Below are 72,089 nucleotides of genomic sequence, written 5' to 3'. Positions count from 1 at the left end.
TGGGAGTTAAGACTGGAGACTGAGATCGCCATTGCAGAACATGGTTGTTGTTTTTACTTAACCATTTCTGTGTGGATTTTGATGTATCCTTTGAGTCATTGTCCTGCTGGACAATCTACCTATGACCAAAATTCAACTTCCTAGGAGAGGAAATCAGATTTTCTGCCAAGATTTTCAGGTATTTTGTTGAATTCATTGTGCCATTGATCTTAAATAGTGCCCCTGGACACTGGCAGCAAAACATGCTCAACATGTCAATGCCCCCCCCCCCCATATCTGACAGTAGATATGAGGTGCTTCTCCTTGCATGCATTTCATTTTGCTGCCAAACATATCGATGGTGTGTACGGACAAAATGTTCAATATGGGTCTCATCTGACCATAGCACTCTCTTGCAGTCATAATTCAAACTCAAGATGCTTGGTTTTGTTTATTGTGCTCAGTAAGGGCTATCTTTGTGCCATCCTTCAGAAGAGTTTGCTGGTATGGATGCCATTTTATGTCATTCTTAGATTTGGTGACTCCAAGACACAACCATGCTATTCTTAAACTGCGACCCTTGGGCTACGTATGTTTTTGTACCAATTTTCCAACTTGTGATGGTCAAGTACCATCTGTGTCTTCTGAATTGACAGTTCTTTGGCTTTCTCCATGCTGATGGTTGACAAAGGGATTTTCTTGTTTTTGCTCGTTACCTCATTTTTGTACTGAAGTGAATACGGAAGTGATGGAATGGTACCATGTAGTTCCTTTAGACGGAGATTAACTAAATTAAAGTAAAATTGTATTGCCAATTTCACTTTATTAGATTTTACTTGATTTGTTAGGGGTGCCAATAATTATGGCACCTGTGGTTACTACATAAAAACACATTGAAACATTAAAGTAAATGTACCCAAATAAAAGTATATATGTGTGAACATAAAATATAGATCATTATCCATGTTGTTTATTATATGCAGCCTTTTTTTCTACTTTTCTATCCAGGGTGCCAATAATTCTGGAGCCCACTTAATCAGTGTCTTACTTAAGTGTCAGATAATTTCATTTGTAAAAGTACTATCACTAAAGGACAGAGAGTTCACAGAGTTTGCGTGCTGTGCCTGGAAGGCTTTGTGCTCCTCCCATTGACCACATGATACTGCTGTGTCTTTACGTACGTGTGTGTGTGTGTGTGCATGCGTGCGTGCGTGCGTGCCACAGCCAAGGGGCTGGGAGTGTGATAGCCTCACAAACCCCTCCACACTGAGCAAAGATCTGCAGGGCTGCTCCCAGTAAACAAGACAGCACACAGTAGCAATATTGCTCAATAGCACAAGAGGCAGGACGCTTCTGAGAAAGAGAGATAAGGCATCCCAGGCCACAAAAGACTCGTTAAAAAAACCTGCAGTTGAAGAACCAAACATGATGCAGAGATGCCCGATGAATAGGAGTCGAAAAGTACTACATTTAAGTAACTCCCCACAGCCCCAGCAACAGGTGTAATGACAAGACTTATGATTTGTTGCCTCTGGCCCTGCCAGAGATGTCCTTGAATGTTCCTGAAGTTTGCCTCAGGGTCCAGTTTCGTTCTACTCTACCAAACATTTCGCACATGCAGAAAAAAATAAATGCTTTCACAGTTAATAAAATGAATGATACATTAGCAATTGATACAGAACTGATACAAACTGCTGTGCAAAATATGACATAAAAGGCCAGGTTAACATGAGCTCCATTTACTTCATCGCCTATTTTTCCTTTTCAATATTGTTGGTACAGGCAAAGAAACATTGTGGTTTGTCTTACTCAGACAGATTGTCTACATCAATTATGTCTCCGTGGAGTGGCTGGGTGCAGCTGGGGGAGGGGGGCTGCCAAGGAAACCAGTAAAAACTATTAATACTTTTCCCCCCACCTTGAGAGTGAGAGGCCAGGACTCTGTAAGAAGTAAGCAGAGAAGATCCTAAGGTCTTCCTTCAGAATACAGTTTCTTTACTTTCTATGTCTACTTTGTTAGCCAACCCGAAGAAGAAGTACATTCCTCTTCAATACACACACTGAAGCAAAAGCTCCAAGACGTTTACGTTGGATAGGCAGGCAGCGGGTTGGACTCTAGCCTACTGAAACCAGTTATAGACTTATACTATATAATAATTAAGTCACATACAGGTTGGATAGCCAGATGTCTCCCCAGAGTAGAGTGTTGTGAAGTGGGGTTTCAAGCTGTACAGCTGCTTACTATATGGCTGATCCCCCCTGTTGTTTGTAGATCAATAATACTGTTACGATCTAAAAAGGGTTTATGGGTATTTGCAGGGTAAAGTATATTTTAGAGGAGATATTGTTAGGTCAGTTTACACCACATCTGGCTCAAATGAAGAGGTGGGGGGGGCATGAGGCAAACACTACCCACCTTCCCTTATAACACATAAAAACAGTTTTCACACAGATCCAGAATCAACAGATACTCTGGGTAACTCCGCCACACTTTGCGACTTTAATAAAACAGGGTTTCTATTCTGAGGCATGATGACCTGAGCCTGTGGAGCTTCTTTAGACCCACAATTCCATGGAGACCGTGTTTAGCAAGGTCAGCTGTGTCAGAAGTGAGCGCAAACATGGGGAGCCGTACCCCTATCCCTGCCCGTCCCTCCCTCCGTCCGTCTCCCAGCCTGGCCCCAGGCTAACCCCCTCCACACCCTCTCCGCATGTGGCCATATTTGCTTAGCTGTTGTTTCCATGAGGAGACTGTAAGCTCATCTGGTGCCAAATGTTTACAAGATGGGTGCAGGGGAGGGGTACAGATCGAGAGTTCTAGTTTTAGCCTGTTTCTTTTCTTCAAATTCTTGTCCTGTGAAGGCTACCACTCTGCTGAAAATAATTTGTGAGCCATCAACTATCCTCAGGAGCTGAACAGAGATAAGTTTGACATTACTGCTGGTTGGACATGATGGTGACACCCTTATCGCATTCTCCCCCCAGCCCGAGAGAAAGCTCATAACTTTCACTACTGCTGCCAAAATTGCCTTGGCTGCCAGGCAACAAAGCACCTCTCACAGCATGGGGTGGGAGGAGAAGAAGGGTTAGGTGGGGGCAGAGGGGTGGGGGAGAGTGCTGGGGAGGGGAGTACAAAGATTATTTTGGTAGTGACAAACTGCAAAGAGATAATAACAGTGCAAGAAAGCACTGTGACATTATACACCTTCAGCAAACTTTAGTGTCCAATGAAGAATTAATCATGAAATATATTCAGATAATACTGACATCTTCATAGATGACACTAATAAGGAACCCCTTTCCACAGTAGTCTACAATCTGCTAATACAATTTCAGATATGGCAAATATACAAAATTCAGAACAAAAGTAACATGGAGGCTATTTGTGCCATATTAAAAATCAGTCATGTATTTAGTCTCATACCAATCAAATGTGTTTTTGAATTCACCTCCACAACCACAGAATATTTTGTTTCCCCTCATTTTCCCACTTTACACTCACTCATCAACACAGAGACACTGCATCTACAGTGGGGTGCTAAAATGTGGGCACCCCTGGTGTTATAATGAATTTGTGTGTGAAAGCAAACCTGAACTCTAAATGGTATTAAATGGAGTTAAACATGAGACCTGTCTGCAAATTTTAAAAGGGCCCTTTGCAAAAGTTTGGGAACCCTTTTGGATTATTATTTTTAACTTTTTAAAAAGATGATTACTAAGGTCCAGACCCAGGTGATTTACTTATTAGGGCTTAAATGAGTCATGTGAGTATAATTACAGGACAGGGTTTAATTTTTTATTCTAAAGTACTCTATGCCTTCCAAACTATCCAACTGCAGTGGCTGTTCTGTCTGGTGTTAACAACCATGAGTTCCTCTAAACAATTGTCCAAGAATTTCAGAATGGAAGATAAATGGAACAGTTAAAAGTCAAAGCAAGGTCTGGAAAACCAAGAAAGATTTCAGATAAAATGGCCCAAGACCTGGTGAGAAATGCTCAGAAGAACCCACACATCACTGCGAAAGAGCTGCAAAAAAGAGTAGCAAACACAGGTCTAGCTGTTCACAGGACAACAATAAAATGTACTTTAAACAACAAAGACCGACATGGCAGAGTTCCAGAATGAACGACCTCAACATAAAATTAAGGGTCTGAAGCATGCAAAAGGAAACATTGAGACGCCTGAAGCCTCTTGGAACAAAGTGCTTTGGATTGATGAAACCGAAAACTTATTTTTGGCCACCACCAAAGAACGTATGTTTGGAGAAAAAAGGATGAAGCTTTTGTAGAGAAGAATACCTTGCCAACTGTGAAGCATGGAGGTGAATCCATTATGCTTTGGGGTTGTGTGGCAGCTGGGGGCACAGGAAATATTGTGCGAGTGGAAGGATTCTACCATATATTAAGAAATTCTAGAGGCTATTGTTCAGAGGTCAGTCCAGACATTGAAGTTGAAGAGAGGTAGGGTATTCCAGCAAGATAATGATCCAAACAAAGCATACCTCGAAATCAAATATGAAGTACCTCCACGAAAGACGGATGAACATTTTGGAATGGCCACCACATTCCCCAGACTTTAATATTATTGAAAATCTGTGGAGAGATCTCAAACATGCTGTACATGCCAGGAGGCCGAAGAATATTTCTGAGCTAGAGTTAGTCTGCCAGGAAATTTAGAAAAAGATTCTGTAAAAAATTAAAATAAAGTGATCTTGCTTTAAAATTTGAAGAAATGTGTCATGTTTAACATTTTACCATTTACAGATGAGGTTCGCTGCTGTTCACTTAGATATTAGTTGTAAAAGGCGTTTTGACCAGGGGTGCCCAAGTCTTGCACACTACAGTAACTAACCTACTCCTGACATTCTGCATTATGTTACTTTGTTCCACAAAGTAAAGCAGCATTAACATCAGGGGAAAATATATTTTCAGTAAACATATCTAGAAGCTGCTAATTTAATTGACCTAATTAAAATGTTAAAAACACACTTTCACAATGTTTAAGTCCCCATCTGGTCCCTTCAGAGATTAATGAATAATTCATTCACAGTCTGAGAAGGGACAACTGACATTGAAAACTTTTGAGGTAAAGTGAAATCAAGCCCTTCTAGGACAAGCTGGATTGAATGGGGGCAGTTCTGTCATTTATTTTTAAACCCATATATAAATATGGAAATGCTATATGGGCATATATCCATTGTTTGCTGCTAGTATGCATTACACCTGATGTGACAGACATTGCAAGAGTCTCTTTTCAGTTACTTTGAACTCAGTTGGAAGCGCTGCACAGCAAGCGTATGTGCTTGTGGTCACGATGGAACAACCAGTGCAATTTCTTCCAGAGGTACTGTTCAGTTCGTGTTGGGTGACTATTGTGGTCAGTTCATCACACGCATTTCATGACTTGTGCCAGTCTGATAAATACTTGCAACATGAAATGTGCATTGTCATGCATAATTGAGGGCATTATTTGACACAATGTGAAGTGCAGTGTGGGGCCACAATATTGCCTCACTGGTCTTCAAATAAATAACATTGAGGCCTGAAATGAATCAGTATTGCTTAACTTTGACTCACAATTAAATGCAAATGTTCATTTTTTATTGATAACTCTGGTCATAGTCATATTAAATTTAATTGAAATAAACATGCTTGCAATGAAAAAGGTTCTACATTAGTATTACTTATTGATACGTTTAAAGTCATGGATGATTGCATGTCGATTGTATCCTATGGAGGACACGAATAAAAGTTAATTGACTTCCTTTAATTTCAATGATGCATACGGAGTTTGCCATTTACAAGGAATCAAAGCTAAGTCCTCTCTCAAAAGTATGGAAACCGTTATTTTGATAATTAACACATTAAAAAGCACTAGTGGTCACTGGATGTGAAAAGTATGTACGGTTTGAATATTGCGTATACTTTTTCTGCCTTTCTTGCCAGCTGTAATCAATAAAACAGCATCTCCTGCAAATGCATGCCCTCTTTATTGCAGGGTTCACTCGCCCCCAGTAAAGTGTTCTTCGTCCATGCACGGAGCCCCACAGGCATATCTACAAACCCTGCAACAATCCCAAATGTATTTTAGTGTAACACCAGTCCCAATGTGACCAGCAGAGGAAATACTCAATTTTAACTAGTTTTAAATATAATTCTTGCCTGGATAGCAAACGGGACAGGGCCATCTAAACTGTACTGTGTTCCGTTAATGACTCGAATTTAGCCAGGGACCTGGGCCAACAATGTAGATGGTGAAATTCGCTTCAGTGGTAAGTTCAGTAGTGATTTAACAACAATATATTCCCGAGCCCCCATACGAATGTAATCACAGAACACAAAATACGGTTAACCCGCTGGAAAAAACAGACACACAACAAAGTAACATTCGGTAGATCATACACGACTAGGTACATACAAATAAAATAAAATAAATAAAAAAACAAAGAAAATAAATATGTTGGCGCTCTGTGGTTAGTGTACTCACGACTTACTTTTGTATAGAACTGTCGGCGGAAAGTGGAGATTTCTGCATTTCTGCATTTCTGCAATTTCCTCCGTCCAACGTGTAGGCCTAGTTTCTCCCCAGGTTTTGAGCACAGTCCCTCCTGTCGAGCTTACCCGTCCTCGAAACATGGTAGACATTCAGTGGTGCACTCACTCGCTGTAGGCTAGTCTCAGAAACTCTTCCCGTTGTGGAAGTTTTAAAAACCGCTTCAGCTGTGTACCAGCTCACTGTAGCACATTTCAACGAAATTCTACATACTACCAATTCTACAGCTTTGGGATGCGGAATCACCCACTGTTCTGTAGCCTATGCCTTACCACTCTTAACAAGTGCCACTCTTTCCAACTCAACTAAAACCCAGACATTAGTTTTAAAACAAAATAGTAAGTAAGTAGTTGAACCAATCATATTAAAGGTCACAATAAAAAAAACATAAGCATGATCACTTCCGATTAACCAATTGCAATACAGAAAAACAGGCATGACCAGAGGGGTAAACCAAAGTTCAGTAACACATTAGGAAAAGGAAAAACAATACAAGAAATTAACCCCTTGCACTCTGCACGATTTATTATCTCCTTCCCTGAGAGGGTTACATTACTTTTATGGTGCTGGTAGAGCTCCCACTATCTTTGATATGGGAAGAGGCATTTGTGTATCAGTCAGGCAGGAGCTGTATCAGTCATGACATGGGATTAGTGAAATTCACATTTAAGCAAGGTCTGTCACTCAGCTCTTTGTAGGATCGGAGCTTTCATATTATTTCACATTATGCTTCAGGCAAACACAAATGGCCACAAAATGTTTGCTTCAAAATTACATTATGTATTGCTTTGACCCTAAAAATTAATGCAAGCGCAAGTTGAATCAGGGGTCTGCTGCCCATTGGTCAGTGGCTCAGCTCAAATACATGCATGTATTTATTTGACAGAAGCTGAGCCATGGACCAATAAGCAGCAAGCTGGGGACCTCTTCAGCAATAGACACTCTTGTTTCTGGTTCAGATAACACATTGTTAGGGAATAAATCCTACAGTTTGCAAAAATAAGAGTATTATTCAGAGGTGATGTTTAGCTGATTACTCTGCATGTGAGAAATTGTTTGTGTGATAATGCAATTGTTTGTGTGGAATGTTCTGTGGCTGAGAGAACATGGGCGATAACAAGGTGTCTGTCAGTGCTAATTTACTACTGCTTCATTGGCTGATGACTATTTTGCCAATGCAATGATGGAGTGCCTGCAAACTATGCTTAATATCATCAAACAAATGCATTAAAAGGAAGTGTACAAGTATAAAATTATGGATACAGAAAAGTAAGTAGAAATACAGACACCAGTTTGTAGGCTTTTTTACCCGGCATATCCACACATACACATGCAGTCACATGCATTGCCTTATACCCACACATACATATTCTCCTGCTTTTATTTCCATTGTTTGAGGACATCACACATAATTCCACTGGGCAGCTCACCACAGCAACATTTTTCTTTTATTAAATTAAAAATTGCCTTCATATCCCATTTCATTTCCCAAATTACTTTCCTCTTGCTATTCTACAGTTTAAATGCAAATGCAAGAACAGAATACTTCAATATTCTTTAGAACTGACAAATGTATTGATTTAATGTCAAAAGGAGAGTATGCCTCTGAGTAGAGAGAACGAATTGCAAATGATGTAACATGCAGCCGTTCAGAGAAGAGGCAAACACATGGACTGCTACTGTAAGTGCAACATTTCAAGGTTCAGCAGGATGTTCAGTGTTCAGCCCATGTTTTTGAAATTCACTGTTTGAAATTCATATAATAAGTACAATGCAGGGCTATAGTGCTGATATGCTATTTTCATTTGCAGACCATCCCTATGCATTACAATTTCAGCTGATGCTTAGAAGAAAAAAAAATTCTCCTGCAAGAAAAAAAAATATCCTGCAAGTGAACCAAAAACACAACTGCAGGTGAAATGATTCCCGGAACCAAGAAGCACACATAACCACGTGTTGGCTCACTAGTCTCTTATTAAGACCAAATCTCTCTGGACTCCAGCCACACATGGGTTAACCACAGAGGCTGCTGTGTTTTGATTGACTTCACAGACGTAAACAAGAGACGCACTTGTCAGTGACCCTTGGGCCTGACCTAAGAGATTGACAGTCTTGCTAATGGGTGTCTCTTTCAGCGAGCAGTGGAGAAACAGAGGGGCCATTGTCTAGGACCAGGGCTGTCGGGCCTCTGCCCGAAAAAGTGCTGAGCCAAGCAACCCAGGAAAGAGCCATTGCAGCTCCTGCAAAATCAGCCCCGGGAGATGGAAAAAAAACACGGGCGGGATTATCATCTCTTCTCTCTGAGCTGTTCCAACGCAGGACAATAATGGCACAGATAACACCCTGACAAAAACACATTCAAGGGCTTGGTCACTCTCATCTGCTATAATTGTCCCCTTTTGTGTGCTAGCAATGCTAGAAAGGACATAGCAAAACTCCAAGCACTAGGTTTACCTTCGTGGAAAAAAACATCTGTTTATATGCTTATCTAGATTTCTTGCCAACTCCAAAGTGTAAAACCATGTGCTTTCAAGTCACAGCATTTCAAACAATCTTTATGCTGACAACAAATATTAATAGTCTTAGTTTTAGATAGCATCAGCTGTGCCTATTGGATTTGTCCTTAAATATGTTGCAAACTAGTCCAAACAACATCAACAGAAAGAAGTAGGTCACCTACCAGAAAATACCTCCTACTGATTTGATCTATTAGAGGTTATGATATTTGTCTATTATTCATACTTGATGCATAATAATTAAATTCACAACTTCATATTCACTCTGTGCTCCCTCTCCACATATGTAAGAGCATGTTTAATTCAAACTGAACCTAAAATGAATGCAGAAAAAATAGTGTTGTGATTCTATTTCATGTGCTGTTCCAGTGTACTCTCTGTCCTGCCCAGCGATATATTTTTGTTGTGGGTAGTTCAACAGCAGAGGAACTGCAAGCACTTGGGGAAAAGCACAGTCGATCAGGATTTGTAAACAAGGAACCAAAAGGAGCTTGTGTTCTGGTCTTAAGCAGCCAATTAGGTTATTCATATGATCCCATGTGAAATTTGACTGGAATAATAACAATATAATATATTATAAGGACAACGTGAACTATTACAACATTTCCATGCAAGTTATAATAGCTCAAGTTGCAGTAGCTCATATCGTTTCCAGTCTTAGGCTTCACTTCACATGCCATTTTATTATCTTAACCTAATCAAGATTTAAATGGAAGGCCATTTATGTATATTGCATAAGAATGCCATACTATATAGTGAAACGGGTGCATAGTACACAGAAAAAAGTGTTTATGACATCCATAACTGTAAGGAACTGTTTAAGATTATCCATGAAATTCAATCAGTCTAATTTCCGTCTACATGCAATGCTGATGTGAGGCCATGCTTGTGTGATGTAAAATTTCTTTATATACTGTAAATGTGTTGTGTCATGTGAATTGCTCTACATATTTTTTATTCGAATATAAATATAGTATTTTATGATAACATGTGATTACAGTGAGTAACTTTTCTCTACTAACCGCTTAAATAGTGGTTTTCTTAGCTTTAGGTTTGGCAGTCCTTTCAACTGTCCCATACATTCTTAGGTATGTTTTTTCAGACCCCTTATTCCATGCACATACAAATCAGTGACAAAGAACACAGATCTCCATGTGTTGGAAGCTATGTGACACATGATTCTACTGTCTAGACCTTCAGCTCACCTGAACGTCCTGTGACACTACTGTGTCCAGAACAATGCCCTAGGGAACCCTTTTCTCAGACTGGAAGTGGTAAAACAGGTGACTCAAGTTGATCACAGCTTGCATAAGGTCTTAAATCATGCCAGACAACTGTATCTATGGGACCTGCAGGTGTGATGAGTCAGACATACCTGGGGGGAGTATACAGTGCATTGCTTAAGCCACCCCTTCCTTTATCTCATGTTTAGCTCTGGAACATGAAAGCAATTACTGTAAATGAGGCTGGTATTATATACAGTTAAGACTTGAGAAATCTAGAGATTCAAGCTTATCAATAATATAGCCTATTATTAAATGTTCAGGTAATAAAAAAGGCTTATTGAATAAGCACAATCATGTCATAGATGTTGTTTAAAAAATATCAAAAGAAAACTGAAAAGGAACTTTTTGTATAATCTTACTGCCTTGCAACAGTGAGGGCCAGTTTCACCAACACAGATTAAGTCTAGTCCTAGACTAAATTCTATTTTGAATGGAGCACAAAACTCAATTCAGTCCAGGACTAAGCTTAACCCGTGTCTGTGGAACCAACCCACTATGTTATTATTTCAATAAGACTATTTTTTTCATTGGGGTCATGGTTTGGTCTCTTAAAATAGGTATGATGCCATTAAAATATGAATCAGGCAGCAGATTATGTACTTAATAGTACATTAATATACAATAATATACAATTCAACATATGAAATGCATTTATTGAAGACATTTCACCTTTTCTTCAATGTTCTTCAAAACATAAAATACATATTCCTTTCATTAAGTAGCAATAGATTGCACAGAAGGAAGCTACAAAATCATTGATCAGTTTTTTTTTGGCAGTTATAATACTTATTTTATACTTAAATACTAAAGTGGCAAAACAGAATTAGCTAGCCACTAGTGCACATCTTGTTTCATACATATCCTCTGCGTTTTGCGAGGACAGGCTTGGTAAACTGTACTTTTCATTAAATTCATGATCACATTGTCAAAGTGATAAGTAGCCTCATTTTGGGTATGATGACAAGATCAAGGTCTTGCTCCATAGTGCTTTGTTTGTGCACACTGACAGTGTACATAACCTATATGGGTGTCAGATGAATCTGCTGTAGTGGCACTTGTTGATTTAGTCTATAAATGGAGACAGTAGAGCCTGATGGGGCACCACAGAAGACAGAAGCGAGGGTCACTCCTGGAGCACATCATGCGTTGCCTTCCTCTCGCCAGTCTGGGCTGCATGCACAGACAGGCCATCGTTAGTTTGGGCTGCAGACACGATTGTTCCCAGAAAATTTACGATCTCGCAGCAGGAGGGGAGCAGGCGGGCACCACAGCGGCCAAATGCCTGGCTAGTTTCAAATCGCCTTGTTTCATAACAATGATGCACTCTAAAAATAGGAGAAATTGCACTGCTCTGCCCCTGCAAAGTTTGCGTTTAAGAGGAGCGCTTTTTGACAACCGAATGTTGACCTAGCTGAGTTGATTTGACCTGCACCTCCAAGCTGTCACCAGCTTCAGAGGTTTTATTTTGATTCCCTGGTTTTTCTACATTTAATGTCTTTCATTTATATAAAAAAAAGGTTAATTTGGTTCCCATGTTTTCCCAGAATTTTATATTGACACAGTAAGTTTTTCAAACTTTTCTAACAAACTAAGAAGATGGGAGCTTCATGATTTGGGGATCAGAGCCTCATAAATACATTGGCATGGTAATGAGGATCGCTCCCTGAGGAACTTTCAGAGTTGCATAAAACACGTATCACAAATTGGAAAATTATGTCCCAAAAGGAAATAACACTAGTCATGTTGATGCCAGGTCATGTGATCACTGACAGCAGTATATGGTGGAAAAGTGACTCAATTAAATAGCTTTTTTTGAAAAATGTACTACCTCATTAATGTACTTTAATTTGATCATGACATTGTTCATTATATTGCTGTCACATTATGTGCAGTCCCTTTTATCTGCATAGCTAAGGAGTATAATGCCATCAGGATGTGTGTGTAATAAGCAAATAATTTTGTGTCTATTTTTCTGCTAGGGCCTACCAAATTTAATATGCTGGTTGGAGATTCACACTTTGACACTCTTTCTGTCAAACTGTTAATCTCAGTAACACATTTAATCTGTTATATCAGAAAAGGAAGGAGAAGACAAGTGAACACCTTAAACTTTCATAATTTTTATTTTGAAAAAAAAAAAACCAAAAAAAAAAAACCATGTACCATTTTCTTAACAACAACAACAAAAAGATTTGTAGAGCCAAGCTCTTATATACAGCATATTGCACTATAAAATGAATCGTCCCTACCTCCATACTGTATTTATAAAAAATAAAAAAGGGTAATGAGTGCACAGTACAGTCTCGAAGACACACAGTCAATGTTTACAAAAATGCTACATTTTCGCTGGGTCTCATTTAATGGGATACAGAGAATGTGTGATCCTCAAGACATCTTTGAAACCGGAGTAAAATTAAAGGCAATTTCCAGGGTTTCTGAAGTAAATGTACAGTACATGGGTGTTCAAACAGAAGGGATTGGGTTCTTCATTGATTTCATTTCAAATTCCAATAAAAATACATCACTGCTCAGCGTGTTAGCTGTCATTTCAATTTGGGTACATTAAATTTAACAGTAAATGCAGAAATATTAGGAATGTCTCATTTTATTCCATACAAAAAGCCCTTAATAAGAGACAGTGGACTTCATAAAAAAGCATTGAAAAAGATTTCAAAAGTCAAACATTTCTCTTTTTTCTTTTTTTTTTTCTTTTTCTTTTTTTTTACAAAAGTAGACCATTTCCAAGAAACTTTTCAATCAAAAAGTTTGAGAAAAAAAGAAAGCAAATGCTATTTTCCATTAAAAACAGTAACCAGCAGTAAACAGGATGAACCCTTTCTCAGAAATTGATTAAAAATAGATTAAAAATTCAAGACACTGACGGTTTACACAACACAAAAGTTCCACTCCAGGGGTTTACATTTACATTTCTCTGCACAATTCATAGAACCCCTCCAAGAGATGTTACTGGGCACAGTGGTGGTTTGTTTCTACTACCAATCTAAGATCATGTTTTATGCCAGAAGAAATGCCAGTAAGTACTAAAATCCAGTTGTACTTAATGAATCCAGCACGGCAGATTTGAGAGAGAGCAATCCAGAGAATATGACACCAGAAATCTCAGAGAAACACAACATATACAAATACAACTTACTTTCCAGTGCATGTTGATTACAAACAGCCTTCTGACTTGAATTATTTCTTGTTAGTAAAAAAAAAAATATTTAAAACAAAAACATTTACCCAGAGTGTGAGAATGCTCAGCAACTTAAAATAAAAGACTTTACACAATTAGGCAGAAAAAAGTATAAGCGGCATCAAAATAATGGGCACCATTTTGATTGTGCTCCTCATTAACTTCCTTTAGTTGACTCTTTGACCACGTTTTTCATCTGTTTTCATTAGGATTATATGGGGAATTCTCTCACAATTTCCACTTAAGCAATTAAGTTGCCTAGTCATGTCAGGCGTGGGTTTTGTGCTGGAAGTGAACAGGGCCAGGGCTGTGTGCACTGACCCCATTCCCTGAGGAACCCCACTGACAGCATCACTGAAATTAGTGGAATCTTTAGATCAAATTCATCTTCGCATGTTCCTGATATCAAGCATCTCTCTCAATATGTTTTGAGTAACTGCAATGCATCAAAATGTTCAATGACAATGAAGATAATGAATACCATTATTTAATGTTGAAGGCTATTACATGACCCTCAGAGACTACTAGCCAGACACAATGCTGACCCCACCACTCAGCACAGAATTAAACGAATATATACACATCAAAAACTATGAAATTGCACACAGAGGAATCTATACAGTAGCAATGGACAAATATACACAAAATAAATAAAAGAAAAATAAATTACAAAAAAACTGAAAAGAAACTAATGTCCTTATAAGAACTTATGCCAGGAACAGGAGGCATACAGAAGCAAGCTGGTGAACACGGAGGCTGACAGGACAGGCCACAGAGAGGCAGGGGTTTACTTTAACTGGCTCAGCGTTCACGATTTGCAGGAAACAAAATTTCGGTGCATCTCACACTCTATCACGTGCTTTAGAAGTAGCCCCTGCTTCAGTGGAATTTCAGTGTTGATCTCTCGAGTGGAGACAAGGGGACCTTTAATTTGAATCTCTGCACTCATGTTGTTGTGTTGGAGCCATCAGAAACCAGGCCCACCTGGAGCTCGCAGCTAAAGATTTTACTGGGAGTAAAATGTATGGAAGCACCAGTCCTCCATGCAGTAGATGACAGCAAGATATATTTTTATCAAGCAGAGTAGTGTTGCTTTTGCATATGATAATTTGCATGTTTTTTTGATAACCTAGCTGAGAAAGACAAAGGGACAGAAAACCTCTTTTCTTTCCCTGGCTACAGTAAATCCCTCTCCATTCACTAAATGTGTGTCGGATAAGACTAAATACAACTACATCAAGATTATATACGCAACAGTTTCTTGGACGTTTGTAATGGTTGAATATGTGGAAATGTTGAGTAACAGGGAAAAGGACAGATTAGAATCAGTCATAAATAAACCTTTAAGTAGGAATTTAAGTAGGGAACTTAACCTTCCATTTGGCACACTATTCCTTCCTGTTGGCTACTGTGAGAGCGAAGAAATTACTTTCTTGATATCAATTAACAGAATTTGTGATTCTATTAAAACCAACCTATCAAAACATATTTTCTGACAGCATTACCTGAAAGCTGCATGTCTGGTTGTAATGCCATAGCAAGTGTTACCAGGGTGCTTTCATATTCATACTGCTTCCTGGCAAAAGGACCAGAATGTCAAACAAATTAAAATACAGAAAGGAAACAAACAATAAGCAACAATAAAAACGCATCAGTGTCTTCAAACATATTCATATTTTCAACTTTAACAATTATTTTTCTTTCAAAACATCTTAAACAATTAATAGTTTTGGAACCATTTCCCCAGTACTGTACAAACCTTGTATGAATGAATGAATTCAGTGGTAATTTCTATCAAAAAACAATTTCATATAGTCACCTCAAAGTTCCAAAACCCAGACCGTTATGCAAGAGATGAAAGTTGCAGTTGTTTCACAGGTTTCTTTCCAGATTGTTTACTTTGTGCTCCTCAGAAACCTAGTGGTCCATTGGCAGTGGGTACTCTTTATCACAGATATGAAAACTCCCAATTCATCATATTAAGTTGTGCGAGCCAAGTCGACCTGCACACCTTCTTATCAATATTAAAGTGGAATTTTTAGTTTCAATAACAATTTTTTATTCAGTCAGTGCCCTAGCTGAAAAGCAGCTACCAGTTCAGAAAACTAAAACGTGAAAAAGACCCCACATGTATCTATAAAAAGATGAATTTCAGTGTGAGATATTGGACGTTCAATAACCTTCATTCAATGTTGAATAGCCTTGCCTTGTAAAATAGAAAATAAAACAAAAAAACTTATCCTCTGCAAACATGGGCATCAAACTCATAATTTGATTTTAAATGCAATGCATCCCCTCAGACAGGGGCAGTCTAGAACTCTGCACTATCCATTGCCTGTCCACACCTGACTAGCACTAGTGCAAATACTATATATAGGGCGACTTATTAAGGGTTGGCTAGTCATAACTATTCACCAGGTCTGGTAAGTTATGCAGGCTGATGGAAAAATAGCAAATAATGCAATGTGGTATCCAGAGATACAAAAAAATGAGCCAATGGATTCCACATATACTTGCATTTCTGGTCTTTCAAGAACAAGTTCAGCGATGGAGCCCCTCTACTACAGACTGCCTTCACATTGACCTGTAATGGTATGCAAAACTATGGGCCTGATGCATGCATCTTCCCAGTCTACAGGGAAAACCCTTCTCATAATTGTCTTTCAGTACACGTTCATCTTACTTCATTAGACCCTCAATGACACCAAATGTATCTTTAACGGTGGCCGACAGCATTTTATCATGCGTCTTTTTTGTGTTGTTTTTTCCTTTATATAAAATACACTGAAAAACATTTTAAGAATTTAATAAAAGTGGACTTGTTGAAACATACTGGAAGAACAAATCATATTCAACAATTCGGAAACAGTAAAAAATAAACAAACAAAATAACAATAAGGAATAGTACGACTTGAGGTGCAAAAAAATGTTTGTTCTGAGAAACTGCCTCTGGAAATGTGTTGTCAAGTTGATCGGTTACCTGGGAAACTTCAGAACACAACCCCTGAAAAACAGTTTGAGATTAAAATACCTGCCTTTCTGTACCCCAGCCCCATTTCTGAACCCATTTCCCCTCAATTTGCAATAGTCCTTCCACTGTAGCAGGAGAAAATAAGGCATTCCCAGGACAAATAGAGGTTGTTCAAGATGTACATGTACGCAAGTGCAAAAAAAGAAAAAATCAAATAAGCAAGAACACCATAATATCATACTGTACAAAATACTATTTTACACTTATGAAAATAGGGACATGTTCCTGTAGACAAATCTCCTGAACAGCATGGCTTCCTCTTGGAAAAGAAAATCTCTTAAAAAAAAAAAAAAAAAAAAAAATGCAGTCTCCGTCCCGCGGAGACCTTTGTTTTGTTTTTTTCTGGTTATTTTCCCCTCTGAAAACCCGTGTTCAATCTTACAGTGCCAGTTAAAAGTTCAGCCCCCTTCAAGGCAGGGATGGGAAGGGAAGCTGAGGGGGACCCAGCTTTCTCACCTCTGGTCAGCTTGCCGTCGTCGAACGACACCCTCCCTCTCGAATAGAAATGTGTACAAAGCTATCGCCAGGCGCCACCACGCTGGTCGCCGGTTCCTTTGGTTTCTGCGGTACTGCAACGAAAGACAAACAGAGGAAGGGAGTCAGACAACAAGCAGATGGCAAACATCAGGTGGAGCACCAGCATGACTTAATTTACTCATTTACCATCAGTGATCAGTTTGGAGCATTTCTTTTTTTGTTGTCATTTTGTTGCAGGATATGACATCATTGCATCTTAATTTTATGAAGTGAACCTGAGTGAACCTAGCCAAGCTAGACACCGGAAAACATAGATATTTTCACAACAGTCTGTGGTTGCCCCCAACAAAACTGTCATGCCGTCAGTCCCACGTGTGTGATTGGTAGCATCTCCCCTAAGGGATTTAAGTCAGACTTGGCTGATATCAACATCCACTCCCATCTCCTCATGTAACCTGGCTTTGCTTTGTTGTGGCAAAATCAACTGCCAATAATAACCCACGGCATCCAAAAGCTTTTTTTTTTTTTTTTTTTTTTAAATCAGTAAATGTACTTGCACTATAATTCCCTTAACAGCAGGGTGCTGAGTTGTTTTGAAACTTACAGCAGCACAGCGTGCAGTAAATGTGAGGGGCACACACATGAGCAGAGGAAGCATTGATCAGCTGCCCAGAAGCCTGCTGCAGAAGGGAACTAGAGAGGTCGACAGGAGGGCAACCGTTTCTCAAGAGTCCTGGCAGCTCGTGACCCACCGCTAACGGCACGCCGAGGCCCCGCCATGTCGCCAGTTTTTAAGAGTTACCACCTTGCCCTTTGGCAGAGGCTTCCTTCCTCTTAACCTTCAGAAGTGGCACGAGTCCTGCACCCCACGCTCTCACCCCACTGCCCACTGCAGCAGCGGCAACGCCAGCCCTAGGCCCGCTGCCGAGAGAAACAATTCCAAAACAGCGAGCAAGACGTCTTTAATCCCACAGCGAGCAAAAAAACACGGCAAACAGACACAGCACAGCGGAGGACAACTAGAGACAACTCCGTGAACCAGTCACCTCACTGTGGCACATTCAAAAGCCATGGAGAGGTGTAGAGACATACCATTTCAACTGCAGGTAATGAACTGCATTCTGTCTCCGTGCCAAGGTTATTTAAAACCAGCTCTGGAGCATCTCAAGACTACCTGCTCTTAAAGCCTTGTATCTCCAGGCGTCTGATAACATTTGGGAGGAAAAAAAGGCTGTTGATGCTGGCTTTCTTTGCTGGCACTGGACCCAATGGGATTTTCAACTATTTTGAGGATAATGATATCAGTCCCATTGAGAAGGGGAGATAAGATAATTGTGCTAAATAGGATTAGGGAGCTCTGGAGGCAGGACTGTGACTGGCTTGAAAAGATATCTTTATGCCAGTTAAGGCTCTGCTTTCTGAAGAACCCCATCCATGCACTCCATGTAGAGAAACAACAGAGACAGATAAGATTTGGCCTGTGTTGCTACAGGGAAAGACACAATATACAATATAAGAATATAAAAAATATGTCAGGTTCATAGAATCTGCGGTGTGTGACATGAATAAAACAGCTGGAAGCGATTCTCACGTGAGTTCTGTTCTCAGATCTGATTTACAGCACAATATGAAGTAGCTACTCGCAAAATCAGAGGATTCCTCGGTTATCAGACAGAAATACACTAAAACACGCTCAGAGATAACACACAATGAGCTGTTTACCTTAATCTTTCCCCCCTCCATATTTACGTGGCGTGAGTTTCGATTGGCTTTCAGCTGAGCGCAATGAAAAATTGCACTTCATTGCATAAGCCCTGCTGGCTTCAAGCAGTCTCCGGCACGTTCTCCACTTCGTCCCTCTAAAAATCAGGAGCAGCCATCAGCTGTCTGAAGTGCCCTTGAGAATTTTAATAGCCCTACTTTTCTGTTGTAGCAATTTTTAAACAGTACCCTAGGATATTTTGACAAGTACCTTGACAGACATACGGTAGTTTAGTTTCTCAGTTTTTTCTTCCCCCCTCCAAAGGGCTGTTTAATAGCACAAGAGAACACACAAAGGTGGTGCGGAGTGGACAATGTCCGAGTTTACCCAGAACAGATGCGTGGGGTGTTTGCCCATTGGATTTTGAGCAGGAACAATGCCCCCTTTACTGGCAGCACTTAGTAACCAAATACAGTAATGACCCAGGCACCTCTCCATGCAAACCTGATAACAACCAGACGGCAAATAGCACCCAGTTTCCCTGGATACCAATTCAAACAGGTCCACACACTGGGCAGTCAAGCTCAGACACACGGGTCTGCAAACAAATGTGGAGATTATGTCTGGGGACGTTAGCCCCACCCGGGACAGAAGTGCACTGTTACTACGGTATTAACAAGTAATCTCTGGAGTTATTTTTCCAACACAGATTTGCATGATGTGAATCCTCAAAGTGTCACAGCAGTTCCTCAAACTGCAAACATACATCTATCCACAATGGATTCTGGGTAGTCATGAAGATGAGAGACAGAATAATTCTACAATGAGTTACTCTAGTGAGTTTTGTCAAACTCCTATGTCCTAATAACTATGCAATTCCATTTCAGCAAACCTATTAAGTCTATTTTTCTAAAACCTACCAACTCACACCCGAACAAATACAAGGACTGCAACCCAAATTGGGTGGTTTGAAACAGAAAACTCTTGTCAGAAAGTCCCTGAGAGTGACCTTTTACGAGTTGAGTCAGTCAGGTGAACACTGCATTGTGGGTAAGAGTCACGTTACTGGCTGCCAAATGTGACTCAGAGGCTAAATTTAGACACAGATATAAACAGAGCGCAGAGTTTACCCAGACACACTGCGCGCTCACTCGCGCACTCCTCTGCTGGTTCTTATCTGTGCCTGGCCCGGCCTCTTTCTCAACGCCACTGTTCCAGATAGACTGGGCTTATCAGCGAAGCGTGCTGCATTCATCAACATCCCCAACAGCCTGCCGTATACGTGAAGGCACTGAAGTGATTCCACCCCACGTTTTTCACAGGTTCCAGGCAGGAGGTTAAAAAGCGAGGGTACATTTTGTCTTGTGCACCGCAGGCACAGGGCGGCGGGGCAGATGGAAGATAAGAAACATAGGTCCGATACCATACACTGCAGACATGGGAGGACATTTAATCTGCTTTCAGCACTCACACTGACAGCACCTGAAGGCTTTTGCTCAGGCTGTAGGAGGGATGAATTTCAGACCCCTTTTCCTAATAAAGCCTGTAATCTGACTCTGCACCCCGCTACACTTCATCTGCGAAGATTATGGCTGCCATCCCATAATTGTCGCCATCACCGGTGCCACGGGTGACACCAGCTCCCCTATTCACTTCACCTTTGCCTCAGGTACTTTAGCATCCCTTTTAGACCAAAGAGCAATTTACCTTTCAGCAAGACCACATTTTCATGCAAGCTAAAGTAACCCCATGCGCTGCCATAGGTGCAGTGTTATTAAAGGGCAAGAAAAAGCAAGAGGGGGTGGGAGGGGCCCCATCTTATTTGGTCCAAGATAAACCGACGTTTTGGGACAAGCTTAAAGAGTCAACATAGGCATGACGTCTGGATCTATGCGAAAGGATTTCAATGAAATGCTACTGCATAAGTCATATAAGAAAGGAATAAACGCAGGTTCAATATCCATTTTCTGAAGTCAAATTCAATCGTCCAGGAACACTTCTCGCTGAATCCACTTCAAAAGCAGGCCAGTGTATCATTCAGGGAAGACACAAGACATACCTTCTCCATCGTAAACCAATCTATGTGAGTCACATTTAAAGTACAAAAACAAGTTGCTTTTCGCCTCTCTTTGGCAGGGTACAGGCTTACCAATCTTGCAGTTATCAACCGACTGTATGCTAAGGTATCTCCAGGTCTGAGCGATGAGTCACTCAGGTAGGTTTTAGTGGAGCCCATGTATCACAAAATAACAATGACATACAGCAGTCACCTGGAGCATTTGCAAGGCTGCAAAAACAGATCATTTCAGGCAGAGACAGGGTTTCTCAGTATTCTTCTGCCTGAGGCGTCTTACCTGCCTCGTGGCTGACAACTTAATTTTACAGCCTGTACTGTCAAGCTGCCGCGCTAAGAATAGCAACTTATGGGCAACCAGGGATCACACATCCAAAAATCACACAAATCTGTCTGGGTTTCTCTCCTCAATGCTTCGACCTCAGCACACCACTGGAGCCACCCATTATCATGGCAGCCCCATGTCTTCCCCCCAATTACAGACTCTTATATTTAGAACCAGTTTAACGGCAACCACAGTCCCTCCTCGACAGCCTCAACCCTCAGAGTCATTGTATCGCACTTTTCTGTATAAAACAGCACGCTAAACTTAAACCCCCTATTTAACAATCATTTATTTATTCTATAGCCCAAGTTCTCATAAAACTTTTAAACAAGTTGTAAAAGATAATGGAGGTGTACAATACTATTATATCCCTTTCCTACTGTAGATTTTGATCCATGTCTTGTTTAGTTTGGATTCTGGGTGATATTATAACCATTTAGAAAGCTGAATGAAAAAACACTATCAGCTCTGCATGCTGTTCAAAGTGATGCTGGCATAGCTGACAGAGCTGGCACAGTCTGATCTGCCTTGCTGGCAGACAAACTGAGGATATAAACACAGGTGTGTGACATCATTGTTGCCCCAAATAGGGAAAAAATCTAATTTAAAAGGAAAAACAATTCAAACTGCACCACTGTTGTTATTTTATTTGGTCCACAACACCACACAACAAAACACAGAACTTTCCAAATGCATGTGACATGATAATACTAAACTACAGTTACATAGTTCAGGCTTGGCAGCTCGTTTTCTCCCATCTTAGCCCTGCCTCAGCTTTGAGCACACATCTCTTTGTCTTGCATGCACCACTAGTCCTCTGTACAACCCATTAAAATGTCATCTCTCTACTATGTTGGACAGCATAGCATGTGAGCTCTAACAATTACACCATTTGTTTCAATCCCATCAGTACAGACCAGAAAATGCTGCGATATAATCTTACTTAAAAACATAATGAACAATTCAAAGAAAGACTACAGTCAAGAGAAATCGGATGCCTTCTCCCCTCACTAAATCCAATAGGTAATTCATGGTGTTAAAGGCTCCAAGAAAAGATCCCAAATAAATGTGCCATGGTGTGCAACAGTTTAATGGCTTAGGAAAGAATAATCTTTAGTTTGTTTTTAAACAGAGCCACAAGACGAGCTCTGGTCTGTGTGGCTGCAGGAAAACCCAATGTTCCTAAACTGAACCCCTCAGACGGCAGAGTGTGGCAGTCAGGGCCTCCCTCACTCCCTGTTATCATACCAAAACCCCCACCTCAGCCCCAGAACCCAGCTCCCAGCCCCCACCTCAGCCCCAGAACCCAGCCCCCAGCCCCCACTCACAGCCCCCTCTCACAGCCCCCAGCCCAAACCCCAGCCCACACCCAAGCCCCCACCTCAGCCCCAGCCCCCAGACCCCACTCACAGCCCCCAGCCCAAGCCCCCACCTCAGCCCCAGAACCCAGCCCCCAGCCCAAGCCCCCACCTCAGCCCCAGCCCCCAGCCCCCCTCACAGCCCCCAGCCCAAACCCCAGCCCACACCCAAGCCCCCACCTCAGCCCCAGCCCCCAGCCTCCCCTCACAGCCCCCAGCCCAAGCCCCCACTCACAGCCCCAGAACCCAGCCCCCCCTCACAGCCCCCAGCCCAAGCCCCCACCTCAGCCCCAGAACCCAGCCCCCAGCCCCCCCTCACAGCTCCCAGCCCAAGCCCCCACTCACAGCCCCAGAACCCAGCCCCCACTCACAGCCCCAGAACCCAGCCCCCCCTCACAGCCCCCAGCCCAAGCCCCCACTCACAGCCCAGAACCCAGCCCCCAGCCCCCCCTCACAGCCCCCAGCCCAAGCCCCCACCTCAGCCCCAGAACCCAGCCCCCAGCCCCCCCTCACAGCCCCCAGCCCAAGCCCCCACTCACAGCCCCAGAACCCAGCCCCCAGCCCCCCCTCACAGCCCCCAGCCCAAGCCCCCACTCACAGCCCCAGAACCCAGCCCCCACTCACAGCCCCAGAACCCAGCCCCCCCTCACAGCCCCCAGCCCAAGCCCCCACCTCAGCCCCAGAACCCAGCCCCCAGCCCCCCCTCACAGCCCCCAGCCCAAGCCCCCACTCACAGCCCCAGAACCCAGCCCCCAGCCCCCCCTCACAGCCCCCAGCCCAAGCCCCCACTCACAGCCCCAGAACCCAGCCCCCACTCACAGCCCCAGAACCCAGCCCCCCCTCACAGCCCCCAGCCCAAGCCCCCAGCCCCCACTCACAGCCCCAGAACCCAGCCCCCAGCCTCCCTCACAGCCCCCAGCCTCCACCCAAGCCCCCACCTCAGCCACAGCCCCCAGCCCCAAGCCCCCACTCGCAGCCCTCTTTGCCTCTGGCCCAGCAGGGAGTAAGCAGGGACTCTTATTTGGGTGTCTCCTGTGGGCCCTCCCAGCAGCTGGCAGGACTCGCTGGAGACTCCCTAACCACAGCCGCTCCCGAGGCTCACGAGTTTGGCTTCGGGTTACAACATGTTTATCTTGTCCAGCCACTTCTTCTTTTCTCTGAGTGTGCGTGTGTGCGTTCCTTCCTTTTCTTTTTTACAACGCATACGCTTACACACAGAGTCCTGTGCGAGTGTGGGCGCACACACGCACACACACACGTGTCTGTGTTGCAATAATTCTCCCCAAAGATGCTGAAGAAAAACTACACAGGCCCTTAGTGCGACTTCAGCTGCTCTAATTATCTATTGCTGAAAGACTAAGACATTATAACTCCTCTATCGGAAGCCAGCTCAAGAGCCAATGTGGTTCAGGTGAGCTGAATGCCGCTGACCACAGAAACTTATTGCAGTGTTATGATTTCTTAACAAAAGTGTGCATGACCGTCACGTTGACGATTTCCTCAGCACCTGTTGGGGCAGGCTTCTGGGGAATGAGGAAAACAGGAAGTTCAGAAGTAGAGGCTCTTGGGGTGGGGTGGGTGCGGGAGAAGGCTGGGGGGGGGGGGGGGGGGGGGGGGGGGGGGGGCGTACGGGGTTGAGGGCACAGCTGTGTCTTTGGGTTGGACTGGAGGTCAAGACACTCGGTCAATACTTTAGAAAAAGGCTGGCCCCAATCCAGCCCAGAAAATGGAAATGTGGCCTCTTTGAATGCTTCTATAGAACTGTGCATGGTTGTTCATGTCCCATAATAGCCTGTATATTCATTATAGAGCATCAAAACTGCAGGGAGGAAATGACCTCATTGTTTAATAACTCTGAGCTGGACATTAAAAATACAACAACTTTCTACCTTCCACGAAAATAGACAAACTGGCCTTTAAAGTTGTCATCGGTTTCGTGAACTTTTTTAAGATTCATGTTAGAGGGTTCTCCTCCTTACCAGATGGAGGTGGTCTTGGTGGAACTGGTCTCCGATCACCTGGAGCTTCTGGCCGATCTGGACCTCAGCGCTCAGCGCTGCAGGCAGGTCCTCCGGCCGTTCTGCTGCCCCTAAACCCTCCTCCTCCTCCTCCTGGTCTCCACCGTGCTCAAACCGCGCTGGGAAGTGCAACCGAAAGCCTGCGTTACCTGGACAAAGGAACAAGGAGAATCACTTGCTCAGCTTTCAATGAATCAATACATTACATCACCCCCCACGCCCCCCTTTACATGAATTAATTTGAGACACATAGGAACAGACCACAAATGTTCAGGCGTTGTATAATTTCTCCAGACATAATTGTGTCTTTTATCCAGTAGTTGCGAGGGCTCCAAGACACACAAAAGCAGCCTAACAAGAAATGCACAAACAACAGCTTTAACCATTTCACTATGAGCTTATCTTTGGTTTTATAAACATGCTGTCTCTTCCAGTCTCCTGAGAGCATGACTGTTCTTGATTTACCACTGGGTTGTAGGACCCAGACATAACAATCCATTTGCCTAAGAAAACTGTGTTCTCTATTTACCGTGTGTAGCTCTGTATCACTGTCAGAAACACAAAACTAGTTCTATCAGATTTGGCCAGGCTACTGATTTTCAAATAATGTGGTATAACATTCATTTTCTTCAGAAGAAAATGACAAAAGAGGAAGCCAGTCAAAAGGCTGAATCAAAAACATGACAAAGGAAAAAACACACAATAGCATATAGCGAACAGTGATCTGAGGTGTATAGTATTTGGCACACGTTCTATAGCACACCAGCTTTCTACTACTGCAGTACAATTTTTTTGTTGCAATCCTATACGTTATACTCTTTATACTATACGCAATTAATATATAGCCCAAAAGTGGACAGGGATACAGATAGCTAGACTTTACAGAGACATTCATTTATATATTTGGCAGAATTCTACGGGACTATACAGGCATGTCCAAAGGCAGCCGTCTCTGGAATTGAAGAGGGGGAGGACGCTTCTCTGCGAGAGCTTGTTTTGAGACACGTGGACGCCCGCTTCTGACGGAGGTATCGGGTGACGGCTAAGGGTGCGCGTTTTCGCCTGGGCCGCGCGTTGTAGAAGGCCACCTCCCCTGCGCTCCAGGGAGCGTGCAGACAAACGCAGCGCCTGCACTTTCAGCGTGCCGGGCGCCTTTTGAATGGCAAAGCAGCCGAGCGCGTGTAAGCAGGGGGGAGACTGCAGCTCAGCTCAGCTCAGCAGGCACCATAGCCTGGGGACTGGAGACACTATGCATAAGCAGTCACCTCGTCTCTTCTGTTGTACCGAGCTACCTCTCCGACAAGCACAGTGTTTTTTAGGAACAGTTGTGGGATAGGGTCTGGATGACCTCGGGATGACCTCATCTTTAACTGCTTTTGGCTGTTTCTCAGACTCGGTGAGATGGTGCCTGTATCCCCTACCCTTCCTTCTCAGTCTTACACAGATACACACACGTGCAATGAGACGTTCTTTCCCTGTCCCCCATACCGTAGAACAATCTCCGTGGCTCATGAGCCACGCCACAGGGCAGCATCATGTCGTCCTGTCCCAGGGGGGGGCTGGGCGTCTGTGTACCCCGGTCCTCGTACTTTATCTCCCTGAAGGGGGTGTTCCACATGAGAAGGGAATGCTGGAACACGTCGTCTTCATCATCGTCCATGAGAAGTCTCAATGATAATCTGCCTGGAGTCAGGAAGAGAGAGGGAGAGGGAGAGGGAAATAATTACTTCTGAACCAGGCCTAGGTTCAACCCTTTTCCTGGCTGTATGTCACTCAATCATTGAATATCTAGCTGATAACCCAAGTAATTCAGTCCTTTATCTTAGGTGCATTTCAAACAAAGTCAATAAGGTGTTCATCTCACTTGAGTTCCTCTCATTCTCAGAAGACATCACCTCCACAACCACACGTATATGCCCATGGGACTAGCCTACATTTCTTATGTATTGCGGTATAATAATTCCTCAGGAGTCAGAGTGACCTTAGTGGAAATGTGGGGTTCTGTCCCTCTCAATATTCATTGCAAAAGCAGAAAAGCACAGAAAAGGAGAGAAGTATAGCTTATCTGCAGATAAGCTTCTAATTCTGAATGACAAGCACTAATAACAGCCTATTAGGCCTATATTTCTGAAGGCTCACAGTAGCCCACGACTCCATTGCCTATACACCTGTGCTTTTCAAACACATGAAAGACAGTCAATAGTAAGCAGTCTTGGACAACCTTGTAAATCCAGGAGCCATCACGCTGTGATTATGCAAACACAGGATTCATTACACCCCACAAATCTTTGGGTGTAGATTCTTGCTCTGATTGAGAGAGCTCGTACTTGCATGTTTGTGCTAAATAAAAACCCATGACATCGTCATGAAAACCTCCCAGGAAACCTCCCAATCTCCCATGGGTGATTTTGATGATGGCATGGATCCTGTTATTGCTGACAAAGGTAGGCCTCGGCAAAATGAAGCAGGATTTGAGTTTGAAAAGAAAATTCCATTACTCGCAGTAAGGTAAGAACAGGCCTTTCAGCTCTGTCACAACATAGCCATGAAAGATGCAAATGCACAACACACACAATCTGGAATTACCACAGACTAATAAAATCTTGGGGAAAAAAACAGAGAACAAATAAAATACAAGAGCAGATCCTTTGACAAGAACATGAGGAAACTGCAGTTCTATATTCTGGCCCAAATGTTCAAACTCCCTGCCTTTATCAACTCTGGAGGATCTCACTGTGCGTTTTCACTGCAGCAGTGAATCTTTGAGAAGCACAAAAGGAAACTGCACATGAGTCAGGACAATATTCCCCGGGGGAATCATACTATACAAACAAGGGTGACAGCTGTACAGTAAGAATGGGGGAGGGGGGTGCTTAGAGGGGGAAATAAACAGGCTGCAAACATGCATTTTGCAAGAGGAATATGTAGCGTGCTTGCACGATTAGATCCCCTTGAAGTGGATTACATCAACCCAGCTCAACTCTGAAGATTCATAACTGTTGCAACATTCATCACTACTGCATTTAGTATTGTCTTCCCTAATATTTGGGCATCACTATTGCATTCAGTATTATCTTCCCTCATCTTTTGGCACAAAATCTGCTTACACTTCCAACTACATGCTTCACATTTTAAAAAAATGACAACAAAAACATCTCTTATTACTCACACACACACATGCACACATGAACATGCACAAACACACACCCACAGGAAGAAAGGAGGCGTTGACCCTTTAGCAGTAAAAGTGGTCTTCTTCATTCCCTTTGAGAATGTTTCTCCCCGGCAGTTCCCCACTAGGCCGGTGTTTGAAAATAATAGTTCTAAAAATGTAAGTGCAGATTAGTGTAATTCTTGTGGGGAGTTCTGATTTAGATGGATAGCAGAGTTTGTCACACTTACGAAATCACACTGTTGGCTGTAGTTAGACAGCTCTTTTACTAAATTTATCAAAATGCAGGTTTGGCGGGTTTAGGCGGGAACCGTTTTCCTCTCAGTGTTACTCACCGTTTTTTCGCTGCCAACTCTTTCAATCCTGGCTTCAGCACTGCCTCAGGGGCAAGAGGTACCTGAATGTAGTGGTCACCAATTATAGTACCCTCTCACAGAGGCTAAGCCTGACTAAAGAGTGAGCAAAGAAAAGCTTCCCGCTAATCGAGAGCCCTTTGTTACAGAGACCAATAAAAAGCGTACAAGTTTTCAATGCTACAGAGCCTCTTTAATGAGGAGAACTGCTGAGGTCTCCCGTGGTGAGGCATTGCTATTTTCTTCAAGTGTTAATTCTCAGCAAATCTGTTGGATGTAAGAGTGAGTCTCTCTTTTACAGTAATGTGGTGAAATATTAATGGTGTTCCTTTTCAGCAATATGCTGAAGCTCACTTTACTCAGATGTGACTGTCAGCTTCTAGCAGAGTTAGTTCAATACTGCCTGATAATTAGCAAGCTGAAGCCAACACCCCTCCCTCACCTTCCATAATACAAGCGCAATGTCCACAAACCAGAGCTACAGATCCTCATTACAATCGAAATCTCGTTTTTTTTTCTACTGTTTAGCCACCTTAGTGAATTCTGCATTACTTTACACTCAAGTTGGGCAGTGGCATTTTAGCGGCACTTCATTACTCCACCACAGGTCCAGGGCCATTACAATGACAACAGACCTGCTACCAAAAGTCAAATGCAAATGGGTAATTACAACAAAAAAGTGAAGCCACAGTCCTCGCCACTCAACTGTCATCCTGCCAGCATTCAAATATTTTATTTCAGTCTATTTTTAGGACTGAGCTCTGTGTTTTTGTTTTGCTTTCAATACCGCTGGACACAACAAGTAAGAATGAGGCTTTCCAAACAGTGTGCTTAATCTGTTACACAATGAAATGATGAAAAGCTGTCAACATGTATGGTTTCTCACAGAAAGGAAGTGTCCACTTATCGTATTGCATGATAACATCAAAATTAAATTATGCGCTGCGCAGACAACTGTGACAAGAGGGAATCATGCACAAATATGATTATGATGGGCTCCCAGACAAGTGATATGAGGCTGGCTGGCTGTCAAATGCCCTGTCAGTAAATTACTATATTTAAGCAGACTGTACATAGCCTAAAAAAGGGCAGCTTTCAAAGACAGGGAGCTCAATTTTTGCTTAAGCAAGGCCACTTCAGCACACAGAGTATCATGCAGGTTTATCTGCAGACAGAGCAAAGAAAGCAAATGGCTGTACTTGGAAAATAAAGATTAAATGATACAAAATGTGGTTGAAGAATATGCATGTTTGGGGTATCTGCTAGGGCTAGTGAGCTGTGTGTGGCATATGCACCTGCCCCGTCGTTCAGATACACAGCGTGCGGCACGGCGTTCTGTTCGGGTGACAGGCAGGCGAACTCCCGGCAGAGGCACGTCCCTGCTGTCAGCGCACAGCTCCCTCTGCTGCATCAGCCCACGTCGAACTCCCAACGCTGTCTTAGCATGCAAAGTCAGCACTCTCAACCTCACCTCACTCACACGGGGCAAACTGCCACCTGTCAGAATATAGGGAGGCCCAGAAACCCTCTCAGGAGCCCAACTAAAAGGCTATAGGGAGGCCAAGGACCCTCACAGGGGCCTACCTAATAGGTGACAGGGAACCCTGTAACCCTCACAAAGGCCCCACGGACAGGCTATTGGGCGGCTGTAAAAACCTCTGAGGCTCATGTGAGAGATTATAGGAGGCTTGGAAACCTCAGAAAAGTCTAAGCACACAGGAGAACTGAGGATTCCCTCATGTCTGCCACACAACAGCACTGCAGCAGTCCTTGATGGGAACAGAGTCATTTTGCAATTTTAAAGACGTCCCTTGTGCACTGTCTGGGATGAATTAATTTATCCAAAGAGATTTTATTGCAAAAACCTAAGACACAGCCACTTTAGAAATGCAATTACGAAAGCACCATTGGGCCACCACAAAACACCATATTATCAAATATCATTAAAGTGCAAATCCTTCAATTCTGCATTTCTTACATAAAGTAAACACATCTGAATATTTTTTGGTCTCATTCCAATAAAGAAATTAACCAGTACCTATTACAAATAATGATGACCTCAATATTTTTTTCAGTGACATGACAAAATAACTGAGAATCTTGTTAAAAAATCAGACACGAGATGGGCAGTCCAGAACTTCCCTTTTCTTGCAGCACTATTAGGTTCAAATAAACATGTTCAGAGCTGAAGGAAACAGAACCATAAACAGACTTCTTAAATTTCACTATAATTAATTAGATTGCTTCAATTTACCACCTGCTTTCAGTTTAATTGTTTGGTAAAGTCAATTTAGGTTTTTTCCAATGAAGAGAAAGGGAGGCAAACAAGAATGTGAATGAGGGACAATACACTGGTGCATTGCTGGCACAATTTCACAAGGGTGAAAGACAGTGCATCACAGAGGTGAACTTCAAAATGTAAATGTATTTTTGGAGGGGATGGGTAGAATTGTTTGTTTAGGACCCAGGAGAAATAAGTAAGAGCATCTCCTTTTCTCACTCCACATACAACCCACGTTGCATCATTTCTTGAATCCCATATAAGGCCTTCACAAAATGGTTTAATTATACGGTCTGCTGAGAAGGGGGGATTTATTGGGTTGTTACACGTTTTGAAAAGTAATACACTCGTCTTTTTACATTTCAGTTTTAGATATCTGCACAAAAATAAACGATAACATGTAACGTCATTGCTCGTTGCAAAGTGAATCCGATGCCTACTGAGTGTTCTAGACCACATCTTTCAGCCAACCGTCAAAGAAAAAAAAGGGGGTGGAAAACGGGCCGTGTTCATACCCCGCACAGACGATAGCGCTAAAGGGCGGTCATACTGTGAATGACGACAGTCAGTGAGCAGTGAATTGTAGGCTGGGATCGTTTCAGCAGACCGGGGTAGGACGGCGAATCACAGACTCTTCACAAGTTCACTTGGAGCTATTTATGTGAACTTCGGCGCAGCTAGCCAGCTAGCTATTGAGATTGCAACACAGTATTTTCCGATGAAAAAAAGACTATTGCATATCTGACTAGCTACACAACTTGAATTTTGTTTTACAAATGCCTCATTGACTTTCGATTCATTAACAAATATAAATGAAAAAAGCAGCTCCGGAGGAAATAAATTAGCATAACAACTTCGCTAGCATTAGCTCACTAGCTAGCCTAGCTTATACTTACGTATATTAGCTAGCTGGCGAACGTTAATGACAGTTGTTGTGTTAACTAGCTACACTAGCTAGCTGGCATATTTGAAATATTTAGCTAGTTAACGTTAGCGAGAACACAACGTTAATTTCGTTACTATTAGCTAGCCACTAACGTTAACGTTAGCCAATGAACATTTGGTAGTTAGACTAGCTAGCTACCCATTGTAAACGGATGATTTCGTTCTCAGCCTTAATGCTGAAGTGTTGGCTAGGCAGCTAAAGTTCGCTAGGCAAGTTACATTTCCCAATACGAATGTCAAGTAAGAAAACCCAACGTAGCTAAGGATTAATGGTGTAAATGCACTCAGCATTTTGGTAGGGCGGCGGTAACGTTAACTCAACCTCTAAAATCTGCAATGACTTGGGCTAGCTAGAAAATGTGATCTAACGTTACTGGTTACTATACGCCTATCCTGACCATATATAGCTTGTTAATAAGGACTAATGATGTTGGTTTTCCTTTTATTAGAAATAAGTACCCGTATTATTAGGCTAATCCATACCATTGAGATGACAATATTTTGTTTTGTTGGAGCTAATTAATGGTTAAAGCAATGCGTTCCGACATTAATGCAACTAGCTAACGACCATAATTATTGGGAAAAAATCGTTTCGATTCTCAGCGGTTGCACAGAAACGCTTTGGCTACTAGAGTACGAGATAGGACTAACGTTAAGTGGCATGTCCTTTCAGCAGCAAAAACCCCCCCCCAAAAAACACCCGGTTAAAACCCCGGTACATTCACCAACACAGTATAGCTATTTGCTTCCTTGCTTCAACCTCCATGCATATAATCTGAACCACAACCGTACAGAAGTTGTATGGTAACATTGACTAGTTAGTTCTAGATGTCAGAGCCTTAGCTAATGTTACTTTGCATATTATTTTTATCCGATTGAATAGACTAATTAAAGGCATTGTGCAAATCTCAAAGCGTGCATGTCCGGAAGCAAGACTCCAGACCAAAACAAAGTTAGCTAGACAGCTAATGTTAGCTAACGTTAGTTCCCAAAATCTAGCGATCTCACTACTAACGGCTACCTTTACTAGCAGGCTCGCAAAGTTCACAAAAACTGAAGATTAGCTACGTCGTTTCTGCTTTCCGTGGTCTTTGCTAGCTACAAAATAAGCAGCCGGCTTCCGAAGTAGCAGTTGGCCAACTCGTAACAACAGACCGTCTTTCAGATATCGAGAGCTTGTTATACTAACGACGAGACAATGGTTTCGACAAAAATAAGCGATTCAGACAGTTTTAGGTTGCCAATGTTAGTCAGCCATCATGTTTATTTAGGATTGACATAGACTAACGTTAGTTGACTAAGTAGCATTGTCGATGCACATTTGGTGAGGTTAGTTAACTAAGTTAATTTAACGTTACAAATGAAAACCGAGTTTGCTAACATTAAATTATATGGCTAACTTAATTAGATCACTGGGGAAACATGTTAATAGGTGAATATACGTTAGTATTTTAGCGTTACAGACAGTGTTATAGTATACTTACAGCAAAAAGCATTTCAGTGGCTCACGAACTAGTTATTGCACCGGCTGGTTGTCTCGCTAGTTCGTGCTAGCTACTGCTAGTTAATGTATAAGCTGAAAATATAGCCAACATAGCTAACATTAACGTTGCTTTCTAAGGGTAAACCCATACCATGCATCACAATCTAAAATAGCGATTTAAAATAGCATGTCGCTGTTCTGAAAAGAAACGTTAACGTTCTAATGTTTTGGTTTCAGAAGTTAACTTTTTTGTGAAACGGACTGAATAGGTCTCATCACACGTGGGTTTGTTAACGTTAGTTGACTAACACGTACGTCTTTGCTGATTAGACTGTGGCATAGACCGTATGGTTACTTGTAGTCATTATAGTGTTGGAAGAAGTTAAAGTACTCACCGCCAGCTGATATGTCCTTCGACGTAACTAATTGGTGTTATCTTGTCTTGAATGTAGTTGATCGTTTATTGTCTTCAAAGTAAGTCTTGTCCTTATCCCTCCACGACAACTTTCATACTGAAAGACATTCATACAGCAACAAGCTGATTTCATTTTCTGAGACAAATTATTCCGCCCCTTGAAAATGAACGTCACGCGTAGAAAGTAAATACATTGCCCTTAAAGTGACAGTGAAGATATTCATTCTGTAACCGACATTCGTTTTCGAAGAAGGAGATCTGCTATTTAGGGAATTATTAATTCCTTTTATTTCCAAGAAGTGTGCATCGTATTCTGCAGTTCACTGATTTAACGAATTTACTAAATAACTCAATAACTAAATAATTTCGTTAATACTGCTGCCTATTTTATGTTTAATGCTTGCTCCATCTTTGGTTTTGGAGGATACATTTCATTTACAGCATCAACTAGTTGTTTACGACAGTCCAAGTAGCCAACAATGAAATTATTTGCTTCATAGAATGAGATATATTCTCTTGTACAATAATATAATAATCCTTTAAAGAATACAATTTAAAAGAAAATATAGAATAACTTTTTTAAATGGGTCGAGTTGCGTTAATGGTGCCTATGCCTTTAAAAAAATATGCTCCTAGTTCTCGTTCTGCTCGTCCGGCATTTTAAACCAATCAGAGGTTTTGTTTTGATCCCGCGTGTGTGTCGTATTTTGACACGTGGATGGGAAATTCCCTATCGCCAGCGTTTCCTTCAAAACTGCTACATTTTACCGCGCTTTGCTCAGCTGAGAGAAGCCAGTGCATTTTACTCCGTGCTGCTCGGTTGAAGTAGTTACTTCTTGAATTACTTACTTCAGAATTGTTTTTTTCCCCTGCTTCCAAGATGTGCGCAATTTGTCTAAATATGTTTTGGCCAAATAAAACTGACACAAAATGAAATGCATGTAATTTATTGGATTTTCTGTCTTTTCTGCTTAAATGCAAACGCAGGCTATTATTAATAAATGTATCACCATTATTGCCAAACTGTCATCACATTTGTTCCTATGTCTTATGACTTTATGTAATAAAAGTTGTCTGAATTGCACTGATATTAAGAGAACTGTAGAAAAGATATTGGTTTTTGGTTTTCTGTCTGATATTGGTAGTCTTTACAAACGAGCAAGCACAGGTTGAATTTATTCCATCACATATTTTGAGAGATGCCAACTTAAACAAATTATACATTATACAAATACTTAATACACAATGTATACATGGTGTCGCATGACCTGCCAAAGGGGCAAACACAGGTGACAAGTTCACATAATTAGCATTCATTTTTTTAGCTTGTGTGAGAAGCTCTATTTCACCTGGTGGTGGTTGAGGTGAGTTACACTCTCATCCCTGTAAATGCTTTGAGTGTCGAGAAAAGTGCTATATAAATGTTAGATAAATAATTTAGGTTTATTTAGATAAAATATATATGTGTAGAAAGAATGTCCTTGTTTTACAATTGGGAGTAACATTTGGAATTAGGGGCGGCACGGATGGTGCAGTGGGTAGCACTGCAGCCTCACAGCAAGGAGGTCCTGGGTTTGAATCCCCGTCGGCCGGGGCCTCTCTGTGCGGAGTTTGCATATTCTCCCCGTGTCTGCGTGGGTTTCCTCCGGGTACTCCGGGTACTCCGGGTACTCCGGTTACCTCCCACAGTCCAAAGACATGCAGGTTAGGCTGATTGGAGAGTCTAAATTGCCCATAGGTATGAGCATGTGAGTGAATGGTGTGTGTGCCCTGCGATGGACTGGCGACCTGTCCAGGGTGTATTCCTGCCTTTCGCCCAATGTATGCTGGGATAGGCTCCAGCCCCCCTGTGACCCTGTTCAGGATAAGCGGGTTAAGATAATGGATGGATGGATGGATGGATTTGGAATTAGAAGTGTCACCAGTCAGTATATCCCAACATCATTATGTAATTCTCAGTTGACTGCTTCTCATCGGTCCATAACAGTTCCACAATGTGTCTGTGTTTTGCGGTTGTGGCTGTCTTTTGCATGGCCTCTCTATTTCAATAGCACTTGAGTCCTGTGTATCCAAAAAGGGGTGTTAAGAAACATACAAGTGTTCAGTGACACACATCTACAGTTGTGTTTGTGTGTGTGTTTCTGTGCACATGTTTGTGTCTGTGTTTTGGGGTTGTGGTTGTCTTTTGCATGGCCTCTCTATTTCCATTGCACTTGAGTCCTGGGTATCCAAAAAGGGGTGTTAAGAAACATGCAAATGTTCAGCGACACACATCTACAGTTGTGTTTGTGTGTGTGTCTTTTTGTGCACGCGTTTGTGTCTGTGTGTTTTGCAGTTGTGGTTGTCTTTTGCATGGCTTCCCTATTTCCATAGCACTCAAGTCCTGGGTATCCAAAAAGGGGTATTAAGAAACACTAGGTTCAACTGCAGTTCATGGTTGGGATTGTTGCGCTGGGTTTGTTCTGGCAGTGTAAAGGCACCAAAGTGTCCCAGATAGGCATTTTACTGGCGAGAGAGGGTGGTCTGACTGCCATGTTTATGTTCCTTCTGCCCCCTGAGGGCAGACATTTGAACACAAGGGTTTTCTGACACCATCTAACAAAGACCCAAACAAGAGACCAAACTGGCCGCCCCTGCAGGAGAATAAGGGGCAGCAGGGACACTTGTTTGTAAGTATCTTGATACATGTCAACCCCCTTCATAACTCCACTAATCCTGCTTTGCCCAAGGGACACTGAAATGTAAATGAGCCTGACGTACAGACACTGGTATCAAGTTACCCTGATTGGTGTCAGCAGAAAAGCAGAAGTTGGTTAATGAAACAAGAAAGGTGGCAAGCTGTTCAAGGGAAGGTATATTCAGCCTAGTAGGATCAATGTACTTAAATAAAGATTAATGCAAGTGCTTTTTTTAAAATTATGCATTACTTGCAAATACTTGATGAAAAAAATACTAATAATAATACAAATATTACATTTTCATCATTACTTGATGAAAATGAGGAAAAAATTAGGATGTATGAAATAAATGTCACAGATAATCTGCTATATTTTATGCTCAAACTTTGATAACGTAATACGATTGTAATACTACAAAAATATAAACATAAAATTATATGAAAATATAATTAAAAAACTTTTATTGAGTTGGAAACCTGCCAGGGAGAGGATGCAAATGAATGTTGTTCCCAAGCACAGTGAATAAGATGGAGAGGGAGGCAAAAAAGAATCCAAGGCTCACAGTTCAAGAACTGCACTACACAGTTTAGGTGTGTCTTGGGGTCACTAAGCCTCAAAATCAACCATAAAAACATCTCTATACCAACAGTCTCTTTGAAAGTTTTCAGAAAATGTACTGAAAGCAACCAAGAAATTAAAGAATCTGGAATTAGCCAAACATCATTGGAACTATGACTGGAACTGGGTCAGTGGTCAGGTGAGACCAAAATGATTGCATGCAAGACAAGCACCTCATTCATAGCTCAAATATAGTGGGGGATTATTGATAGCTATGAGATCTTTTTTACCTGTGCTTCAGGACCTCCTGTTAAGATCAATGACATAAATTCCTCCATGTACCAGGACATTTTAGCCAAAAATCTGGTTGCCTCTGCCAGGAGGCTGACTTGGCTGCTAGTGATGCAAAACGCTGTGTAAATATGACCTGTAGCAAAGGAAGGAGCAGATTCCTAATAGTAGTAACATTTAGATCTTGGTTTTCCAATAGGTTCAGGTTAAAAATAGATTCATGTTTTGAACACTAGTGCACCACGATGCTAAGTATCATAAAACTATGTTGTTTTTGCAAATTGAGAAGTGATTTACTCCACAATGGGTTAATGACAGCTGTGATATATTTACTCTGGAAGTTTCAATTCAGTGAATCACAAACTTCAGTTTTGCTTTTCACAAACAAAGCCAATTCAATGACAAGTTGGAATCTGATGCAGTCAGACCTAGTTTGGGGGACAGGGCAGGTGGCTGTTGTTATTATATTCTCTCACACCCCCAGGGCTTGATTAATCAATAAACACTTGGACAGCTGGACCTAAGAGCCACCTTGCATTCCCCCACTGAAAACAATTTCCCTCTCTCCTCCCTCTGTTGCTCCTCAATTGGAACATTCCTGTAGTCAGTATGACCAGCCTTAGTGGGTTATTCTTTGCACACAAAATAGTGTAAATGCAATATGGGTGGGTAAATATGAGTATGTGAATCGGTGAGGGGGATGTTGGCCAGTCAGCCATTGGAAATGGGATTAAACATGCATGACAGAGGACAGAAAAAAACAAACCTAGTTCCATTGACTTGATATGCGCGTCCCCATTTTGCCATGCCAAAACACAGAACCTTTCAACTCTTCTTTCTTAAGTCACACACGTAGTGAATGCTGCAGTACAAATTTCAACCTGTCAACCTTTTATGGGGGAGGTTTTCTGCAATGGGAAGAGAATGAGTCATGACCTGGAAATAGTTTGCCTGTGCCTCTCACACCTTTGTGCATTACTGTAAAAATATATTAAATTTTCCTGACCAATTGTAAATACAGAATTACACCAGTAGGCATAATAAAGTCACAATCATTACTGCTATGTGTTTGCAGTTTTTTTAATTAAGTCATTTGCACACTTTCTCTGAACTCCTTAAAATCTCTAAGGATATTGAAGAGGAAAAAGCTCTAGATAAACATCCTACGGAGATTCATGTGCTGCTCCTTTTTACAGGAACACTGTTATAAGCTGTAATGAGCCCATGGTGGGCCTCATTTGATAAACAAACCTTTTTTTAAGCTTGGATGTGTCTCCTATGTATGCCATAATTCTCTCACTAATGCCAAACTTATGAATATCTTGCAATAGGTCAGATGCAAAGTTTAAGACCCAGTTCCCTGGGGGTGGAAGTAGCCATTTCAATTAATTAAATGTGGAATAAATGAAAATATTGTTTGCAAAAAAGGAGAAGCTAAGCAAGCTAATGAAAGAATCAGCATTAATACTCAAACACATTTCATACTGATCAGCAGACAGGGTTTGAGGGACAGCTCAAACAAGAATGCTGTGTTGGTTTGGGGGTCGATATTTTATGCAGTGGTTAACCTTTTTTGTCTGATTGATTGATGCTTTTGGCTTAGGCCTCATTAAAAAAACATTTTGTATTTTTGTACCCAACTTTATTTTGTGTAATTGTACCAAAGCACAGGAATCAGAATAAATAAACAACATAAAGACTATTGTATGTTACTTACAGTTACAGTAAATTACAAACTGCTGTGCTAACACAGTATCCTCAAACATACTAGTATGAGTATTTACTAGTATTTACTAGTACTAGTATTTATTAGTTCTTTATAGGCAGTATTTTTCAGCAGTGCAGAACACTGTTAACTTTTAGTTGTACTCAGGCTGACAACACCATTTTTAGCATTGTTAATCCAAATGATGGTGAGCTTGCAAACTTTTTCCAATTGTTGCAAGCTTTGGATTTGCCCCTGATGGTTTTGCAAACACTTGACATCCAGTATATTGGATCGATTAAGTTCAATTGATTTATGTTAAAAATAAATACGTAATGACAGTCACTAACCTACTACCTTACTAACGAGATAATCTGTGTATTGTAATAAAAAATAAATAAAAAAATAGCCTGGTATAAAATATTTTGCTTTAAAAAAAATTAAACATCTCTTTTTGGCACATTTGTAGTGACCACTGTCCACTGATGATTTAAGCAGATTGTGTATCTTCACATCTGTTTTTGCTAAGAAGCCGTTTCATGAGAGGAACACGCATCATATGGTAAGGCTTAGAAAACTGAACGCTGTGAGCATGGTAATTTTCCGTAATGCATAAGCTGTACTTACTTAAATCCTGTCGACTAGCTCATGAATTATTTGCAGGCTAATCGTATGTGTGCACATGTTATATATAAATAGAAGAATGGACAACGAAGATGTAATTTTTATGTTCTTCAACTATTTTTTATCAAAACATAAATCCAACTCCTCTTGTATAAAGAGATGTCTGGTGTCTGCTTCTGTGAGAATCATACACCGAGACAGCACCAGAGTTCACTCCAGGTACACTGGGATCCAACCAATCAATTAGTTTCTTTCTAAGTTCATTCAGAGGTCGCTTTCATACTTCATCGGAATCAAAAGTGTTGGGAAAGGTACAAAAATAACCATGGCTTTCATTAGCAGGCTCTCTCGCCTTCTCATCTTTCTGAGCTGCAAGTTTACCCATGGTAAATAATCACTGAATTGAATTTGAAACCTGCTTAATGTATGGTTGTGTGTGTGCATGTGTGTGTGTGCGTGTGTGCGAGCATGTGTATGTGTGTGAACTATTATATCCTCCTGAGATCCAGCAATTCATTCTCCCCCCCTGCAGGGGACATGAGTCTCAATCTCAGGAACCATATATTCTACTATGCTGAAACCTATGCTATAAGGGCATTCATTAAAAATAATATTAAACAAATATTTTCACGGCCACATGTTTGTATTATGTCAACAAAAACTATTTATCTAGAGAATATGGACTTTACTAATATAGTCTTGGTGTCAGCTCCTTCCACAAATGAGTCTAATCTCACAAACTAACATCACATAAAACAACATATCCAATCAAACAAACCAACACTGGAGCATGCACTGTCCCTTTTACACACAACTAATTGAAAAGTATAATATTTAACTAAATCATATTTATGACAGCAGAAAACAAAATATCTGTGCTATAAATCAGTTACTACTGTTGAAAAGAGATGACTAAGTTCTAGTTGTATTGGTCTGAGGGGACCATTGCAACAGACAATACTGTGGTAGAATAATATTGTGTTTCTGTAGAACGCTAAGGTTACATGGTCCCAGAAAGCCCATTTTGACAATTACCTCAGCAATGCTACTTTGTTATATAAAATTATTGTTTTGGAGGAAGTTCAAATTGTTCAAATCTATTTGCATGTGATCTGCTGTTAGGAAATTCTGAAGGTATCTGTTGTGCTATTGTGTTATTATGGGTCAATTGGAGAAGATTTGAGCAAAGGAAATAGTAAGGAATAGTTCAATGCTCTTGCTGAGTAATTGTGGGAAATGCATAGATCTGCCATGAATGATGGGTGCCTGCAAGGAACCACTCCTTAATTTGGCACTATAAATTCCACATTTGTCATAACATTTTAATCACTGAGCTTGGTTTGCAAATTGCTTTTTTCCCTCCACATTTCATACCATAATTCTGCTCACTGATATAAGCCATGTAACATGAAAAAAGATGAATCATTTATAAAAATAGACAAGGGTACAGTTTTAAATAGAGAGCCAGAGCTGCCCTGTTTCTACGGTAACTGTGGATGGGGAGGTGCCAGGGATGAGAGAGGAGACAAAACAAATGGCTCTCACTGCCTCCTGGCTTCGATGGCAACAGCGCCGCCATTGGCTCATGTTCTCGGCTGGAGGGAGGGAAAAAATATCAACGACTGGGTCCCCAAGAAGGTAGAGAAGCCAGCAAGATGCCTCCACTGCTTTCTGTTGCATCAGAAAGTCTCTGCAAAGAAGCAGAGAGCAACACAAACACACACACACATACACACACTCGCACACAGACGCTCACACACACACAAACACACACACACACACACTCATACACACACACACACACACACACACACACACTGACACACAAACATACATGCACACACACACTGAGACACACACTCACACACAAACATACACACACACACACTTACACACACTCACTCACACATCCACACCTACACACTCACACACACGCGCACACACACTCACGCATACACTCACACACACTCACACGCACACACACACACACACTGACACACACTGACACACAAACACACACACACACTCACACACGGCCGCTCAATCACATGCTCCACTTCCCCAGCACTCGCTCACCCCTCCCCACAACCCATCTCATTCTCTCTTTCCCTCTTCCACCAAAACATCCTCAGCGTATGAATCCTGCCTGGAAACCGAGGGAGGGAATTCTGACTGTTCCAATTGGACAAGCTCCCTAGCAACCACATATACACAGCCAACCAGTCAGGCGTGGCAGGCAAGGCACACTGACCCAATAGCTGAGATCACCAGCAGACTCCAGCAGGCACAGTGACCTGGTAACAGTCCAACAGGGGATGTAGCTTGGCCAGCAAGAGCCCTCCCGGCCCCGCCCTGTCCTCACACCATTGGCTTATCGCTGTCCTACCAGCACCCTGCCTACTCGCTACTCACACGCACTTGTTTACTTCCTTATGGATCCATTCAGCCATCTCCTCATTCATTCATTTTACTTGATTTTTTCCCCAGCTCTCAGCAAAGCAGAACCCATTCTGTGCAGAAGGACATCTGCCCCTCAAGGTCAAGAGCCCTTGATGTCAACAAACCCGGATTGGTCCAGAATAAGCTTGAGCAGAATCCATGTTCATAGTAACAGGACTCAGCAGTGCAGTGCAGAAAAATCACTCTATTCTGCATTAAGCTGCTGCAGGATTAGCCCCCTGTCAATGGCCAGTCCTTTAATGCAATATGTTGATTTTGTTCTGGACACTGCCCTGAGATATTTAAATGCAAGGGATTTTGTCACAGCATAGTGATTGTTAAAGTAATGTGATTAAGAGTTGGACGATTGTCGTGTTATAGGTACTGTATTTTTCCTGCATGTAAAACCTGCTGTAATGTTTCAAATTGACTGTTTGCCAGGGTTTTACAGTGAGAGATTTCAGTTACTACAAATGTTTCCATAATAATTAGCCCGGAAAGTTCTACATTTCAGAGGCAATGAGGTTGAGGGTGATTCACATTGCCAGGAGCAGTGTTTTGCATGCATGAGCACATATGCTTGCTTATGCACCTGTACAAATTACACACTTCCTAGAACTTTCTCAAGGCTACTTGTGACTCATTGTTATCCACCCTGTATAATGCAGCTTTCAAATTATCTGTTTACAGAGCCATTGGTGACCCAGAGTGGCCCGGGTAAAGATACCTTGCTTAGCCTCAGTGAGGGTGTGAAGTGAGGAGCCTCACTTGAAAGGTGTGAGCCAGGTGGGATGAGATATTCATTCTGAGAGCGTTACAGGTGGAAGGGGGAAATGGGGGCTGGAGCCTGATGTTAAGAAGTTCCAGCAGATGTTTAGGAGTTCCTGTCTGGCCTGAGGACAGTTCTGCTGTTGCTAGAGCATACGCTCACCTGCTTTTTCTGATACTTCAAACAATGAGCTGACTATTTCTGTCACATGTTGGGTGGCAGCCAGGGATAATAGTTAGGAAACTGCATGTGCAGCTCCAGAGCTTTGTTTGCTCAATTCCCAGCTGGGATTTTGCTGTACCCTTGGGCAAGGTGCTTAACTTGAATTACTTCAGTAAATACCCAGCTGTATCAATCGATTTTATGTATAAAAATAAAGAAGTGGAACTCCTATACTGTAGAGTATCTGCTAAATGGCTAAAATGTAAATGTTGATTGTCTGGGGTACACAAGTAGCAGTCACATTCACTAAGCTCAGAACTTCACTCTTGTATATTAGTCATGGCACTGGATTAATGGCTTAATCACAAAAGACAATAACTGTTACTAAGTTTGATGAGGAATCAAACGCACTTTCACCATGATCAGTGCCTTCCTGTTTGAGCTCAGCTAAAGCTCAGATTTTCTGGTTTGTATGTAAATTGTGACATTTATTAATGCATTATCACTTTATAAAGTAGTATAATGAGCCACAGGATTCTCCTAAATTGGTTCTATGTTGGGTTGTGAAAAAGATTACAGTTATTCACACATTATGTTTGGAACAATTGGCAGAATTCTATTAAGGTAAACAACAAGCTGAAAGACAAAACTTTTTTTGAAAGAAATGAGTATTTAGGGACACCAAACATAATCCATGGGAATGCACAGGAAACGTTGCAAACACACACTCTTTGGTCTGACAGAAAAGTGAGTGAGGGACAAAAGAGGTGACAGAAAAATGACAAGGTGAGAGGCAGTCTGTAGCCCCTGTAGGTTGTCTCAGGTGAAGCCAGTGTGAATAATTGAGTAGGCAGTGGGAGAGGTAATTTCGGTTTGACCCCAGCCTCCTTGAGATGGAGAGCTGGTGAAGACGCTCTGGTTATTAGGCAATGATACCTGATCACCGGCGGGTAACCGAAAGCCCAGACACAAACAGTCACGTCTTCCTCATTCTGTCTGGTAAACATACATCCCGCAAACCAGATTCATCATTGCGCTTGGTGAAACTGTCCATATGCATTAGCCCAACTATGTTTTTAGACTGGTAGTGCTGTGGGCTTTCACTTTGATTAGTGTGATGCAGGAATATTCTGTTGCTCTCACGATTTAATATTTGAATCTTCAAACCAAGATTTTTCTCCCTCCAGCACTGTAATGAAGTTGTGTGATTCCTGTATAAATAATGACTCATTAAAATATGTATCTGCTCCTGCTTACGCTTCTTGGTGAGAACATTAATAATGCCACTGAATAATCTTATTCATGAAGTGCTCTTCCTTGAATATTCATGAGAAATGATACAGATTTTACCCCTTTCATTTCTGTTAATTCACTAGTGTTCCAATATTGAACCAGTAATTAGTTCGTAATATCCTGAATTCATATTCACATAAAATATAAAATTGAATGTTCAGTCTCACCCAAACCAACCCACCTGGTTATTTGGGGCGATGGCACTGTTCCACCTATAACTAACTATAATGAGTTCTAACTTAATAAACAGTCTTAATAGACACTGTCAGAGTAGTCCTTTCTAAAAGTTGCCAAGTTAAAACATCTAGCTACCTTTTATTTGACTCAATCTAATGTCTTAAAATTAGAAACACACTTCCAATGTTCATTAATGGCTATGAGTTCAATATGAGGTGCAGAGGTGAGTAGAGTCTGTTTTCATCTGGGAAAATCTGGTCTCTCTCCTGCCTCTGCCCAAGAATATGTCATGATTTAGCAATGCAGCATTACATCATATCCCAAAAAAAGATTTATGTGTACATGTAGAATGCTCTTGCAGGGATTACATGTTTGCTGTTTTTATCCCCGCAATGATACCCTGAAGTAGAATGGCATGGTTTCTGTAAGGCTAATGTAGTGTGCCATAGAGATCAGCCAAACATTATACCTCAAGTTTTAGATAATCAAATAGGGATTTATTTCTTTATTATTATTATTATTATTATTATTATTATTATTATTATTATTATCTAATAGGGATTTATTATTTATTATGGTGTAGTGGTATAGTTGTAATGCATAATGCCTGCATGTGTAGTGCTAAAATCCAAAGTAGTTCTGTACTACTATACTGTAGGATTTACAAAAGAGTTTGACTGAAACCACGGTATTGCTCTTGGCTCTCTCCTAGTGGAAACATAGCTGGATGGACTGCAGGACGATTCCTACTGAAGTCCACTTCTTGTTTTACTTCTCGTCCTGGACAAAATGTTAAAGACTCATTTAGGTTTGGGGGAGGGGAGGGCTGAATTTGCACCTCAGGTAGTGTTTTGGTGCCATAGCCTGAAAATCAATTAAAAAGCCTAATCAATATTTAAAACAGTTCACACAGGTCCCTCAAAACTGAGGCTGGTGTTTTTCCCAAGGGGCCGAGGGGTTTTGAAGAATTTACGTTGCTTAATGAGACCCCCAGTGACAAGCGTGCTCAGCTCTGATCTGTGCAGCCCCTGTGAAGATCTGGCACACACAGGAGGTTTGAGTCTGACCTGTCACCTCTCTGCTTCAGCGAAGCCCTGTCTGCCCACACATTAAAGCACCGCCACCACATGACACGAGATCACGTGGCCACAGTAAACAACCGCAGACCTGACCTTAAGTCTTCAGAGGAAAAGCTGTAGCGTCTCCAGGATCTGAGCGTGCGGGTAGCTCCGAGTTCACGCAGCGTGAACGACGTAACCTCATGGCAAGGTTATTACAGTAAGTGCTATCAAAAGGAGTCCAAATCAATACATCTCCCTTTTCGCCTGCCAAAGGCCTGTTACTGCATTGAACAAGTTATTGTTCAATAGGCCGTTGGGTCTGTATCAAAGAAGTTTTCCTGAATTGGCTGTCTCAACTATTGTTAACAACTATTGTTTTGTAAACTGTCTCAGGTGGTTGACTGTAAACTATAGGACCTAATGACTCATTCCTACAATGAAGGAAATTAGTGATTCATTTGTTAGCTCAGGATGCCAGTTGTATAGGTTGAAAGGTGGCATATTGAGGGGTTAAGGACACATGGATGGGTTAAGCTGGGGCTATGGGAAGGCTTCAGTAAGGGGAGTGCCACGTGGCAGCAAAGCACCATTGATATCGTCTCTCATCAGCTGCTAATTATTCTGCCTGAACCCAATGGATCCAGTTTCTGTCTCTGCTCCAGCTACTAAACATTTATCTGCCCCCATTCATATTTAATCATAGGCCATTATCTCACTACAATGTAGGAAGCAGACAGACAGACCCTCACCTGATACCAGACACGGCTGCACACACAGACAAACGCGCACAAAATCACACACAGACACCTGCCTGCAGACATACTGAGAAGCACACACACACACACGCCCAGACTGACACTTGCTCTTGCACACGTATGCCAGTGTTTATTTCTGCGATTATTAGAAAGTGAATTAAACTTTGGACCTTGGCAGAGTGCTCCACTTCCGAACAAAAATATACATTTCTCCCTTTATCTACAGGCTTATCTTCTGACTAAGCGATAAGCTTCAGGCAAAATCTTTGTCCTCACACAAAAGTTCCAAAGGTTTGCTAATGCTTTAGGAGATCAGTCACAGCAGTTATATTCCCTCCTGAGGTGATTAGCCTCCAAATGTGGAAATTTGGAAACATGGCTGTGGCCTGGACCACCCACTCCAGGGAGAGCAGTCATTCCTTAGTGGGTGAGTTGCGGTGAACAAGGTGTGTCTGGCCTCATTATAGCAGCGAGACTGGGAGTGCCCTCTAAAAGCACACCACATCAATCCGCCTATGAAAATCCACGACAGCAAAATAAATGTGTCAGTGATCCTTAGGTTGTGGTACAGGGGCATGCTATTCCGCCTAGCAAAGATGGTAACACCAGACAGTCATTCAGCAATGATAATGAGAGTCAGCCACCGTGAGTATCTGATGAGCACCTGACCTCTTTGTAAGTGATAAATGAAAGTTTAACCTTTTGAAACAGGAGAGAGGTGGCAGTGGGGCAGCTGTTGGCATGTCCCAGCACTGATAGGTGTGACTGTGAGTGGAGATATCTGCCGCCCTGGGGCCTGGGTGAGAGTCGAGGGAGGGCCACCTGGCTACTCCAGCCCACTGCCAGAACCTCACTGACACGCATCAGCAGGTCCTTTCAAGACCCAGGCCAAGCAATTTGTACTTACACCAACCTGGGATATTTATTCCCCTGCTTCTCCATGCAGCTCCAGGACGCCGGCCAACAGTAACCTTACCTGCTCCTGAAAGATGCAGGAGCTATTAAACAAAAACACGCACACCCCACTCTCCACAACTGCAGTATCTCAATGACTTTCCTGATTGTGTCTCTGTCTATTCTTTCTCTCTCATATTTATTCCTGTGTTAATTGCTGCAAGATTGGAATGAAGCGGAAGAACAGAGATTTACTGTCCAAGTACTGTTTCAATTGAACCGTCTTTCATGATGGGAGGAATTAACCATCCGTACTGTCTTCGATTGTCATGGAGTTCATGTGATTACAAACACGCACACACAAGACCTCTGAGTCAGCACTGACTCGGTCACCCAGATGGTGTCCCTCGCTCTGTAAAGCAGAGTTATTCTCGGCAGTGGTAACCCCCATTGTACCAATGAAAAACATGTTCAGGACTCCATTCAGCTGACCTCTGTGAGATGAATCAGCTCACAGCCCATCCTCTGGGACCAACCCCCACCCCTAAACACACACACACACACACACACACACACACACACACATACAAACAGTGGAAGGGAGATCATGGATGGAACACATTGCAGGGGCTGTGCAGTAGCAGGCTTATGATTGAACACAGGATCCTGTTGAATCCAGTCAGATCTCCTCTGAGGATTGAAGGCCAGTTACATACAGTGTAAGAGAAAACATACTGTGGGCTCCAGAATTATTGGCACCCTTAATAAAAATGGATAAAAAAGGCTGTATATAATAAACAACATTGATAATGATCTATATGTTATGTTCAAACATATGGGAAAATGATATACTTTTAGTATACATTTACACTCATGTGTCAATTTTATTTTATTTAGTAATCTCATTTTTTGATAACTTTCTGAAAACAACAGGCGGCAAAATTGTGGTAGGGGAGTATCGCAATGATATCAATGATTCTGAAAAGTTCTGGATGAAGGAATGATTGAAAAGACCCTCCAAATGTGTTCTCTAACCTTATCACAAATTATAGGAACAGATTCATTTACCAGGGGCTTTTTTTTTATTTTATTTTTTTATGTAAGTAACTTTGGTTGATTTCATTGATCATTAATAAAGCACACTACTTTACCCATGTTGGAAAATAAAGCTTATGTCACAAAATATAATTTCTTAGTTTACAGTACTTTTTGTGCAGATTTATCAAGGGTGCCAATAGTTTTGGAGCCCACTGTATATGTATATCCACAGTTCTAAAGGCGTTTTAGAGAATATACAGAATACTTCATTTTCACTAATCTGACCATGGACTTTCTGAGCATGGCAAATCCTGCAATTCAATTGCAACATTGTCTCAGCTTGTGCATAACCTTGTGACATCATGACATTAATAAAATGTCACAGCAATACTGTGTGAATATTGTGTATTAGCCAGATAGACATCGATTTTTACTGGAAAATATCCACCATTATTTCATTAAGACTGTCATGTAATCATAATTCATGAACTTATTTTCCAGGTGGATTCATATAATCGAATTGACATGACACACAAAAGTCTAGTCACGCAATAAGCAGATTTTTCCATCTCCAGCTTGTGATTGACAATGGGTGTTACTGAGGTGGGGATACAAGCCACATACATACATTCTGTGACCTTTTCTCCTATCTGATAATCCTGTAAAGGATCCAAAGTATTTTTTAAAGTAGTACATTTTCAGGCTTGCTTTTGTGTGATACTTTGGTGTTGACATTTTCAGTATCATTGCAAACAGAATTCATTCACCATTCATAGTTATCTATGTGAATTTTGTAGCTGATCATTTGAAGCGACATACCAATAAAATTAGCCTTTTTTTTAAAAAAGGTTCAGGTTTCATGGCTGAACGTGTGCATGATCACTTTTGGGCTTTTTCAGTCCACTCTTAAATATGATTAGTGCTGTTTTGTATGAAATTATGTTAAAATCAAGTTCATTTTTGAAAATTGTTTTTAGTTGACTGCTAGTTCATACCTTAATTGACTGACTTTATTTTATGACTTTATAATGTTATTCTGGATTTACTGGCTGTAGTCACAGCAACAAGAACAGTCGGAAATGAAGCATACTTAATCCTTGATAGCATGCTATCTCATGTCAGTGTTAAATACAGTAAGGCTTTTGGGATTGATTGCTCACTTAGTATGCTACAAGATTATCCACAAGTCTTTAAATCAGGCAAGGACATGAAGGAATTATTACATTAGAGCCATGACATGTCATGTGTGACTGCTGGATCTAACAGCAATTTAGACATAGTGTGCAAAAGCATAATCAGGGATGGTTCCTTATTTACATCCGTGAAAGCTTTTTGTAATGCTCCATACCAAGTCATATTCACTTAATAGAAGCAGAAATCAGTCATTTTCACCTGGTTACTGAGAGACTAGGAAATACGGCCTGGTTTAAACCTCCAGGCTTGACACAGGCCGGTAATCTATCCAGAGGATAGTATTCTAGATTTCATCAAAGCTTAAGTGTACAAGTTACTTAAAGCCCTACTTGCACATTTAAAGTAAATTATACAACTTTCTAATAGAGAGCATGTTCTCACCCTTAAATCAACCATGAAATATTAATTCCTTTTAGAATGAAGTGTTTTTATTTCTGATAACTATCTCAGAACTACATTAATAATACATTTTATAGGTACAGGCTGACAAGCTTTAATGGATAGATCCATATTCTCTGAAACGAGTGGTTTTAAACTTCATGAATGTATTGAGACACTCACTGTAACTGACAGATTTATTTTACATATCCGAGAGTGCGAGTGCAACCAGCCTGATGTCCACCAGCATGATGAAAGGTTCTTTCACCCCAGAGTGAAGAAAGGAGCCGCTCGTTCTTTGTAACCAGCATGAACCAGCACTCATTTTCTACCTCCAAAACAATAGGGCAAAAACTGACAAGATGACACATTGCAGTCATCTTGTGATCAATTTGAAGGCAAAAGCATAGTCAGGTATAATAACACTTGCTTATTTTATAGTTGTGTCAGCAGCTGTACTCTAACATGCCAAATATGGACCATGGGCCTAAATGTACATTCGGTAATTATTTGCTATATACAGATTTCAGTGATGCTTACTATTAAAAACCAAAATGGTCTCAATTAACAATTTGGAGAAAAGAACAATATTGTTTTGGGTTTAACTGAGACAGTGAATCGCCCTTGGATTTTCATAGGTCTAAACACGTGGAGACAATTGTTTATTTTCAATCACTTTGTGTCACCAACCATGTAATTGCAAAACAAAAAATTGATCTCCAGCATATGTAAATACACTGCGATGATTTATTATGTACAGATGATTGAGTGACCAACAAGCAGCAAACAATAAAGATGTTTCCTGTTATTCGTGAAATATTTTTTCTATACTGTATGGTGTCGTGCCCATTTACAAAAATACCTCTAATTCTGAGTTGCTCTCCCTATTTCAAGCAGCTTTTAAAGTCAGGTGTCACCCTCACATCTGAAACCAACCAGAGTTTTTTCAGTGTCCATCCTCCCTTATGAAAAAAAATTTTTTTTGTAAAGTTTGTAAATCACATGTGAAGAGTACATTATTATAAAAATAATCCCACTTAGATGATGAGAGCAGAAAAAGGTAAACATATGCTATATTGTGTTGTTTTCACATTTTAAAATGTCAGTGATATGAACATGTGAAGATGGAAATGACTCAATGTGACTTATTTTCTTTTCATGTGGAAAACTTGCAGTAAAATCATGCCAAAATCTCCAGTTCACATGCAACATCTCATTTATTATTTTAATTCACATGTAAAAAAAAAGAATTGGGATTTTCACATGTTTTTCATATGGGTCTTAACCCCCATCAATCTGCAAATAAGTACAATTTTCATTCTACCTCATTAAACATGCATCCCTGTGACTTCTGCATCCACTCTGATGGCTTATCTCTATCATCTGTGGCTATGACGGGATCATTCCCTCCATGGGTATAACTCGATAAAGGGAGTGAATATTCCCGTGCTTTGCGCGGTGGTGCTGGCCGCAAATCAAAGGCACAAGTGTAAACAACGCATTTAAGGGTCATCTGACCCTGCGTGGGGACAGGTAATCAGGGAGTGACCTCAGACATGGCCGTCTCTCGTTTCACATCACTGCGCTGTCACCCGCAGGCCGCGGCGAGGCGGAGAAAGTCGTCTCTGTCTGTCCCTCTCCGTCCACGCCAAGCAAAATCCTCTCCGGCGCAGAGATCCACAGATAATATCAGCGGTGTAACCTCAGCATCTTCTCTTTTGTGATGTGAAATTTTTAGTTATTGAAATGAATCTCACATTTCTCTTCTGAATATAACAAGTGCCATGGCAATGAAAAGAAGGCCAAGTTACAGTAATGAATATGCTCAAGGTGTTGCCGGCCGTAATATTGAATAATTAATTGGAGCAGAGCCCAAACGATAGAAAATCAATCAGTCAATCCTTATTTGATCAAGCGCCGCTCCCCCCATGTTACAGGAGAGCCCGGTGAAACACAAGCTGGAGCAAAACAATCATATATCAACCGAAGAATGCCTCTTAATGTATATTCCATTAAAAATTTACACTTTCCCAGAGCAGAAACTCAAACGTAGCTCAAGGTCCCCAAACCGCTTAGAGAGATGTTCTTCTTGGGGTTGCTACGCTGACCTCATGCCGTGAGGTTTGAGGAGGGGGGCATTGGGAGGGTTACTTTGTCCACTGTCTGGGCTGTGCTCTGAGTCTTGGCGTCCCAGTGTAATGCAGAAGGAGGGGGTCACATGCGCCGAATGACCTCCAGGCTTGGTTACGTGACCCCCCTTGTGGGCTGAGATGAAGTCAGATTCCCTAATACAGGGAAAACAAAAGTGCTGTCAATCAGTCACGACGGGACATAAACAACGCAGGGGAATTCCAGCATAAGACTCTTAGCACACCTCGTAACGTCTGCATGCCACATGAATGATGAGGAAATGCATGCATGTCAGTGGGGGCAGTGCTTCAGACAAATTATCTTTCTGTGCATTTGGTCTATGCATTATGATGGAGTAAGTGTATTCCCATTGCTTAATTGTGAACAAAAGTATTTACAATATTTAATTTTATTTAATGAGAAAAATAATAAGATTAAGTTCATTTTCAAGGAGTCCAATTGATACATAATATAGAAAATATAGAAAATAAAAAAACATCAAAAGAAATAAAAACTAAAAGTGCAGCACATTTGAATAAAAATAAACTGTATATGCAAATACCAACTTTTAATAGATTGGAAAAGTATTTCATTCCATAAATCTGAAAGCCTTTACTGCCAATTAATTAGTACATTTGAAAATTACATCCCTATACAGCAGCAATTGAGTTACTGTTTTCCTTCATTTAAATGTGACACATACTTGTACGATGCCAAGGTTCCATATTTGTTCTTCATTAGTTTTCATTATTTGTGTTTAGGGTTACTCCTGAATGAAGTGTACATTCATATATTTTGAGTATGTATTTTAAGACATCTAAAATAATAATTATGCATGAAAAACAATTGCAACACTTGCTTGCCACTGGAAAATGACCATTTGGATGATGTGGCCAGACAATTTTCATGGTCTCTGGACACCTTTATTGTGCACATGATGACAATATCACATCAGTAGTTTCAGTAAATGAAAATCAAAAATTACACTGGTTACTGCCTGCAAAATAATACAAGTTAACTACTCATTTGAAAGATTAATTTTAGTATCTCTCATGTAATAGAAAATAAATACTTCAGTGACCAGAGGTGGTAAAAATCATCCCCAGTAGTCCTTTCCAATATTTACTAATTAACACAATTCATCAGCCAGGAGGTAGAACTAATTAGTGAAATCAGCTGGCTGAGTTCATGGGTGGAAGAAACACGTGGCAGGACTTTTAATGTCTGACCCCTGGATGAACCACCTTGGTTAGATAGTGAAACACTTAGACTGTAGAAAAGCTTAATAAAATGTTTGCAACGCCGAACTAGATAATAGTTATTAGATATAGAGAAATTCCTTCGTTGTATAGAAAAGCTATAGCTATAGTGTTTTTCCATGTGGATAACTCTGATACTGATAATGATAAATAAGACAATAGAAACACTAATATGTGAGCTTCCCACTCGATTCATTTTACTTTGGATGATAAACAATTGTGCCACATGACATTAATACTGAGCTGCAAATATGAAGTTACATCCTATTTCCTCATGCCCTAAATGCTCTGAATCAGATTATATAACTGTCAATATTTCATTGTCACTCTGAAGGGGGGAAATCATTTTTTGAACTGCTGACAGGTTTCCAGGTGCGGGAAAAAAAGTAGGAATAGACTAATATACATATAAAACAACTGTCACTTTATGATGGCTAGGAATGAATACATAACTGTGGAGGAATACCTTTGGCTCTTGTGAGCACTTTGAACATTCATCTGTATTCATTCAAAGGGGGGATTCAATGGGGGGAGGGGGATCTCTTGTCTTGACACATCTTGTCATGGATGCACTCTGCTGAGGGCAGGAGAACTCCCTCACGGTTACAGCCAGCCTATATGATCTCACAAGTCCCACCCTGGTAGTTAAGGTACATTTCTGATAGGAGGTTATATTAGTCACCAGAGCCAGCTAACGGCAAGAGCTGTGGAGGTCTCTCCGGTGCACTGGCCACAACAATCCATCACTGTGCGAGAGGGCAGGGCATTTAGCATACCTTCTCTCTGGGTGGACCTTCAAAAACCCATTAGTGTGGGAAGAGGCGGTTATACATACTAGGTCCCCTGTTTCCATCAAAGAAGGCCTGCCTCTTCTGAAGTTGAAGAATTTATGTAGACTACATCTCCTCCAGAGTGTGTAAGGTCCTAAAAAAAGACACTTTTAAAAACACGTTTGGAAACCCAGCCCAGCATAAGTGAGGAAGTTGATGTTTATTCAGTGCCTGTGCAATGCAGAGGTGTGGCAGTCACAGAAATAGCTACAGAAATGTTGCACTTTTCCCACTCAATGAGCCAGGCCGGCAGGATATATGGTCTGTAGATGTATCGCTACACTACTGTCATTTAGCAACACAAATTCTCCATTTTCCATTTTGACATAGCATCTGTTCACAGCTGTTCATACAGCTGAATATATACTGAAGCGAATAAGGACATACTTCACTCAACTGTACAATGGCAGTGCCATTGGAATCGAATGCTTCCATGTCCGGGTCACCTGAGTACCCAGTTGCACATGCCTCCTATCCTCTTAACTCACCCAAGCATTATGTGAGAATGATGTCATCCCAAAACCAGCTGGTCTTTCTCACTCTATGAACTTTGACTGAGAAAGCCACCTGCAGCCCACAACATGGTGGCACCATAGGAGGGACCGGGCACAGATGGTCATGATGTGAGAGTGAGAGGGTGAGAGAAGAAGAGAGCAGGGGAAGGGGAGAGCAAATGAGAGATATGGGGAGAGAGAATGAGAGAGAAAGAGACCTGAAAACATTCCTGAGGCGTGAAGTGACCAGGGCAGATTGCCCTGTGAGGAAAGCCTTTCAAGGTATTTCTGTGTACAGTGCGATCAATAGAAGCACTGATCAAAAAAATCAGCATGCTTTCACATCAAAGGACACTCCTGTAGCTGAAAAGAACCCTGTTCACATGGCACGCTAATTATTAATATGGTGTGCAAAGGTCTCTCCTTTCATAGAAAAAAGGAACAAAACAGAAAAATACACGCACTTTCTCATGCATTTTACATTTATGTGATGGGTGCTATCGCTCTTTTCCTACTGAGTAAAGACGGTGCTTTTGTATACCCTGCGAGACTTCTAGAACATCTAGGAGCATGTGTGGCTCTGAAGGCCATGACCAGAACAGCATTTGATTGGTTAGTGCCAGCGTCAGTAGGCATGAAATGTGATACGTTCTGCGAAACATAATGTCAACAGTGTCGCACAACAGTGCACAACAATTTATCAGGCAATAATGTCAATGAGTGAGTAGAGTTGTTTTGACCACTCACAAGAAGACTTTGTACCATTTTAGTTCTCTTACCAACATACAGTAGTTCCATTATACTAGATTGATAGTAAGACCCCAGAGAAACATTGGTGTATTTTATGTAATTTTCTATACACACTCATGTCTCTAAATATATATTTTTTTCCTTCAATCATCTGCATCAGGTCTGATACTGTTTTGGCTATGCAGTTGTGTATTGGGTCCCAAACCTACCAAAAACGAACTATCAAATCACTTTTGCGTATTTCTGATTGTCTACTTACAGCCCACAATTTGTTCACCTCCCTTCATGACCATCAAAAGAAGAGCTGTCATGCTTATGTTTTTAAAAACACTTCCTGGAGCATACTCACTGGAGAACACATATAGGGATATTCTACACTACGCTAACTCCTGCCATGTTAAAAATTAATACCGAAACCTCTTGAACATATGGATTAAGATTAATATTTCATGTTAAGAGCCACTTCAACGGCAGCCCAACTTATCTTTTACATGCCAATTGCTTTCACAATGAAAATAACTCATCAGTTCTCTCATCTGCCGCCCTTGAATCCTCACAGTGTTAAACACCCGTCGGCAATATGCCTGTCTGAGGAATGCACAGGCACATATCTCTTAATGAATCACAGTATGCTTCTAGGTCCCCTCTTCTCTGAAGTAGCATTCAATAGATTTCTCAAACCAGCCAAATGTGATCTGAAGTGTTCTCCAGTCTGCCTGACTATGTTCCTCTCCCAGGTGGTTTGAATAAATATGTTCAAAGATGCTGAATGCTAGAGAGAAAATTATTCCTAGTTTAGACCTGCTACAAATCAGACTACTGCTTGAGTTTACCAGATGCCACGAGCAGCTCCATCTGATTGACACAGCGTTGTTATTCTCTATGTCTATAGAAATGCAATTCCCACTTGGAGAAGTACAAAAAGCTTTCTATTTACTTCAAGGTGACATAATAAGGCTAAGAGACTGAAACCTGCAAACCCTCAGTCTCTCTGGTGGCATGTGACATACAAAACCATAATCTCTGCAACTATGGATAATGTTCAATGGGTTTCTTTGCCGAAAAGAGCAATGTCAACTGAGAGTGTATATAGCCTGGTGACTGCGTGTGTGTGTGTGCGCGCGCGTGTGTGTGCGTGCATGTGTGTGGTAGAGCGGGGGTCTTGTTTACGGCTGGCTCACACACTGCTGAACTCAGCAGGAAGGGAAGACAGCCCTTAGAGTGAAAGTAGGCTCACAGAAGCTGCCTCGCAGGGCTAAAAATATCTTCTGAGCATAATCTGAACCCAGAGTAGAGTACTTTATGTTCCATAAAATCTCAAATTATGTCCACAAAAATAAAAAGCTAATTCATACATCTTCACAGGACAACTGTCACGGAGGAATCAAAGATTATACATAAAGCCTTCATTTTCTAGATAGCATATCGTCACATGTATAATGCATTTAGGAATAAAAAATATAACTCACCCAGACTCTGTTTTAAATGAGCTAATGTCATAATGGATTCATACTTTAGATGAATAATGCGTGCCGGTCCATGGCAGAAGGGTCATCCAACACTGGTGGGATTTATTTAAGTGTGCACGTTTGTGTGTGCATGCATCCGGGGGCACGTTTTTGATCAAGCAGTGAGACAAAGTTTTGACATTTTGTGTCTTGACATCTACGCTTTTCACGGTAGACCTGTCAAAAAAAAAAGAAAAAAGATGCAAGATGAATTAATGTTATCTTTTATAATTGCATCCTGGTAATTGTGGCACCCTAAAACAAAAAGTGCAAATTAATAATGTATAAGATGCTTTGTTGTGTATGTGCTCGTCAGGTTCCCGAAGCGAACCGTGATGAATCAGCACTTTTGAAGCCTGGCTCCCTTGGGTGCACACCCTGATTATTTCTATTAGACGTTTGAAGCGGGGACAAAAGATAAGCACTGTGGCCTGCCCCCGTGAAACAGCATGCCTGGAGGGGGTAGCTAAACTGCAGTATCCAAGCAGCATTCAAGCGCATTAGCCTGTGTAAATACACACCAAAGAGCCGGGCCCCAGTGAGAAGCGGCCTGTCAGAGCCTGGGTCTCAGCAGGGGGGTGTTCACACATCCACACCGCCGCCTCATTCACAGGCAAACACGGCGCATTGTGATTCACACAGTCATAGGCCACCTGCAGGGAGTGGGTGACATCACCTTCACCAAAAATGTCCCTTCCCCACCCAGCCCCCGAAGGGCAGGCTTTGTCTCTGGTCTGCTTATCAGCCACGGGCAGATGGGTGACATCACTCAGCACACATCCCTTTTCTGCATAAGGCAGTTTTAAGGTTTTACTGAACCCAACCATTCTGCCCCCCCCCCCAAAAAAGCTTCCTGTTTATCTGTTGAGTTAAAGTCACAGGACATACCTACTATGATAACATAACCCTGGGAGAGTTCATAACCTAATCCTTTCTTGGTTTGGTGCAGTACTGTAGAACTAAGAACTAAGAGTTATTTTATGAAGATAACAATGAGTGTAAAGTTTTAAATATGTATATATATATCATATATTTATTTATACTTTGCATTTGTTGATCTAAATGTGGTCATTGTATGTCAATTCTGCATTTCTTTGGGCTTGATGTCACTGTTTTGGTCATCTTGGGAGGATGCTGGTAAAGTGGGTGATATGTTGCTGAGCAGGGCAGCGATGGGGATTGTACTGGAATTATTTCATATGTTGATTGGGTGATTTGTAAAATGTAAAACTCCAGTAAACAGACGTAAAAAAATAAATAAATAAATAAAAAAATAGCATAGGACATCACCGTTTCATGCCGATTCAGAGGACTTCATTGTCTACTTCATGAGGGCGCATCATTCGTGTGTTGTACTTTCAAATGCATGAGGCTGCTTGGAAGTTCCCTCTAGCACCACCTCTAGCTCTGGGTCCATGACCTCAAGCATGACGACACAAGCAAGGTTCTCTCCTGACTTGCTCATGTATGAGTATGAATGAGAGTTGTTCTCCAGTAGCCCCATCTGCCACCGTGCCAGCACACGGTGCTAAGCAGACAGCAGATGAGCCATGCTAAGTCCCGACGCATTCCTCAGACTCCCACTCTAATAGCAGCAGCAGAGGCATGCGGACTCCTTCTGAAGCAGTGCATGCCCTGCGCTTCACCCCATATCCATGACCTGTCCCCAGAGTCCCAGCAGCTGATAGGGCCTGGCCTTCCACCGTTACCAGCCCATTGTTTATGTTTGTGTGTGCATGTGGGAGTATGTGGGTGGGAGTGTGTGAGAGTATGTGTGTATGCGCTTTACATTCATGATGTATACCATGCTCAATCTACATTCAAGAAATTATATTTCCCTAAATAAGCTTTTAGGAATCTCAGTGAGGGGTTTATCAAAGTCTTTTGCCATTTATCTCAAAGGATCTCAAAAGAAAGACATCGATGCACAAGTAAGTCACCTGTTAATGTAGCAGTTCTTGTGATTGCTGTACCCAGACAGATGTGCCCAACTTCTTCATTATTGCCCATATCCCTAAGCGACACTTACGGTGTTCTCTCAGTCTTTCTGCACCCATGTTAAACTCACCTCCCTCCCCCAGTCTGTCAGAGGGATGCCGGCTCCGTTCCTCCTGTGGCTTGGAACAAGGCCCAGGATTGGGACCAGTGGTCCATCAGGCTCATTTATCATTCATGAGGGCAGCAGCCTTACCCAGGCCACCTCCACAGCATACACCAGCCAGGGGCACCCAGGAAAACACCAGCATGATAAATAGCTAGCTACTCCACCTGGCTGATTATGTCAGAAGGCATCTGGTGCCAGGGCTGGTGATGCCCGGTGAGCTGACATAATGCCGTGAATTCAATTGAACAGATTGTCCCAAGTCTCCACTGTTAATGGCTGTTGTGTTTTGTTTTAGGGATTTATAACATTCCCCTCACGTGTGATGCAGTAATATGTGGCAAGCATTTTTGCCTAAATTATTTCATGATGTATGAGTATGATGTACATAGTCACAAGTATTTTTCAGTTCTGTGTTGGCAGCAGACTAAATAATGGAATTGTCTGTATGAAAATTGATCTTTGTGAAAGCATGCAAATGGCTTCATCTTTCGTGATGTCACCATGTCACAAGGCTGGAAGATTCAGATCTTTGCACTGAGCAGAGAGCAGTGTTCATATACACTCAGCGAGCAATTTATTAAATAGACGTATACACCAACTTGTTAATGCAAATATTGAATCAGCTAATCATGTGGCAACAACTAAATGCATAAAAGCATACAGACATGGTGAAGCGGTTTAGCTGTTTTTCAGACCAAATGTCAGAATGGGGAAGAAATGTGACTTTGACTGTGATGCCAGACAGGGTGGTTTCAATATCACAGAAACTGCTGATCACCTGTAATTTTCACACACAACAGTCTCTAGAGAAAAAAAAAACATCCCAGTTCTGCAGGCAAAAACGTGTTATCAATAAGAGAGTTCATAGGAGGAGAAGGGCCAGACCGGTCGAAGCTGACAGGAAGGTGACAGAAACACAAATAACTACACATTACAAAAGTGGTATGCAGAAGAGCATTTCTGAACACACAATGTGTCAAACCTCTAAGTGGATAGGCTACAGCAGCAGAAGACCAATACGTCTAAGTATAATAAATACCTAATAAAGTGCTCACTGAGTGTACACCTGGGGCTTGAATCATGAAGCAGGATTACTGTTTAGGAGTTATCTATAAAAATATAAAAATGTTGGTCATTGACAAGGTCAGATGTTAATCTTTTTAGTATGATAGACCAATGTATGAAACTATAAGCTATGATAAAAACAGCTGAAGCAACAACCTGAAGCAACACTAGTAATAAACATAAACCACTTATGTGTTTATCCAGGATTTGAAGCCCTGTTCTGATAAAACTGTTTTAAAAATATGAACTCCCATTTATGCAAGAAAAATCGAAAAACTGGCATGCACGTAAAATATATCACTTCCCAATTTCACTTCATGTGTTATTAAACGTGAATATTGGGTTACGTCAGAACTTCAAGACGGCAGATGAACCAGGTCAGTCATTTAAGGATATACTCTTTATCTTAGGACAACATACAGATAAGGTGAATCCTGTTTTTACATTTTACTAATATTAAACCATCCATGGAGAGGAGTAAAGCAGGATTTAAGGCTGAGAGAACTATTAATGGCCAAACAGTTTGCAATGGGACAGGCAGTGTTGTTTCATTATTTCGAAGCTTATATTAAGACTTCTTATTTATCTTACTTTTTTGCTGAAAAAATCTAATCAAATATATATTGAGGTGAGACAGTTTTACTCATGTCAAGACTTGCCAATGGGGTAAGAAAATGTAACTTGTCAATCATACTACCTTAAAACAAGCTAATATGTTTTACTTGTGAGAAAAAAACATTGTAAGTGTCATTACAAGAGTAAAACACTTGTTAAGACAGGCGCTTATTTGTAGTGTTGTTCAAAGTCATATGTCAAGGATGCCATAGGAAAATATTCACATTGGACTAAAGAATTAACCAGCAGGCCTGACAGAAGACCAAATGTCCAGATCATTGCTATCAATATCCATTAATTAAGGAAGAGGTACATGGTTTCATGGTCATTTTCAAGACAGTCAATAATACATGTATATATTTAAACTATTATACATAATAGAATTAAAACTACCTAATGCAACCATGCTGTGTTGTTCTGTTCCATGGAATTAGAGCTATTCTATGAATTACCTTGAGCTCGCAGCCAGTACAGTTAATTTACGGTGATAATTATGCTAATCCATTCACAAAAGAAGGGTTCCAATGAAACAAAAACCAGAAGTAATTTCACGACCAAGGTTCCCAACCCCTGAATTAGAATACCCATGTCATAGTATTTTAAAGTGAGCCCTATTGCTTTAGAGTGAACCATAAATACCTATCTAGTCCTGTATGCATCTCCTTTAACCTCTTCATTATCTCTTTTCCTTTAGCATCCCTGCACAAAAGCCTGCTCAGCAGGTTCCTTAAGGACCCTCAATCAGCACCAGACCTCACATTCCTCTGCCTTTGTCTGCTTCCCCTCATAGAAATTTGGGGCTGTTGTTCTGCCACTTCGCACCTCTATTGTGTCGCGGCCCCTGGTCTCTAATCCCAGACCTCTCTGGCCCTTCACACCTGCATGCGCCCTCCTGCAGGGACGGGATTAACTGACCCGTTTGGCCCCCCGCGCCCTGTCTTCACCGCACTCCTGTGTCGCCGTCTCAGGCCCGCTCTCCTTTCCGCCTGACCCACTTAAGACCGCATGCTTTGTCCCGCTGCCGTCTGCCACCCTGGGGTCCGGGGGTAGGTTTACGTGAGAAACCCCCCGGACCGCTGCAGACTCATGATGTCACGGTGACGCGAACCCTCGGAGAGGCGGTGGAACATGAAGTCGGAGACTGGTAGGAAAGATAAATATTTCATAGCTCTTGAAGGTGCGGTGCGAGATGGGGTGGGGGGGGGGGGCGGACGAAAACAACCGTCAGCCACATCAAAGCATTCCATGCCATCTTCCTGAGCTCAGAGCAAAGGGCTGTGGAGTTCCTGGGCAGGTCTTGTGGCATTCTGGGTAATAGTCATCGTTCTGAAATGTGCAACGCCCTGTATTGCACCCTCAATTTCAACTTCCAAATTTCCATGCTGAAACGATCCTGAAGACCAACTCACCACGGGGTTGCATTAAACCTTACCCAAACTTAGATTTTATGTATCAATTTCATTTTCTTTATCAGAGGGAGCCAATCATATGATATCACTTCATTTCAACTAATGACAGCAAAGTACTTTTGAAAGAACGCACCAAAGTCAGTGGAAATATTGACCCATGAACTCAACACAAACTGAAACTCCATGTTGTTCAGATTAGGGCCATCATGATGTTAGCACAATTTTTTAATTCACAATGCCCTGGATCCCAACTGGCACAGTCTTGTAGCATGCTGCTCTGTCTGTTAATGTACCATGGGGTATTTTACTGTACATTTCATTACAGACTGATTGTACTGTGACTGTGTCCCGCATAGCCAGTCAGTGTACAATATATACCTAATGTGTTTTCAACCCCTCTGCTGGACATAGAGTATACTGCAACCAAACAGCTATTTAATTATCAGACTGTCTGCAAGGCACATGCAAATGAAACACATTCTAAAAATCAGTTGGTGTAAACATGTTCCCAGTAAATCCAATAAATCATTTAAGGTAATTAAAACCCTTTTCACTTGTATATTTTTTCTTCAGTAAGCAGTATCTTATGAAAGTAGTACAGTCTGCATGAAACTGTTCAACATACTTAATGTTTTCAGGAATATATACAGTATCTTATCTGTGCATGTGGAAGCAGAAGTACACTACTCGAGTGCAGACACATGAATCAAGCTATTTGATATCGCTTACACATAATGTGTCATTCAATCAGGTATACAGTGATGTTCTCAAAGCAAAACGCACCACAGTGATGGATGACTTTTCCATGTCACTTTGGACGGAGAAGGTTGTATAATCCGGGGATGGCTGGAGGCTCTAAGGGTACAGTAAATACACAGCCTTCCCTGTGACACCATAGCCCGTTACCATGGCTAATTTCCACTGTTTCCTTACCCCGTGTCCTACAGCAGGTGTCTTTTGGCCATTTCTGTTTTGATTGTGTGTTTGTTTGTTTGTGTGACGTCTGAGAGATGCAAAGTTGACCAGTATAAGGTGCCACCTTGTGACCCTGTAAAAGAAAACCAATGAAAAATTGATGCAAGAAATACGACCGCCTGTTTTGTTTTTCTTTTTAAAAGCTCTCGAGGTCATAAATTATGTTTACGCATTTTTACCCTCCCTCCTCCTTCGTTTTTCACTTTCAGACTATCAGCGATTGCATTGGGACCAGGGAAAGGAGACGTAACTTAGTCATTCAGAGGTAGCAACTGGGGGTTCGGATTGCAATGATCTGATTTATTTCGCAGATGTGAAATATTTCATCGCTTTGCCGATCAAGTTTTACAGCGAACAGCACAGTAATAAGTGACCCCACCGCAGGGTCACATTAATCATCCTTGAATGTGTTAAAATGTTTCAGACTGAGGCAAGAATTATGGAGAAAAAAACCCCTCCATCCTCAGGTTTAATTTGATCATGCTAACCGCAGCCCTCCATAATCACAATAATAACCTTTTTGTTATTGATAGTGCTGTACTTAAAAAGGCTGATTCAAACAAAGTCAATAAACTGCCTAAAGAGATCTGCAGCAAACAATATGCACAAGAAGCATGGTGTTGATGGACCAATAAATCATAATTTGGATGAATGATGTAAAAATCACTACAAATAGAATTTCTAAATAAAATGAAACAACCTATGGCAGCCCAGTGAGGATAGCAAGGTCTATTTCATCCATGTGATCCAGGTCTATTTCATCCAAGAAGGTTTCAGAAGGAAATTTGTGGGATCTGACCGCCTGGTCAACCTTTGGTTAAGATGGAATGTTTTGGTCACCCAAAGGCCTGGCAAGTGTCTGAATCAGGCCACTCTATGAAGGGCACCTGTTGTGGATTCCCCTTTACTGTGGGCGCAGGGGTCTGGGGGAGGCAAGTCCCAGCCTGCTGGGAAACGCAGTCCCAGCTGCTGTCTGTGATTTGGAAGCTATTTCGGACACAGGGACGGAGAAAGAGGGGTCAGCCGCACGCCGTCCCACTCAGGAACGCCTCTCACTCCCTCTGATGTTCCACATTCCGGACACGCCACACGGGTGCCCCTCCCTTTCACAGAGTCCTATGCCAAGACCACCCCTCTACCCCACAGAACTACTGCTGTTCCTCAAACTATAACTGCAGCTGTTTCACCTGTACTGATGTGGAGACAAAAACACGGAGGCCAGATTATATTTTGAAAATCATGTGTACTGGGTAGTCATCATGGCCACTATCTTTATAAACCCATTTATAATTTATAACACATACATTGTGGTGTGGTTGATCGACTGTTTTTGTTTATTTAATGCCCATTGGTCATGACACATTGGCCATTTGTCAATGCTAAAAGGATAAAATGCTAAAAAGTAAGAAATAATAGGCTGTGATGCCTCAAACCCACCCCCCTCCACACACACACACACACTCACACACACACACACACACACACACACACACACACACACACACTCACACACACAAACAGCTGTCCAAGGATTTTATGGTGGGCCACTGACGGACTCACGGCAGCTGGTGTTTTCAATCGGATGGCAGAACTGGTCCCACATACAAAGGTAGACTCCCAGTACGCCTCTGTCTCCCTTCATGCCCCAACACCGAGCAACAGCCTGTCACAGGAGGAGGCCAGCGGCTCTGTTATGGCCTATTAAATATTTACCATCCATACGCTGCTGAGCCAATTACCACTCTTTTTTTGCATGAAACACCTACAGTAGCTACAGAGAAAGGTATTAAGAATTCAACTGTTTAAGCTTGAAAAACAGGGCCTTCTGAAACCCTCTGGAAGGAATAGGAGAGAAGAGAGAGTGCCAGCTTATCTCCATAGCAACTGAAATGATGTTTATTTTCAAAACCATTATTAATTTAAGACATTTTCCCTCGGTAACTGTAATAGCACAGTTAGCTTGTTTTCTTTTTTATCTCTACCCATGTGGAAATGTCTAATTCTTTTGATTTGCATTCAATTTATTCCTATTATCATTCTGTTTTCTCTTAGGAATCCAATAATGGACTTAGTGATTATTCTGCATATTGCCAACAGCACTAAGAGTGCTCAAGAATAAACAAACCTCAAGGTCAGTTCTATTACTGCCTGTAAACATCTTCTCTTGTTTCCTTTATATCCACACAATTGTATTTCTTCCAGACTTTGGTTCTTGAAATGACATGCATGAACCATATATCAATAGAGTACTGACTGAAACATTTCCCTTGACAGAAAATGCATGACATCACCCTTTGATCCTCCAGATTGATCCGATGAGTTAACTTGAAGTTGGTCTGTCAATGAAACCACAATCAATAAGTCCACACTCAATGATCCCATCAAAATGTTTCTAATGTGTTCTGTTTTACTGTCAGAGAGCTAACCAACTTAGTTCTCTGACAGCCTGGCTTCAATTCAATTACAAACATGTTAACTGCCAAAGTGAACTGCCCAAGGCCCCTTGTGGGTTCTAAATGAATCATTAATTTGTCAGTTTGTTGCAATCATATTTGTTTTGTCTTTCTGTATTTTAGATGTTATGGGATACAGCGTATACGTGTAATTGAACAGTACAATATGTTCGGAAAGGTTCTTTATCATGCCTATCCAAGAGTAATAAGAACAATTTAAAACATTTTATTATGTTCTTCAAAACCTTGGAAAGCCCATATGGGATATGATATATGTATGCCCAATGCAATGAGCACCACCAATCTGAAAGAGCCAAGATAAGCACACAAGTTCTCTGAACGCATTCTGCCAGCTGCTGCCCCTGTTCACTCTGCAGTCCACTCGATACGCTGCACACGCTCGCATCATGGGGATTACCCTGCGTCTCTTGCAGCCGATCATGCCTACAGGCAGTCCTGGTATGATCAGGATTTTATATGAGTACATGGGGCATGTCACCATACAGAAAATCAGTTTTAGTAGCAACTAAATAAATCAAAATATATATTTCAGTTCAGTGTAACTTCAGTTTTGCAACTCATCGAAAACAAAACAAAAATGCAAATAGCATTTTAACAGTTTTTTTTACAATTACAATACAATGCTCAGGGCCCCAGGCAGTTTCCTGTCCTGCCTGTTCATAAAATTTGCCTCTGTACACTTTAGATTCCTGCAATAACAAATTAGATATCTGTTTCTGGCAGCTTCTTTGTTATCTAATATGTACTTATTCTTGTATGGCGCTACTCAGACCTAAATTAGCTTGTATCAAAATGTCACATTCTGAAATTAGGAACAGTTCCCTGGTTTTACCATGAGAGGTCCCCAGACATGAATGTTACAAATGAGTACTTATTATAAACCTGCTGTCTTAAACCAATATTATATACTGTAGATGCTTTTAGAAATGTCAAGATTGCAGCAAACCCTTAAAATCCTTGGACTGAAATACATAGATTTCTTTCTGCCCCCAAGATCACTTACACCAACATACTTACAAAAGGATTCATATATACAAACTTGCTCTCCAAAGTAAGTCATCAGCAATGCCCTTATAGTATGAAACAAAAATCACTACATTACTTTTTGTGCTGCAGGCTATAGTCTTTGCAGTTTTGCTAGGCAATCTGATGTCTGGAAGTTAGCAGAGTTATAGTTACATTTTAACGGCTAGAGGGAAAAATGTGAAACCTCCATGAACAATAAAAAATCCTGTATTCACATTGTGCACCTAATTAAGGAAAATAAACAGCTTGTTGAAATTCTGGGATTGCAGTGGTGGTCGGAAGGAAAACCAGCATACACAGTGGTACCCCAGGATCATTTTTGAGAACCACTGCTCTAACCCACTTAAGGCTGGGGCAGACCCCACCTTTTCTCCAGCCCCGTGACTGACCAGTGCAAGCTTATCCCCGCTGACCGCCCGGTTTCCTGTGTCCATCATGCGAGCAGGGCTGTTTACCTGGCTACCCTGAAACCGAGCCCCTGATGGCTGACAATTCTGATGGCAACACAATAGCAGGCCTGATTATTGTGATACCGATAGGGCCTGACAGCAGCCATAGGGTGGGGGTAATTATTGTCTGATGTTTTGTTGCCTTGACCATTGGCTTTCATTGGAGACTGTGGAAAGTGCAAGCTTAAAACGCAAGAGGACCTCACCCAAGACCTTGTGGAAGAACTTTATTACCTGCGACTGAACGGATGGAGATGCAGATGGAGAAATAATTATGTTATTGTTTGCATATGCGACAGTATAAGCCTTTTTCTTGAAGGCATGTATATCTCTTTGAGTGTGTACACATTTGCATATACAGGCATGTGTCTGAGTGTGTACATGGAAGTTCAGTGCAGATGAAAATGAAAATAAGAAATCTGGTCTCTGGTAACTCAAACTTTTTCAACCCAACGGTAGAGTAGTAAGCTACAATGAGTGAGATTAACCAATTTTTGAAAATTCACTTATTTATTCACGTCAGATAATTTATCTGATTTACACATACTTTTTGCACATACCTGGGTGGCATGTGCCTTGACCATAAACCCCCAGGGAGAACAGCAAGACACAAGGAGCAAAGGTCTTTCGTCAGCCTTTTTATTTTAATTCCCCTAAGGGAGGAGAAACAGAGAGCGGGCACACACCTCCTGTAACAAAATTTAAAAAATGTAATCCACTCCCAATGGATTTTGCTCAAAAATAATAAACTAAAATAATAAACCAAATTAAATTGAGTTTATTATTACTTTCAGCCAGTACAACGCTTGGCTTTCCAGTCAGGTTGGTTTCTCTTTCTCTGCTACGATCTATGATCAGTTTATGTGTTGCAGGCACCTATTGACAGATAAGAGCGGTTTATATGGGGCACACCTGTAAACAGATGCTGCTAGCCCAGTAGACATGGTCTAGTCCTAATCAGCCTGATTTCCTTGCTCAGTCAAACCCCTCCATCACCAGAACGTGGCACGAGCAAATTTGGCTACACAGACCACATTCCAGATCCATGCAGGATTTCCCAGGAGAGGGCTTCCAGCTCATGTAGTTAAATAATGTCAGTCCTCTAGCTCCATCCCCGAGGACAGCACTGCCCCCAACCCCTTATCCAATGTGTCGGATTGTCAGATAAAAGGCAAAGAGAAATCAGAGCTTCTCAATAAGGGAATAACACAGAGGGTCACTTTCATTAAAAAAAAGATCTGAAGCTCCCTTTTGGGCAAGGTCAGTCAGGAACTGGCAAGGGCCAAAAAATCTGGAATGAACCAACAATAATAATTACCCAGCCTCAAGAAAGCTCTGAACAAATTTTTAGACTTGTGTTGGGGGCAAGCAGAGATTGCAGCAGTTTTGTTCACAAGCAGCTTTATATGTCCCCTGGCCAAGAGGAGCCCCAGATACCATATATCTCTCTGTCCAATGGCACACTTACCTGGGATTTCTGTAAGCCCCGCCACACGCAGCATCTGCAGAACAGTCTGCAAATTCTGCACAGGGGGGTGCTCTCAGTCATTACTATGAATGAGTTTGGCAGCTTCATCCAAGTATGCAGCATGGTGGCATATGCAGCATTCAGTCTAAGCAATTTGTCTATGAGTTGCTCAAAGATAGCTGGTGCACCATGCAGCCCAAATGGTAAGATTGTTGGTGTAGTCCAAATAGAGAAAGCCAACTTTTCCTTTGACACTGAAGACAAAGGAATTAGCCATTAGTCCTTGATTAAGTCGAGTGTCAATAAAAGTAGGCAGCGCCCAACAAATCCAGCAGACATTGTGTCAAATTTGTGTCAAAACTGTATTTGCCCATCAGGCTTAGGGGCAAGCACAATGGGGCTATCACTGAACAACCCTTTAAATTCTGGGTTTTTTTTCTGATCAGGCAAACATTATGGCAGACTATGGTGCCTGGCATAGTCTGTACGTGGTGTTCTATGAAGAAAGTTGATCCGGGTGTAGGAGATAACACATCAGCAAACTTATTTGGCAATTGGGCTAGTTTGGCCTACTGTCCCAGTTAAAAATGTCTACCCAAGGGGACTGGGAGTTTAGGGATGTTATTTGAAATTTATAGTCCCAGCTCATCGGATGTAATTTCTGTTGCAGCGAGCAAGACAAAGTCTATCACTCTGCAGGGTTTCAGCAATTTGGGATGGTATAATTGATGTTGGAACAAATAACTTCATAGCCTACATCCCCAACTTGCTGTGTGACCTCAGAGAGAGAGAGAGGTCAAACCTGGTAACAAAATAAAACAAGATGTAATCCACTATTGCCCTCACTGGTTATGATCAAAGAAATGACAAATAAAATAATAAAATAAACTAATAAACGGAATCAAATTACGCCAAACACTATTGACTTTTCAGCCAGGTCACATTTTTTGTCTTTCACTCTCTTTCTCTACTATGATAACATTACATTACATTATTGGCATTTGGCAGACGCTCTTATCCAGAGCGACGTACAACAAAGTGCATACCCATAACCAGGGATAAGTTCGCTGAAAGACCCTAGAGGTAAGTACAATTTCAACTGCTACCTGTACAACAAAGATAAGGACAAGGGCCATTTTTTTTTTTTTTTTTTTTTTTTGAACAAACAAACAAACAGAGCAAAAGTCACCAAAGTTAACTATCCAAACACTGCTTACCTAGCCAACTAAAATACTGATACACAAGTCACAGAGACAACAATTAAGGTTCACAGGGAGGTAGGGAGGGATGGGGAGAGGTGCTGTTTGAAGAGGTGTGTCTTCAGCTTGCGCTTGAAGGTGGGGAGGGATTCTATAGTTCTGACCTCAACGGGGAGTTCGTTCCACCACCGTGGAGCCAGAACAGACAGTAGTCGTGAGCGTGAGGTGGAGGTTCTGAGAGGGGGAGGTGCCAAGCGGCCTGTGGAGGCTGAACGAAGAGGTCTGGCAGGGGTGTAGGGTCTGATGATTTTTTGCAGATAAGCTGGGGAAGACCCTTTAACTGCTTGGAAGGCTAGCACCAATGTTTTGAATTTGATGCGAGCCATGACAGGCAGCCAGTGGAGGGAAGTAAGCAGGGGGGTGACGTGTGAGTATTTGGGAAGGTTGAAGACCAGACGAGCTGCTGCATTCTGGATGAGTTGGAGGGGTCTGATGGCAGACGCTGGGAGGCCAGCCAAGAGGGAATTGCAGTAGTCCAGGCGGGACAGAACCATCGCTTGGACCAGGAGCTGGGTCGAGTAGGGGGTGAGAAAGGGGCGGATTCTCCGTATGTTGTATAGGAAGAACCTGCAAGACCGGGTCACCGCCGCAATGTTCTCGGAAAGGGACAGTCTGCTGTCCATCACCACGCCGAGGTTCCTTGCACTGGGTGACGGCGTGAGTGTGGTATCCCCGAGGGAAATGGAGAGATCCAGATGGGGAGAGGTATTAGCAGGGATGAATATCATTTCAGTTTTACCTGGGTTGAGCTTTAGATGGTGGTTGTCCATCCAGCTCTGGATGTCCCTCAGGCAAGCAGAGATACGGGCTGAAACCTGCGTATCAGACGGCGGGAACGAGACGAAGAGTTGGGTATCGTCCGCATAGCAGTGGTAGGATAGCCCATGTGCAGTGATCACAGGGCCAAGGGAGCGAGTGTAGAGAGAAAAAAGAAGCGGGCCAAGGACTGAGCCCTGGGGAACTCCTGTGGCGAGGGGCCGAGGTGTCGATACCGAACCAGCCCAGGCAACCTGGAAGGAGCGACCAGAGAGGTAGGACTCAATCCAGTCCAGGGCTGTGCCACAGATGCCCGTTGCTGACAGGGCAGAGAGGAGGATGGAGTGATCCACAGTGTCGAAGGCAGCAGAGAGATCTAGAAGAATGAGGACAGAGGAGAGGGAGGCTGCTCGTGCGGCATGAAGTGACTCACTGACGGAGAGGAGCGCAGTCTCTGTCGAGTGGCCCGATCTGAAGCCAGACTGATGGGGGTCTAGCAGGTTGTTGTTAGAAAAGAAGGAAGAAAGTTGAGTAGAAGCGGCTCGTTCTATAGTTTTAGAAAGGAAAGGAAGAAGAGATACCGGGCGGTAGTTCTGGATGATGGAGGGATCCAGGGTAGGCTTTTTTAGCAGCGGAGTGATGTGGGCCCTCTTGGAGGATGCCGGAAAACAGCCGGAAGACAGGGAGGAGTTGACAAGGGAGGTGACAAATGGGAGAATGTCAGGTGTGATAGTTTGGAGAAGAGAAGAGGGGATAGGGTCAAGGGCACAGGTTGTAGGGCGGTGGCAGAGCAGGAGTTGAGAAACATCAGAGTCTGTAAGGGGGGAGAAAGTGGAAAAGGAAGGGATGGGCCTAGAGGGGGGGAAGGGCACAGTGAGGGGGGCGGCGGTTGTAAAGGATCTGCGGATGACTGCGACCTTCTCATCGAAGAAATCAGCAAAGTCATCAGCAGCGAAGGAGGACTGAGGAGGAGGAGGCGGTGCGTTGAGGAGAGAGGAGAAAATGGAGAAAAGTTTCCGGGGGTTAGAAGCAGAGTTCTGAATTTGCGTTTGATAGTATTTTGCTTTGGCGGCAGTGACATCGGAAGAGAATGCCGCCAGGAGAGACTGGTAAGTCATGAGGTCGGAAGCGTCTCTGGATTTCCCCCACTTCCTCTCCGCTGCGCGGAGGCTGGCCCTGGAGGTACGGAGGGTGTCAGATATCCAAGGACTGGGAGGGGATGTGCGAGGTGGCTTTGAGACAGGGGGACAGAGAGAGTCAAAGGCGGAGGAGAGAGATGAAAGGAGGGTGGCAGATGCAGAGTCAGCGGGGAGTTTGGAGAAGGATTCGAGAGGGGGGAGTGAGGCGGTGACGGTGCTGGCAAAGGAAGAGGGTGAGAGGGAGCGGAGGTTACGGCGGGCTGAGGAAGTGTGGGGGGGAGGAGGGGGAGGAGGATGGGGAGGAAGAGGGAGGGAGAATGAGATGAAGTGGTGATCAGATGTATGCAGAGGGGTAACCGTGAAATTGGAGCATGAGCAGTTCCTTACAAAGACAAGGTCTAGGACATTGCCCGCCTTGTGGGTTGGAGGAGAGTGTTGCAGGGAGAGGCCGAAGGAGTGGATTAGCGGTAGGAAGGCAGCAGACTGGGAGGCTTCTAGGTGGATGTTGAAGTCTCCAAGGAGAATCAGTGGGGTGCCATCCTCAGGGAAGGAGCTGAGAAGGGTGTCTAGCTCATCAAGGAAGTTTCCCAGGGGCCCTGGAGGACGGTAGATAACTGCAATGAAAAGGTTAGTAGGGTAGGATACTGCAACAGAATAGAATTCAAAAGTGGATATGGACAGGTCAGAGAGGGGGAGAACAGAGAATTTCCACGAGGGGGAAATTAAAAGACCAGTACCACCGCCACGGCCGGAAGGTTAAAATGACAGTTAAAATGATAGAGAAGGTAGCTAGTTGAGAGAAAAATAAATAGAGAGTAAAAAAAGACACAAAGAAGTTGAAAATAATTATGAAAAAGTAAGACACATTAAAAAATGCTGCCACACGTTGCATATTATTTAGCTATTTTCATACTGTAAAAGCCACCAGAATGCAGGAAACAAGTCTCTGAAACTATTTTTTTTCTGGGGGAGGACCTCCAGACCCTCAACCCTCAGGTAGGCCTACAAAAGCTCCCTATTTCTGAGTTCCCAGGGTTGGCATGTAAGCCCAGGGGTCCGTTCCAGAAAGAATACAAGGATCAGAGAAAGCCTGTGTCTATAACTGGTCAATTATATTCTGAAACTAATCTGCTACCAGGTAGGGTTATTTTGCTACAGGATTTGAGATATGTTTGCCCTGTTTGGTGGCTGCATCTGGA

At 41.9% G+C, this 72,089-nt stretch overlaps 1 protein-coding gene and 1 long non-coding RNA gene across 2 annotated transcripts; both read right to left on the bottom strand.

Moving 5' to 3' along the window:
* Nucleotides 1–12,438: 12,438 nt before the first annotated feature.
* On the bottom strand, nucleotides 12,439–33,278 carry LOC133116237 (bcl-2-modifying factor-like). Its single transcript, XM_061225655.1, has 5 exons — nucleotides 33,145–33,278; nucleotides 26,004–26,198; nucleotides 24,477–24,664; nucleotides 17,018–17,130; nucleotides 12,439–16,534 (listed from the first exon to the last, which is right to left on the bottom strand). The coding sequence occupies exons 2-5, from the start codon at nucleotides 26,173–26,175 to the stop codon at nucleotides 16,507–16,509; spliced, it is 501 nt and encodes a 166-aa protein (XP_061081639.1). The 5' UTR covers nucleotides 26,176–26,198; nucleotides 33,145–33,278; the 3' UTR covers nucleotides 12,439–16,506.
* Nucleotides 33,279–50,483: 17,205 nt separating this feature from the next.
* Nucleotides 50,484–56,483, bottom strand: LOC133121750 (uncharacterized). The gene is made up of 3 exons (XR_009708062.1): nucleotides 56,113–56,483; nucleotides 53,405–53,493; nucleotides 50,484–51,465 (listed from the first exon to the last, which is right to left on the bottom strand). It is a non-coding gene; the product is annotated as an uncharacterized LOC133121750 (long non-coding RNA).
* Between the last annotated feature and the right edge of the window lie 15,606 nt (nucleotides 56,484–72,089).

Source organism: Conger conger, chromosome 1 (assembly GCF_963514075.1).
Source record: "Conger conger chromosome 1, fConCon1.1, whole genome shotgun sequence".
In the NCBI taxonomy this organism is placed as follows: Eukaryota; Metazoa; Chordata; class Actinopteri; order Anguilliformes; family Congridae; genus Conger; species Conger conger.
Note: the sequence above shows the minus strand (reverse complement) of the source record. Positions and strands in the feature narration are given on the sequence as shown.

Bases quoted from the DNA above. Each gene is read 5' to 3' on its own strand.
- LOC133116237 (XM_061225655.1), bottom strand. From the start codon at position 26,175: ATGGACGATGATGAAGACGACGTGTTCCAGCATTCCCTTCTCATGTGG. The intron at 24,665-26,003 runs GTATGGGGGACA...TCCTTTGTCCAG, and splicing joins GCCACGGAGATTGTTCTACG to GTAACGCAGGCTTTCGGTTG. The intron at 17,131-24,476 runs GTAAGGAGGAGA...CTTTCGTTGCAG, and splicing joins ACCAAGACCACCTCCATCTG to TACCGCAGAAACCAAAGGAA.